The sequence below is a fragment of the Peromyscus californicus genome, unplaced genomic scaffold (genome assembly GCF_007827085.1).
Source record: "Peromyscus californicus insignis strain IS unplaced genomic scaffold, ASM782708v3 Scaffold_17__1_contigs__length_78620276, whole genome shotgun sequence".
Lineage (NCBI taxonomy): Eukaryota > Metazoa > Chordata > Mammalia > Rodentia > Cricetidae > Peromyscus > Peromyscus californicus.
Window position 1 is genome coordinate 72292358 of NW_026294469.1, and position 72089 is coordinate 72364446.

A 72089-nucleotide genomic window follows, 5' to 3' on the forward strand; every position below is an offset into this window, starting at 1 on the left:
CGCCACCTACTGAAGGTTCTACAACCTCCCAAAACAGCACTTCCAGTTGGGACCCAAGTGTTCAGACAGCTACTTGTCTATCCTGAACATTTTGTATTCAACCCATTATATCCATCAAACCAGAAGGGTTTTTTTTTTAATTTGCCGAAAATACATCTTAGTTGCTTAGAGTTTTTTTTTAATTCAATCTTTTGTGTATAATAAAATTAAATGAACTTCAGGATAAAGATGGAAAATATGGAAAGTTTTATTCTAAAATTCTCCCCCCGCCTTTGTTATTGTTAGAGAATTATGAGAGAAAAATACAGGAAATAGTTTTACGACACTGGAAACATCTACCAAACTTAATAGGGTGGAAAGTATTACCCAGCCTCAATATTAGATTCTACAGGTATGCTGAATATTTGTCTATTGGGCAGCTGGGATGTCCAGTCTTCTAGAGAATTCTAGACCTGTCAGAAGTAATTACAGTGGAGCCCTTCCTTTTTCTTGTCCTGGGAAGCAGAATATGTTAATGCCAAGTGAATTACATTCTTTCCAGTTCCATTGGAGGGAGAAGGAACCTCTGTGTGAAAAGCAGAACTATTTCTACTGCATCTGCTCAGTGACCTAGAGGAACACGGCAACTCCTGGTCCACTGTTGCTGGGGAGGCAGAACTTCTGTCTGACTCTAAAGCAGCTGACCGGCTCAAGGATGGGACAGCTGCAGGACAGTCCAGGCATGCTGCATTGTAATGACAGCCAAGCTGCACTAGAGGACCATGTGCCCCTACACCAAAGCAAGAGCATCCGTCAGCCGGAATAGCCTCGCTCAAACTAGAGTATAACAACAAAAACTCATTCAGTAGACCTTAAGATTTTATTTAAGGAAGAAATGCCAACGGAAGCAATTGCCTATGCTAAAGAGAAAATTTTTTTCCATCGACTTTGAAGAACTTTAAATGATTCTGGCATGTCTTTCAATATACTGAGTAATGTATTTTCTTCAAATACCAGGCATATCAGCTCAGCTCTAGAGGGAAACACAAAAACCACCTGTGAGGGACCTCATCGAGCCCGTCAGTCTGAGTTCTAAGTAAACCTAGAGAACATGGGCTGGTTCATCCATCTGTAAGAAGTGACCAGGTCCACCTTGTTAGAGGTTGATGCAGGATGCTTATTGTATGAGACTTTCAGTGCAGAAAGGGAATGGTAGACCAAAGCAGCAATTATATACAGCTCCAACTTGTCAAACCAACAAGCTTATCAGAATTACTTTGCAGGAGTGTGGGTGAGGGGTTATTTAAAGGAGCAGGAATGTCTCAAAGGCAGCTACAATATCAAAAAACCTACATTAGCCTGCATGACAGCTCACAAAAGTGGCCTCTCTGGAACTCTCTGTGTGACGTACAGGCAAGACAGCAAGGAAGAGAGTCTTCTCTCTGCACAACAGTACTTGCTGCTTAAACAACCTTGGAGAGGAAGGGGCAGGGTAAATTGTGTAAGTTTCAGGGACTTCCAGAGAGACTTCTGAGTCTTACTTCCCACTGCCTTCCAGGATGGAATGTTTCAATTCAGAGGAAATTGCTACACAACACACAGCCAGGCTTCTTCTCAGGCAGGCATCCTGAAACTATGTCAGGAGGAACTGAACTACACAGAAAGGAGGTATTAATGATCATTACAACACAGGATGCAAAGTCAGAGACCACAGGAGACAAGGCTGTGTGTGAAGTTTTACATAGCACCATTCAGTATCAAAAAACACATAAAGGAGACCCAAGTTTGTGGATCCTCACAGGGAAGACCAGAAGGGCATTGGAAGCAGGTGACAAGTATCCCATGCCATGCATGTATCCTCTCCCCCAACCCATGCCTCTTGTTCTGCACCTGGAAATAACATCAACTGACATGTGATATATTATTTACCTTCATAATATACATGGTACTCTTCAAGTTTTTACTTGATTTTGATTTTTTTCTGGAGAGACACAGTCTGTTCTTTACCTGTGTTCCAGTTTGCCTCTACACCACACATGTGCATGTGGTGCCCATTAGCCAGAAGAGCACATAGTAGCCCAGTAAAAACAGAAGAGCAAGGACAGGGAAAAAGTCTTTGCATGTGTCCGTGGGCAGATCATCTGCCCTCTACAGGCCCACTTCTGCCCTCTGTGAGCCCATGCCCTCCCCTAGAAAACAAGGACATTGAATCAATGTCTTTTTGTCCTTTAAGAAGGCAATGGCCACCCTCTGATGCCATTATTGTTGATGTCAAGAGACCAAGAAAACCAGAAAGCCCCCCTCTTGCAGCTGTTTGACTTTGCTGGAGCCCACAGCTCAGCACGTGGCTCTTACAGCAACACATCTCACTTATTTTGTACATTGCCATTTCCACAGACCCCAGAAAAGGATTCTCCCTCCTACAGGGAGAGATACAACTCTGGACCCTAATCCTGGTATAATCAGCTGGAGGAGTTTAGAGAAAAACAAAAGGCAAACTGGTAATGGCTGTAGATAAGGCTGCATAGCCCATCAGACAACTGCATCCATCTTCCCTTAAGACACTGGAGCTGTGTCCACAGCGCTTGCACCTGTAGTTGGGGTGATAAAGGACAACTCAGTTAGGTGCTAGAGTCTCCCATATGCTTGGTAGTAAGGTTCCTATCTACCAAAGAGTTACTGAAGAGGTCCAGGGCTATGCAGATCCCTTGCATTGTGTTCTATGTGGGAAGATGCTTAGAGGCAAATGAGAATCACATGGACATGTTAGCAGAGATTCATGTTTGGAAGGGAAACTGCTTCCTTATTCTACCTGCAGGATAGGTAAACAAGCTACTGGAGTGATAAATGCCTGCTTTCTCTAGTCACATTTTGCCAACTAATATTGACTTAATCACATTTTATTATAGGCAAAATAATCACAGACGGATCAACCCATAGATACCGATGAGCCTCTGGATTGTGGACTTACGATATTCAGGCCGGATGCTGAAGCAAGAACACTGTGGGTCCCAGGTCTCCTTGCCCTTCTTTCCACATCTTAAGAGCCCAACATCAGTGGCAGGATGGATGGTGTCCCCTTTTCGTGACCTACCACACTCACATGATTTAAGCCATGGTTCAGGATGTTGTTGATGATTTATTGTATGAAAAATGTAAATGATCTGGATGGCAGATGTTTTATATTTTCTGACCATTCATTTTCAGTGGGGATGTAATTAAAATTTATGAAGTGTATCTGCTGAATTGCATTGGCAATTGATGATCTCCTCCAGGGCTGTCTATCTGCAGATGATGAGTAATTGTGGACAGTGACATGTGGTGACAAGGGCAGGCTATGATGTTCCTGCCAGAGTGAAGCTACCTGTACAAAGGACAGAGTTCCTCTACTTTAAACCACAACCCCCAGCTCCAGCAAGGCATGCTTCTGAGACAGTGGGCCAGTGTAGGCTTACAACCCATGCCAAGACCTCATTGTTCCACTCCTGAAGGACTTTCTTCTGAGTTCATTGCTCCACATCAGGAATCCAAGAACACAATGGAATCCTCATAAGAACCCCACAGAACTAATTTTAGCAAATCTTATATACCTTCCAGGTAGCTAGTTTCATCAGACATTGCAGGGACAGTTAGCAGGAGAGGTCTGGTTTGGAAGGCTGAAAGAACAGCTGAAGTGCTGCACATGTACAGGACATTCTAGGACAGTTTTCATCTTATCTAGCTCCTGCTTTCTGTGTCCAGACACCTCATCACTGATTCTCTGCATCATCATCATCATCATCATCATCATCATCATCATCAGGACAGATCCCAGAACATATACTTCTCTTACATACAGTTGGTGTGCATTGAGGAAGCTACATAGGGAGTGAGAGAAAGAGGAATACTGAAGACTTCAACATCCTGCTTCATGGTGTTATTCCTCTGATCACTCAGTAGCTTCTTACTATGGTGATACCATCATTCTCATACAAAACTCCTACAGCATTCCTGTAACTTTCCATGCTCCCAGTACACAAGACACAATGGCCTAAGCAAAGTTGGTAAACAGGATTCAACAGCTGCAATCTTAAGGGTCCTCACAGTCTGTGCCAACACGGAAACTTTAACTGTGCCCCTACTTTTTTGAACAAAAGTTGCCTTTAAATTCTATATCAAATTGTATAAGATTCTGATAAGAATCTGACCTGAAAGTGCTAATAATAACACTGACAACCGCTGATAATATAGGGTTTGACTGTTGGTGATTACTGTGTGACTTTGCCTGGGGAAATATGGACAGGCATCTATTTACCTAAGACAGGGCACTGATGACAGACCAGTAGAATAAGTCCACTGAAGTCTAGCTTAGCAAATCAATGTGTTTATCAGGGTTACTTAGAGGAGCATGAGTGAGAGGCTACTTAAAGAAGCATGGATGACTCAAAGGCAATTATATAACCAAAAAGCCTAGCATGGGTGATAACACACAAAAGCTGCAACCCTGAAGCTCTTCACATGACTCACAGACATATCAGTATCTTCTCCCCAGCAAATGGTACTGCTCATATAACTTTGGGGAAGGGGCAGGGGGTTGTGAGTCTTGTAAGTTTTATGAACTTTCTGAGATTTGTAAGTTGTTTACTTCCTGAGTGTCAATGAGCCAAGCCCAGAACAAGGATGGAATGCTTCAGTACAGAAAAAATTCTTACGCAATCATGGCCAGTCCAGCCACCACAGGCCTTCATCTTCAGTTTCTCTTATGAAGCTACCTTTTCCAGTTACATATCTGTTCCTATTTCTCTTCTCTTTTTGATGGATGTTTCATCTCACCCATATGCTGTTTATATCAGGTGCTATTCAAAAGTATCCAAAGCATACCAACCTGTTATTAGCATGGCCTCTTCGATAGGCAGTGTTTATCATTAATACAGGGGAAAGGGTAACAATACTAAAATAATCGGTTTCTGTTTGATCAGACCAAAATTGTCCCTGTACTGGGGATATGGCTACTGGGGAGGCCCTTAGAGCACTCCCTACTAAGGTGGAATAGCATCCTAATGTTTTCCTGGCAGTTAGAGAATGCCTAGGGCAAGTAGATAAAATTCCCAAGCCAAGAAACAACTCAAAATTATTTATCACAAACAGAAAAAAAATCAGAAAACCAACGAGTGTCAGGCATGGGACTAGAGTTCAGAACTCATCATGCTGGGTTGCTAGTCAGATTTCTACATGGGACACGATTTTGTCATGAGACATAAGTCGTTTCCCTGCACCTATTCCCTTGACTCTTCAAAATCCCCAAGAAACAGCAGCGGAAGCCCAGAGCACACCTCAGGCTCCGTCCCAGCACAGCTGTAGAGTGACACCTGAGTGCTTGCCCCAGCCTGCACAGCGGCTCCATGGTGTGAGCTGTGCAATCATTTCGATTCTACAGACACATCACCAGCGGGGTCCATTCCAGTTCTTGATTTCTCCCTTCCTTCATCCCTGTCGTCCCCTTCAAGAAAACCATCCCGATGATCTTAAAGCAGAGCGAAATTTTGGTAAATGGATACTTGCTGCAAAGTATTAAATGTCAAAAGATGATCAGGTGAATTACAGGATAACTGCAAAACATGAAAAAACTCATTTCATTGACCCTAAAATTCTACCTTTATATATTATTTCAGAGATAAGTAATTATGAGTATCTGTGAGTATTTATTTACATGTTACATTGACAGGCTCATCATAATTACAGAAGATTAAAGACAGCTCAGTTATGTAATAGATCGTTTATTTAAGAAAGTAAAGGATAGTGTGTCTATGTCGTAGAGTCCAGCATAGTTCATAAGATTATCTCCTGGAATATTATTCATGATAATTATGTAACATAATAGTTGTGACAGAGTTAAGACATCATATTACTAAGCAATATAGGGACAGAGGAGTTACAGTATTTTCATTCAAACTGTACAGGAAGAGAAAGAAAATGCTGGAAAGTTGGCATTAATGTGAAGAGGTTATTGCTGGTTTTTATTTTCTCATCTTTTTCTGTGTTTTTTTCCTAATAAAAAAAATTTATACTCATGTAATGAAGAAAAATAGAGGTAATAAAAATGCCTCTTTTGAAAATTGTAACACTTTAAGAAAATAATTCAGAATATAACTTCTATTTAAAGTATTATCCAAATTTCATATATCTGTTTATTTATTTAGTGTCTGTGAGTGTGTGTGTGTGTGTGTGTGTGTGTGTGTGTGTGTGTGTGCACATGCAACAGGGTAGGTGTGGAGGCCAGAGGACAACTTGCAAGAGATGGTTCTCTCTGTCTACCATGTGCATTCCAAGTATCCAGTTCAGGTTTCCAGCCTTGGCATCTTTACCTCCTGAACCATCTCTCTCTGGCCCTCAAATTTTTATTTTTACTCATTAGACTGTAACAATACATACGCCTCAAAAGAGTATGAGAATACATTTATATGTATATTATACACGATTATTCCTGTGGATTGGAATTCAGAGTGACTTCCACATTATTCTTTACACCTCTATGCTTTCCAAATTCTCGATCGGAAACGTACATGTGACTCTTGGAGACAACCGTCAATAGCCATTATAGGATGCACATGGGCAGAATTTCGTTTTTGTGGAAACATGAACATAGAAGGCAGACGGTTGACCCGGGACGATTAGCAAAGCACTGAGCACCTCTCCCTCTTTAGACTATTTTTACGCTGCCTCCCACTGCCATGCTGTGTGTCAAAGCCTGTGCTGAGATGCTCACTGACACCCGGGAGCTTATTCTCCTCCAGAACTGTCACAATAAAGAGACGTTCACATCTTAGTATTTGGGCGAAATGTTTAACATGCAAACATTTGTATTTTTCCTTCCGTTTTCAAAACAACTTTAAATCACTCTTTTCAAAACAGTGTTAAATGATGTCACTCATTAGTTAGCAGGTGGCAGGGAATAGGGGAGAGGGCGGATTCAAGGCTTCCTCCTCTCATGTAACTTGAAGCATAAACCAGGTGAGAGGGCCTTACACACCGGACTTAAGATGTCACAAAGCCCAGCACTGGTGGCCTAGGGCGGCAGGTGTGAGCTGGCTTCCGAGCTCAGGGTGAAAGATTACTGCCTGAAATCCAACCACACACCTGTATGGGCAGGAAGAGGTCCACAGAGATCAAGTTGCTGACGAGAGGTGCAGCCAGAAATCCAGCTGTCACTTTTAGGACAGGTTGAAGGGAGATGTAAGGGAGCAAGGGCCGTGGGCGAGGGGCCCAGCGCTGAGCAGTGACTGTGGGGAAAAGTAACGCGCGGCACTGACAGTACAACCCCTTGTCCTGGTTATGACGTTCGACTGAAGTAACAGCTGAGCTGGACGGTGGCGACGAGAAGATGCTGTCAAAGGGTCACCTCAAGCACAAAGAGCCCCCGAGCGAGTCCTTGCAGACCTGCCAGGCAAGGCTGAATGTAGAGAGCCTGGGCGAGGCTGTGTCTGACCCCACTCCCAAACTAGTAAGAAGTAAGAACTTGTGTGGATGGAGTCATGAGTGGAATACTGTCGCCTGGGCAGGAGTGCACTTTATAAACCCTGGAGGGCACAGCTGGAGCCATTCCCATCTAGGACCATCACGTCCTTCAGGGACAGCCAGGTGACAGCAACAGGAAACCTCACAGAAATCTTGCCCTCGAAATGATCTGAATTTGTTGGAATTCCTCCGGTTTGAGCCACTGTACAGTTCCTACGTGTCTTCTCGTGTGTTAATCCTTCCTACTCTTGACTTCTTGTCCCACCTAGAACTCAGGGGCCTTTCTGGAAAACAAGAGGATGCAGGCATAGATTAATAACTGTACGACTACTCTCCAATGAGCACTTGATGCGCGTCTGGTGAAAGCGTAAGACCCTTCATGATGTGCCTTACTTTAATCTTGGCAATTTCCTGCTGATCAGGGAGCAGAGCTGACAGCTGACCAAGGCAGAAGGTGGGCTAATCCACTGGAAACTCTGAGCCCGTCTCTGGTGAGGGCACTAGAACCCACATACTGGTCCTCGACAACTCTGCAAAAAATAGAATGCTCGCACAGGCTACCCTCGACAACCCAGATTTCACCCCCTGTCTGTCCTCTTACATCAGGAGCGCCCCACGGGCAGCCATCCCTTCCCCTCCAGCCTTGATGGACAGAGTGAAACCGGCCCAGGAATCAGGGTTAACTGAAACATGGCTGCACCCTCACAGGTAATGTCTGCTGGGTCTCCGCGAAGAGCCCACACCTCCCCTCCAGCTCAGGTCCCCCTTTGAAGGTCTGCCACCTCACCTCTTCCTTCTCCATTCTCCACAGCTGTCTTCCACTCAGCAGTCACCTCTTCGTGAGTATGTGGCTGTCCCTCTGCCAGGCCACAGGTGACAGAGATGGTGACTCTGTCTGAGGAAGCACAGACGTTCAATCAGAAATATCAATACGTGTGACAAGATTTGAGGTTGGAAATGAACCAGAAACTCAGCAAGGAGGAGAAACTTGGTGTGGGAGCCCTGGCCTCACTTCCTATACTACAGGCCCAAATGTTTGTGCATCCTCATCTTTAGGACTGGACTGCCTTGTGGGGGGTACTCCCAGGAATACCACTAAGTGCTTTCCAAACACCACCAGGTACAATACAGCCATGCACTGAGTAGGAGATCAACTCCACACCTCTGTGCAAAAGAGCCTCGGGCACCAATAGACTGATACTGTGTCCCAAGCTTTCCAAAGACCGGGTGTGATGGGAACAAACGTGTTCACAGAATTCCCAGGTAGAGCCAAAGGATCAAGAATTATATATAGTAAGGTAAAAGGAGTTAGAGCTTGGTCTTGCTTATCACGTAGTGTGTTACTTTGTGATTTCTGTCAAGTTTCTGAGTCAGATGTGCATGAGCACACACACATGCATTCACGTGTACATACACTCTCGAACACACACACACACACACACACACACATGCACACACACGCGCACATATGCACACCCACACCCTTATGTCAAACTTGCTCCTATCCCCATAGAACAGGGTGAGTGACTAGGCCAACACCCAGCTTCTCTTTGTCATAGATTCCGAGAACCAGAGAAGTCACAGGCTCTTAGTGGGTCACATCTCCTGCACTCCACCAGCAGGCTGATGCTCTCCTCCAGTCTACCTACACCCTACCTGTCTCCACTCTGAAATAAATCACTTCTCAAGGAGTGGTGCGACGCTTCTGTGGGTGCAGAATCCACTCTCAGATTTTCTGGCCAACCGGTGGAGTGCCATGAGGCAGGAGGAAGGCAAACAAAGATGGGCCTTGTGAAGGGGCTCTCACGTGAGGACGATGAGAAGGCGGGAACGCCGGAAACACGGATCCCGTTTGGAACTTCATCTTCTCCAAAGAATGTCAGATTTTGAGTGGAAACGGGGGATGGGGGAGCCCCAAACGTAACACTCTGAAGTCAGTTATTTTTCTCTCTTGACTAATTAAGCTTAACCAGAGTGGTGGCCTGTCAAACTGGGGAACCTTTCTGGGGAGAAAAAAGGCGCCTGCTCTCCAGGTGGGTTTCCGACTTTGGCTGGCTCCCACCACAATATACATTTGGCATCCATGACAGCGCCGTCAAAAATAATAGCTGGAAAACTCACTGTCTGTCACGACGAAATAATTATGTATGGGGCCCTCCTTACACTCGAGATGGATTATATATTTCATTGAGGAAAATCTATGTGGCTTTTAAAAAGAATATAATGCATTGAGGGCACTGCTGAGATGAATAGCCAAATAAGGGTTTTTTTAAAAGTTCTGTATGTGCTCGCACACACACACACACACACACACACACACACACACACACACACACACGTTCGTGTTCTGCGTGCATGAACTTGTAAGCATGTCACTCATGAGGAGATGGGAGCTGTCATTCCTAAGCTGGTTAATTACAAAATGCATTAATGTTTTATTGTACCCTTATCAGTAATTAATCACCCACTTTGATGTAAAGTTCAACCTTAGAAAAGTGTCACGAAATTGTCCTTCATGTCTGAATGGGGGGTTTAGGGGTGAACAAAGCCCATGACAATGATAGAAATTTACTCTCTCTGGAATCAGGAAGTGGGTGAACCTTCTGTGCACCTTACCCTTGCGTGCTTGTGAAACCCAAACGAAAGGAAGTAGGGAAGAGGGTGGAGAGAAGACACAGACAGGGAAAAGGACAGAGATGGGGGGCATGTTTCCGCAACAGGGGGGCAGGAGTGCTCCTCAGTGGTGTTCTTCAGGTGCAGAGTTTGAATAAAAATGCAAAACAGGACGCTCCCATTCAGTAAATATTATCATTTTTATTCACTCATTAATTAAGTTGTTTAATTGCTGCTGTCAAAAGACTCTTGAGTTTGTGACTGGGGCTGCTGCACTGTTTTGATAGTAGCTGAAGGAGAGAAAGGCAAGGCTGCTCGTTCCTGTGGCTTTCCCCAGAAGAAAGAAGAAGCCGGGGAGACAAGAGCAGAAGGACAAGACTTGGTGCTGGAGGAGAGAAGGTTTCTGTGGAAAGCAGTCAGTGGCCTGAATCCTATACAGCGGAGCTTCATGATATTGACGGATATCCTTTACCTGCCTGCTATCACTTCTGTCGTGACTCTGTGAAAATTATTTTATGTAAAATACTTCCCCCTCTTCTGACCTAACTGCCCAAGAGGAGCAGCAGTGGAAACAGACTCTGGCCCCATCAGCCAGCTTTGCTGTACACCCCCATGTGACTGTTGCAGAGACCTCGCCCAGGATGAGCCTCCTGTGCAGAGGGTTCTGGGAGCATCTTCTCACTGGGGCAATCACATACCCCAGTGGAGCCGAAGCCAGAGGGCTGCTCCGCAAACATAGGCAGAAATAGCAGACAAAGTGTCTTGGTGCTGACATTTGATTAATGTTCTCTGGCCTTTCCATACTCAAATATGCTTTATTTGAAATATTTGAATAACCTTTGAGCACACTCTCCCTAATTTGTCACCCTATGTACACCGAAAAACAATAGACAGGCAGTCTCAGAGCTATCCTGTGCAGCTCCGTGTCCAAAGTACTAGTTATCCAAGGGGACTCGTATCCAAGGTACTGGTTAGGCAGGTTCCTAAGCAGGCAGGTTCCTTTCAGACTCTAAGAATATGGCTGCTGCAGTCTGAATGTCTGTCCCTCTAAATGCATATGCGGGAGCCCTAATACTCAATTTGATGGCACTCGGGGGTAGAACTTTGGGGGAGTGACCATTGGTGCCATCATAAAACAAAGTTCCAAAGAACTTCCTGCCCCTGTCCCCATGTGTGAACACAATCGGAAGACAGTCGCCCATGAACTAGAAACTGGTCACCAGCACATCCTGACTCAGCCAGCATCTTGGTCTTGGACTTTCCAGGACAGTGAGAAGGAAATGTCCTTGTCTTGTTTACAAGCCACTTGGTCTAAGACATTTAATTATTGTACTTCAGATGGACAAAGAATGTGGCCATTATGAAACAAATGTGGTCTAGTTAATAGACATGTAAAAGTTCATATAGATCCCTGCTTCCTAAACTGTGTGTCACCACCTGGTATGAGATCACATAACTAAATGCTGGAGTCACCAAGTTGGGGGGAGGGGACGGGGGCGGGGGGCAAAAGTGAAAGGTTTCTGAATGCAACAACCAAAAATTAATTCAAAATCAAATGACCAAAAATCCAAGGTGTTTTTAGCAATGCTCGCCCTGTTGCATCATGGGACTCTACTGCAGCCTTGGTTCTGAACACACAACAGGAGCACTTCACTCGTGCCCTTGGGCCGCACACAAGGCCAATCAGTACTGCAGACTGCTTTGTTCATGAATAGCTCTGGTTTTACTTACAGAAACCCAGCAGTAAAGCGCTTGTCCTACAAGGATGAGGACCAGAATTTGACCTCTAGAGCCCCTATGTAAAAGGAAAAACGGTGCATGTGGTTTGCTCTTGTGATCCCAGCATGGCGCTGAGAGGTAGAGACAGGCAGATCTCTGAGGCTCACTGCCTGGCCAGCCCAGCCTAGGTGTCAAGTGCCAACCAGTGAAAGAGGACCCCGCCTCACCAAAACAAGGACTGTGCCTGGGGACAACAGCTAAGGTTGGTCTTTCCTCTTCTCTCACACACACACACACACACACACACACACACACACACACACACACCCCACAGGCATGCTTGCACACACATGCACCTATGCTTGCACACACAGGCACACACTCATGCACGTATACCTACATTTGCGTGTGTGTGTGCACACCACACACACACACACAAACACACAAGAAACCTTCAGCAGAATTTAGTCTTCCCTGTCCACGGTCCTGCCTGGCCTCCTCCAGAGTCAGTGCTGTCTGTCCAGCCAACAGTCCTTGCTGTGCTCGGAATTTCTGACCCTCATTCCAGCCTCTACCCCACTGCCACCTAACATTGTCCCCTGAGCATGACCTCCTCCTTTTAAACGGACTGCATGTCCTCCCTCATATGTGGAATCTAGCCAATGATATGTATCTGTATAAACGAATGTGCATGTGGGTACGATGTAATGTGAAGAAAAAGATCAAGAAAGGTCGAGTGTAAGGAGGAAGGGCTGAGTACAGGTGCTGGGCATGAGTTATGATAGCTTTATGATAGTTATAAAGCTATCTGTTTTCTGATGCTAATTCTTTCATGGAGTTTTTTGTTTGTTTGTTTTTGTGGTGAATAAGTGCATAAAACATATTTGATAGTGAAAGTATAAACTCCAGTATGAAGTTCCACAGCTTCAGAATGGCTATTCTAACTGTATAGAAGATTACTGAGGTGAACAGACTGTGAGTCTGCTTAATTTTGGTGTGCGGTGTTTATTTTGTTTGCCTAGTTTTTATAATAAAGTGTATGTTTAAAATAGAAAAATAAAGATAGCAGCCGATATGATGAAAGGCCCATCCTAAGGACACTCCAACTTCGTCGTGACAAGTTACACCGCAGAAATCCAGTTTCACACATGAGTGAGTGGTCGCGATACCAGCCGAACTTTGTTGCGCCTCTTGGAAGGAACAGAATTCAGACAGTTACATGTCGAGCTACACATTTTAAAGGGTCTGGGAAGTCCTGGAGAATGAATTCAACTCAACTTGGTTTAACCCCCTGCTTCCAAAATTTATGATCTAGGACTCTTTTTCTCACAGAAACCTTTTCATATCCTAGGGAAACACATTTGGAGGAACGTAACTCTTGTGAATAATTAATACTGCATTGCTAGCACTGAATAACTCTTTGATTTTGAGACTTGCCTCTCTCTGCCTCCTCATCATTAAAATTTTATTTTGTTTATTCTTTAATAGTTTTTTTTTTGAAATAGCAGTGTATCCCACAAGAACTCCAAAATTCCTCCTTTGCTGTGTGATGGTTTTTAATATGACTGTTTTTCAGATTTTGGTATTGAGAAATGAATTAGATACATAGTACACCACGATGAAACTTGTGCTTTAATGAGCATTAGCAAATGCATGCACCTGTGAAATCTTCATTTGAGTCATTGTGGCTCTGCATATTTATGGGATGAGTGAGATGACACTAGTACCAATCATGTGTACAATGGGTAAAGATCAAATCCACAGCCTGCGGATCCAGATCAAACAGTTTCAGCCTTTTATTAAAGTGCAGTATTAGGGGATATTTCAGTGTGCTGAGGTGAAACCTACACTTCTGACAATACACAGGAAGTCCACGTGTCCTTTCCAGGAGTCATCCTCCTGGGAAGCACGCGAGCTCTTCTTCCGGTTGCTGCAACCCAGTTTGCCTAGAACCTCTCCGGAAAGCATCCATCCGGTGTGGGCTCCCCTTCCTGCTCTGTGACTGGTGCCGTTCATTTACGGTCGTGCTTTTGAGACCTACTTATCCATGAGTGTTTCAAGAACTCATTACTTGTCCTGACCAACTAGTGTTCCACCCCTGAATTCAAATTCTAATTAGCTAGTTCCCTGTTTGGGGATACCTGATTTGGTTCCATTTTTTAATTTATTGCACAGGAGGCTGCAAAGAACTTTCTTGTATAAAGCATTTTGTGGGCACTCAATCTTGTTTCTTTTGGATACATGTACAATTGCTAGTGCATAAGGTATAATAGCAGAAAATCCCAAGGGTGGTTATGAAGGAAGACCCCTGAGCATCGTTCTGAAGCACTGTCTTACACTCTGTTTACCCCTACCAGGGAGGGGCCTTCCAGTCCCTCTGCCAGCATTTGTCCTCAGTGTTTTCCATTTTAGCTTTGGTCATAATTCCCTCATCTTTTGATGGGGGAGGGGGTTCTATGTCCAAGACAGAATAGCAAGTAACATTGAACACTACCATCTTGTCCGTGTTCCATGTTTTAATTTAAAGTGTGGCAAGCTTGTACATAACAAAGACTCTACTCATTAAAACTTTTACCCAGAAAGATTGCAAAATTCTGTATATTCTAGGAAGGTTGTGACAGTCAAATATGCATCTCTATCTAAAACTCAGTGGCTTAAACCAAGTATTTTCAAACAACAATCCCTTAGTTAATGAAGTTTTTAATTGCATTACCACATTTCTAATTGGTTTATGCCATATTATTAGGAAAATGCAAAACCATACTCTAGACTTATATTAAAATATTCAGTTACAAGAATTTCCCTGATGCACTGATGTTCACAGTGATTTTAAGGGGATAAACAAAGTAGTGGACAGACAGAAATATTGTCACAATGTAGGACCTAGAGAGGACTGAAATATACTCAATGTCACAGAAACTCATCATGAAGTGATCTAGAATCCACACTGTGTTGATGGTTCCCGGCGGCCAGTTGTAACTAATCAGTGTGTATCAGTACATGGATCAGCAAGCAACTTCAAAGGAAATGTTCGGGCGTTGTCCAAAAGTCTCATTTCCTACAAGTCTCAAGGAATTGCAGACAGAACACTTGACAGCATCCACATGCCTCTGGAGGCTGTCTTCACAGTCTGCACCCAGGAGCTCCATGTTGAGGAGCCTCTGCCCAGGGAGCTGGGACACCCTCAGGGCTGGCTACAGAGCTCCTGAGTCCCCACCAGCCTCTGCCAGGGAGATGCCAGGCAGAAGACTGACTTGGATGCCACAAACATCTCAGTCTTTAAACTTACCTAGACATTTAACTTAAAATCTCTCTCCCTCCATCCCTCTCCCTCCCCTTCTCCCTCGGTGTCTTTCCTGGAACAAGCTTTAGCTACCTAGTTGTAAAGTTTTATAGCCAGGGATAGTGTGAAGCCAGCTGCTGCAAGGTACCTTCTCTAGAATCTGGAGAATCCTGAAGTGACTCCTTTTCTCTATTCATTTATTTTTTCATTGCATGTTGGAAAATTTTTTTTTGGCTATTTGATTTCTTTTATTTGCGTTTTATGACTTCCAGAATACAATTCTATACATGATTTTTTTATTTACACCAAAGAATACTTTTTATAAAAATGTGATTATAATAATAATATACTTTTTCTTCATTACAGATTCATTGCTACTATATAGAGATGGAATTATATTTTTATTTGTTCTTTGAGAATTTCATGCAGTGTATTTTGATCATACTCACCCCCTCCTCCAACTCCTCCTAGATCTTCTCCCATTTTCTACCCACCCAACTTTGCATCTTTTTTTTTTCTTTTTTCCTCATCAAGGCCAATTTGAATTGTCCACACAGTCTTGGATATATGTGGTCTACACTCATAAACAAAACAGAGTCTTCCTCTCCCAGCAGCTATCATTGCCAATAGTTCCTTAGCTAGGAGTGGGACATGGTACCCACCTCCCCTCTCCAAGCTGGTGTTTGGTCTGGCTTCTGCTTACACTGGTCTTGAACATGCTGTCACAGTTGCTGGGAGCTCATATATGCAACTGCCCTGCTGTGTTCTGTGGTTTCCTCGTCATCACCCACCAGCTCTAGCTCTTACAATCTTTCTACCCACTCTTCCCCAATGATCTCTGAGCCTTAGGAGGAGGGTGTAATACAGATATCCCAGTCAGGGCTGAACATTGCAGAGTCTCTTATTCTCTAAGCTTTGGTCAGTTGTAGATCTCTGTATTGATCCCATCTATTGAAAGTAGACACCTCTCTGACTAGGGTTGAGAGATCTATTAATCTATGGGTGTAAATATAAGCCATTAAGAGTTGGTCTAATACTCTGTAGACTGAGAGTCAGAGTCAAATGGTCTATGACCTGTCTGGCCACAGATTCTTGGGACAGAAATGATGCCTGATATGGATTTCATCTTGTGGACCGGGACTTAAATCCAATCAGAACATGGTTGGTTACTCCTGTAACACAGATGCCACTAGCACACCAGTTGGGCATGTCTCTCCAGGCCAGTCATTATTGCTGCTTCCAGGATTCACAGCTGGCTAACACTAATAAGCACGTCTGTCTTCCAGTGGCACACATAACACCTTCCAGAACTATGAAAGCTAGCCAGTAGGGATGAAGCTTCCAGGTCACTATGAGTTGAGTTCTCCATTTTCTATGACTCAAATATGTGTTGTCTAGCAATAGGATGTTACAATAAAATTCTGAAGGTTATCTAATAGTAATGGCAATAGCTTGTAATCTTTGGGGGTCTATGCGACCTCACTGGCCAACTCCTGTTACAAATGAGATCCTACCTGGAAAAGGCAAGTAGGAGAGCGTAGCTCTGTGGGAGAGAACTTGGCTCACACACACAAGGCTCTGGGTCCCATCCCAGCATCACAAGGAAAATGAATGGTCTTGTGAACAACGATGAGCCCATGATGAGCTGAGCCAGTGGCTGGGTGCTATTGCTACAGAGCCGAGAGGGGCTGACCAAAAGAGAGAACAAGATGCAGAGACTTGTCCTTTAGATGTAAGGCCAAATTCCAGGCTTCCTCTTGGAGAGGCACAAAGCGCCCACAGAGTTCCCAGTGAGGAGTTTGCTTCTCCACACTCTTGATTTTATTTTTTTGAATGGGAAAAAAAAAGTGCTTTCGTTTTTCAGGACAATCTTCTAGAATTTTAAAAGTCGGGCAAGTTCCACGGCGCAGCCATGGGTTACACAGTGAGGCATCTGTACCAACACTATGGCCTAAGGAAGGCTGGGTGATACCACCTCCCCCCTCTTCTGCAGGCCTGGCAGAGACTCTGTCCCGTATGGGTTTCTCTTGAAATGGTCAGTGCTCTGAGAAGTTGCTAGCCTCCCGCATCCCCACCCCTAAGGCCGCAAAAAAATAAAATAAAATAAAATAAAAAGAACCCACACAAGCACAACTGTGCTTTGCCTTGTCTGGGATGTGGGACGTGGATTGAAAGGCCTTTTCATGAGTCTGTGGCCTGCGTGGAGGTAGTCCAGAACAGTTTCTTGAACAGCAGGTAAAACTTGGGTCTCCAGACTCGGTCCCGCTGCCCAGTAGCTGCACTGGACACGTGTGAGGCCAGACCTCCGCAGCAGGGGTGAGCGGGGTCGCATTTGATGCAGCTGGAAGTGGGGCTGAGCTGGGTTAAGAGGCCTCTTGGCCCCTTGGAGGCCCAGTTCACACTTCCATGCTTGTCTGGGTTGAACGGGAGGTCAGGAGGTGAACCAGAGTTCACCCTGGGTTGACTGATAGCACGGCTGTGAGGGCGGGGGCGTCTAGGCCCCGGCCAGAGTCACTAGAGGTTCATCCAGCGATGAGAATGTCCTCACAGCAGTGGCTCGGTGATGGATGGACCCAGCCTGGGTGCTGTGTCTGCCCACCCCGGCTGCGCACAGCTGTGGGCAGCCCTTAACAGATGCGGCTTGCCTGCATTCCTGGGGCACCACCTCATGGCCTGGGAAACAACGGAGATCCAAGGGGCTGGGCTTGGGGCAGCCAAAACCTGGCTGATCTGCTGAAGATCCGGCAAGGGAGCCGGTGTGGCCATGGTATACAGGCCCAGAGTAAGTGACCTGAGAGGCAAAAGCCGTTTCTGTCTCCACTGCCTCCAGGCCCAGAGTATATGATAGTGAGTAAGCTCGAAATGTCATAGGGAGAGGCAAATGGATGGTCACTTAGAAAGTGTGTTTCTATTCAGCGACTAGACTGATCCCCTGAGCAAAAGACCCTGTAACCAGGAAAGTTCAAGTTGAAGAGGGCCTGGGTTTCAGGGTGGAGACAGCTTCTGCCCCACACTGCTTTGAAAAGGGACTTAAAGGTTGTTAAAGATGGATTTTCACACATCCTGAAGAGAATCCCCAGCTCTTGGGGCAAACTCTGTGGGAAGGCCTGCCTCCCTAGCCCACTCCTCCCTGCGCCAAGCAAACTGCAAATCATTCAGACAGCAGTCCCCAAATCTTCTGCATCATGGCGATTTGAGATGCTGTTCCGTGTGTGCTTTCTTGCTGAGACCACTTTTCCAGACAGAAAAGTGACTCCAGACCGGGACTGTGAGTGGACTGTGAGTGCGGCTGGTGTCGGGGAGTTCTGACCCTGTTGGTCTCAGGCAAACTTCCTGGGTCTGGGGCAATCAATATTGCAGGCTCTGTTCTTCTAGAGGAGCTGAGTGCAAGGCGAAAGATACAGCTTAATGTCTCCCATCAACGGGCCAAGTGTGCGGGACGGGCAGCGCGGGGGGGGAGGGGGGCAACCGGAGGGGCAGCACGGGGGCAGCGCGGAGGGGGCAGTGCGGGGGGGGGGGGCAGCGCCGAGGGCCTGGGGTGTTGCCCTAGGCTCCACTTGAGCCCTTTCTGTCTTCACCCCGCCAGGGCAACAGCTGCAAATGTCCTTCCTCCAGAAGTGTCACGGAGAATGGAGAAAGACGAGGCCAAGGAATAACAGGCAACTCTCTCTCTTGGCGGGGAGCCCGTAGGCACCTCCTCTGCACAGATGCACCGCTACATCCTGTCTGAGTCACTTCTGAGATGCCTCCCAAGCGAAAGGATGCAGTTCTGTGCATTCCAGAGTTCTCAGGCACTCCCTGAAGTTCGAATACTTTCCAACAACCCTACTTAGAAGTAATGATTTGATTGGATATTTTTCCAGAGCGGGAACTTCACTGTCTGGATAGATGCAACATTTGGTTTTTAAGTGAGAGAAATATGTGATGATGGTAAAAACAAAAATATCAATGTGTAATGACAAGAAAATAATTCGGGAATTGCTGTCTGAGAAACAGAGGATTTCTGAATATTTTTTAGCCCCTCTGCTTTTTCATTTTGAAAACATAATTGATAAGTCGCTCAGGCTGGTCTTGAACTTAGGATCCTCCAGCTTCCCAAATGTTTGGACTACAGAAGTGGACCACCACAGTCAGGAAAAAGAAAGCATGCTGCTCAGGAGTGTGTGTGTGTGTGTGTGTGTGTGTGTGTGTGTGTGTGTGTGTGTGTGTGTGTTCTGTATTCCCCAAGGAAAGTATGCTTTGGTTCACTGATTCCGTCAACAATTTTTTGAGCAACTGTTAAATGCTGAAAAGAGATATAAAAGTATAAAGTTAATAACTACCAGGAATTGGTGGAAAGCAAGAGCTGAGAACCAATAAAATGGACAATAAACTAAACTAGGAGACTGTAAGGGTACAGTATCATCATCAGCAGAAATGGCAAAAGAAGATATTAAAAGATAAGCATGAAAATAGAACAAAATCATACATGCATAGTACCATCACTATCACTTAAACACATGACATGACATGGATCATTTTTAGGGAGACAGGATAACAATGTGATCTTCAAAAACAGGAAGTGTATAAAAAAACTCACTGTGCCTATAACTTTAAAAGAAATTAAAAGTTTGTCCAACATCTAACACAGAACTTTGTAAATCCCAGTCACTCACAAACCTTTAAGGAATGCATAAGACCTTATAAAATATAAAATATAAAAGGATAACGCTCTGAAGAAGTGGGTTTACTCTGCAACATCATTCAGATTTAGGAAGTCTGCCGACACAGTCAGCTGTATTTCTTGCCAAAGAGAAATTTCACACAAGTATTTCATCAGCTGCAGGAAAGAAGCACGGACTCTAACAGCCGCCTCTGTCTCTGATAATACGTAACACACTGTGATGCCATAGACGCCGGGGCTAGGGAGGTGGATCAGCTAGTGAAGCGCTGGCCACCAAACACAAACACCTGCGTTTGGACTTCCGGAATCCATGGAAAAATCTTGTCGTCACTGCACTCCCTTCACCCTAGCTCTGGGGTGGGGCAGAGACAGAACCCCTGGAGGTCACCGGCTAGCCAAGAGGAATCCATGAGCTCCAGATCCAGTGAGAGAAACTGCCTCAAAACATAAAGATAGAGAGTGATTGGGGAAGACAACCAAGGAGACAAGGACATCAGCCTTGGGCTTGAAGATGTGTGCACATGTACCCACATGCACACGTGTAAACACCCAGATGAACAACACACACACACACACACACACACACACACACACACACACACACCATACATACACACACACACACACATACACATGCACATACACTCAAATAGATAAGACATCTCCTGGACAATCTAAGGAAAATTCTTTCAAAACCAATAGTAAATGTTTTACACTAAATGGTGAAACCCTAGAAGTATCCCAGAGAAGTCAAGAATATGAGGACATGAAAAAGTAAATTCATATTCATCTCCCCCCCCCCCCCCCCGCCCCCAAAGATCACTTTGGGATATCAAGTCAGTGAAATAAAACAGTGATTCTGTGTTGGTTACTTTTCTGTCGCTGTTAAAAAACACACAACCAAAGGCAACTTAAGAAGAAAGAGTTTATGTGGACTTATGATTTCAGAGGGAGAGTCCATATGGACAGGGGAGGCCTGGCAGACTGGGGCCAGAGCGTGAAGCTGAGAGATCATGTCCTCAATCACAAACAGGAAGCAGAGAGTGAACCGGAAGTAGAACAAGGTTATAAACTCTCAAAGGTCACCCCCGTGACGTACTTCCTACTGCAAGGCTGCACCACCTTACTGAACAGTATCACCAGCTAGAGACCAATTGTTCAAATGTGTAAGTCTGTGGGAGATATTTCTCATTCACACTACAAGATGGAGAACAATTATTTAAAAGTAAGTTATCATTAGCTAAGGATAATTTTAGATATAATTTTTATAATCAAAATTCTTCGGTAAAATGAGTAATGCAAGCTAAAACAGTATGGGCCAGAAAAGCAAACCAGAGAAATAAATAGAAATCAAAACCCTAGTTATAAAAGTAAATGAGAGAGAACTATATTGGAATGAGTGTTTCCAGGAACGAGTCCTGGGGTAACTGGATGTTTACATGGGAGACTGGCATACACAGACCCCTGCCTCACACCACACAATGCACAAATGAGCTTAGAATGAACCACTATGTTGTAAAGCTCTTTGAAGAAACATAGGAAGACATATTTGTGACTTTGAGACAAAGATTTGCTGGACAAACAACCAAAGCAGGAAGAATCAAAGAAAAAACTGGCGAGTTGAACTCAAAATCTTTTCATTTCCAAATAGACCATTAATAAAACAAGGTAAGCCACACACTGGGGAGGAGACATTCACAAGGAAAGCACCCGAAGAGAATTTGGATGCAGCAGAGTGCATCAGAGATTCTGGGCATAGTGATCCACACCTGTCCTTGCCAAGATGAGGTAAAGAGTGAGATGGTGTATGGAGAGAAAGGAAGGTAGATGGGAAGGAAAGAGGGAGGGAGGGAGGGAGGGAGAGAGGGAGGAAGAGAAGAGGGAGGGAGGGAGTGGAGAGGGGGGAGAGAAGGAGAGAGGAGGGAGGGAGGGAGAGAAGAAGGGAGGGATAGAGGGAGGGAGGGAGGGAGGGAGGGAGAGAGGGAGGGAGGGAGGGAGGGAAGGAGGGAGGGAGAGAGGGAGGAAGAGAAGAGGGAGGGAGGGAGGGGAGAGGGGGGAGAGAAGGAGAGAGGAGGGAGGGAGGGAGAGAAGAAGGGAGGGATAGAGGGAGGGAGGGATGGGGGAAAGAAGGAAGGAAAGGAAAGGGTGGGACTTACGATTCAATAATGAAGAGACAGGTGGTAGAGTTAAAAATAGGTAAAGAATACAATTAGAAATTTCTCCAAAGAAGATGGATGAAATAGCCAGCAAGTGCACGAAGAGTTTCTCAATGTTACAGGAGATAAAATAAATATAAGTTAAAACAATATGGTACTGATTAGTGCCTACTAAGGTGGCTACCATGGAAAAGTGAGCCAGTACCAACTCTGGATAAAGGCATGAACAAACTGGTACCTTTACACATTGATGACAAGGGTGCTCATGATGGAGCCAGCTAGCCAACTAGTCAAGTGTTTAGCAGCTTCCAAGAAAGTTAAGAGCAAATTTATCTTTAAACCTAGCAGTGGTACCCCAGGGTTAGTATTAGAGAAGGAGGATGACAAGACATGTTCACACAAATGCCTGTGCACCATGTTCATGGCAAATTAGGCAGAACTCCAAAGCAGGAGCATGGAAAGACTTATGCACTGGTGTGTGTACCAAGACACTATGTGGAAACATAGTACAAGCTACAGGATGGACAAACCAAAACTATTCTGCAGAGAGTAGGTCAAGGACAGGAGCCCAGAGACTGTATGTGTGTCTGTGTGAAGAGTCGGGAAGGAAAGTCTGGGAAAGTAAATTAGTGGCAGTCGGGGGTGCCAGTGGAGGTGGGGATTAATTGTAAAATGTACTGGAAAGAAGATGGTCTTAGACTGAATGGTGAGGGCAGCTGCCCAATTCAGCAAATGTGCTAAAAATGACTGGATTGTACACTTGATATAAGTGCAATTTGTATTATGTAAATCATATTCATATAAAGCTATTACATAAATTGGCAATGAACCTCTACTTTTAGGTGTGATTGAGTAACATGGGAGACCACCGGCTCCATTGGGAGCCAATAGAAAGTCTGGATTAAAATTGTTTCATGCTTATAGTATTTGTCAGTGCTACCAGGACATGGGGGACTGAGGCCCCAGGGAGAGGAGGAACACAATGAAGGCTTTGACTGCTGCATTCACCAATTCCTGATGCCAGGCAAGTGGTTTAGAACCCCAGCAGGAGACACAGCCAAGGTATACAAAATTCTGCAGAGAATTTGGTATTCACAATGCAGGCACGAAAAAAAAGTTTTAACTCCTAAAGTAAGAGGAATTTAAGAGATTGAGATAGTGAAAAATAGAGACAATGAAATGGCTCGGAAGTTAGAGCACTTTTGCCAAACCTGACAACTTGGGTACCATCCCTGGGGTTCACAAAGTGGAAGAGGAGAACCACTCCTGCATGCTGCATGTTGTCCTGTGACCTCCAGAGGCGTGCGCGCGCACACACACACACACACACACACACACACACACACACACACACGCTACTGAAAAAAGAAAAGAAGCTTAGAGAAAAGGATCAATTCTCCATAGTGTGTGTGTGTGTGTGTGTGTGTGTGTGTGTGTGTGTGTGTGTGTGTGTGTATGTGTGTATGTAATCTTGATATGTGTAAACTCACATAAAGGTGACAAGAATAAGGGTGCAGGTTATCCACTCACGCCCTTCACCCAGCTTCCTGTGGGAGCCTCCTGGCTTCTGACCACTAAATGCTATCTACACCCCATTTCCCTCTGCATAAAATCCAAAATGTCTGCCGACCCTGTCTTGTGTCCCCTGGGTTAGAGAATCACCCTGGAAAAGCATAGTGCTAACATTCACTTATGCAAGCATAGCATGACCTTTAAAGCTAGGAAGTCCTAGTTAGTCTAACAGTTGCCTAAACAGTGAGCTTACGCCATTTCCTTAAAGGTCCATTTCCGTTCCAGGACCCAGTCCATGTCCACAGTGAATCTGCCGCTACACTGACGACTCCCCAGGTCTCCCTTATCTTTCCTGACCTTGGCTTGTTTGGTGAAGCTGGTCAATTAACTTCTGGGATGTCTCTGGTTTATGGATGGCTGTTGTGATTAAACTTGGATTGTGCATTTGAGGTAAGAATGAGACACAAGTGACATGTTCTTTTCAATATATCACATTGATAATCAAGATGCTAAAATTTCTTAATATTCATAGTATGGTCTTAGCTCCTTGGTGGTCTGCCTTATTTCTCTGCTACAAATTACAACTTTTCCTTTTGTAGTTGACAAATATCTTGGCAAGAGCTTTTGAGCATATCCAAATGTTCTGTCTCTTTCCTACTACTAACTTTTGATGAGATATCTAGAATCCATCAGTAGATAAATCCCTGCTTTATCACTGTGAGGCTTGTCTAGGGGCCATTTTGTATTGCCTTCATTTCTTAGAGATTTGTTAATTTTAATTCTTCTGTGAGGAGGAATTCTTGCTTCTCTCCCATTTATTGTGATTCCTTCATAGATCTGCACAGACTCATGAATATTTATTTTATCCTGTGGGTTATAATCTGAGGCACAGTTTGTTCCACTGCTCAAATGATTTCCACTTCAACCTTTGGGAGCACGTTCAGGTTGGCTCGGTGCCTTCTGATGTCTTTATGTCAGAAGTTCTTCTTTGTTTCCTGGGTCATGTGGTACCACTGTCCCTGCTGTCACTTTTTGAAGAACTGTTCTTAACTTTGATAGGAGATGGTGTTTGGAAAGTAGAATCTGGGCTGTGTATATTCAGTTACACTGGGTAAGTAGGGGGAAAGTCGGGGAAAAGGAATTACTCTACACATCAGACAGTTTCTTATAAGATATTGCCTAATTTAAATTCATATTTAAAAGTCTATGGCATTTTCAACCTTTTATAATTTGTAATGTGTTCTAAATATACACTCATGCTTGATTATATTTTTCTAATATTGCATTCTTTTTCTTCAAGTTGGCCTACAAATTGCTAGTAAACACTTTTAACATGAGTTAAAGAATATTATCAATCTATTTACCACAGACACTTTCCAAAATGCATCTCCATAAGAAGACATCTTAAGTAGGACTCTAAAGTTTCCAGCTCTCATGAGTAATCTGTTCTGCTCTCTGCTTTATTCAGTTCTTGGAATGATACATTGGGGAAGAAGGAACTAAGTAGCATGCAAAAATGGGGTGTAACTTCCTCCCATGTCAAAAGTCACGATGCAACTTTTAATACATCTCTGCTTATTAAGTTTCACCATAGAAATAGCACATGTATTCAGTTAAAATGCCAGATCATGTAAGAGGGATTCCAGTGCAAAACTGTGTATCTGAGAATCATCACTTCAGTCCCGTCGTGAAAGGGAAAAAGTTGACCTAGTCACCTACTCAGTGCCTCTCTTCTCTCCACTCCACCTCCAACATCTGGAGTAAGTTTTCAAGGTACATTTTCTGATTTTTTTGTCATATATGGGTTTTTTTTTTTACTATCATTTTATTTCTACTTTTATTCATTTGCTTTTAATTTTCTTCCCTCAGAATGTTGAAGTTACTGTGATTGCTATGTGGTATCTTGCCTTGCTAATTTGAAAGTCTCATACCAGATTGATATTTACTTTATGTGTGATGTGTGCGCATGAGTGTGCAAGTGGGTATGCCCATGTGGGTTTATGCAGAGGTCAAAGGAGGGGTCCCCAGTGTCTTTCTATATTGTTCTCTTCTGGAACCAGAAGCTCACCAATTTGTCTAGGCTGGTTGACAGCAAGTTCCAGAGGTCCTAGGTCTCTGTCACCCAATGTCAGGGTTCCGGGCAAGCACAGCCACTCATGGCTTATATGTGGGTGCTGAGGACAGCAGCTCAGGCCTTTGTGCTCCACAGGCAGACACTCTTCCCCACCGAGCCATCTCCCCAGACCTGTTTTTGTTCTTTGGGAATCCTTTTTCTCCATTTTTTTTTAGCTCTTGGGCATTGGCAGTTTTAAGGCAGAACAGCATAAAGTGGTGATTGGGCCTAAAAAGTGAATGAGCAGTGCAAACATGACTGGCCCAGTCACCACGCCTTCCCGTTCCAGCTACAGAAGGGAGCTTCTGCTTCTTATTCATGAGAAGATGCTCTAGAAAATGTGCTTCACGTTCCATTACCTTGTCTACAGAAGAGCAGAAGAAATTCTGCTATCACACACAACCAGGTTGATAGAGAGCTAGCAGAAAGGAAATTCACTGCAATACACAGCTTAGGCTTGGAGGAAAAATGAAAGACTCTGGTCATGGCCAGCAAGATGGCTCAATGGGTAAAGGCACTTTACCTGATCACCTGACTTCAAGACTCAGGACCCACATGATGGAAGGAAAGAACTAGCTCCCACTGGTGTATGACCTCTGTGTGTGCTGTGACCACACACACACACACACACACACACACACACACACACACAAATACAAACATACACACACACAATACAGACACACACAATAAGTATAACAAAAATATCCAGCTAAAACTAGGGCTGGAAAGATGGATCAGTAAGTAGGGTGAGACCTACTACTGCCATGCAAGCACAAGGACTTGAGTTTGAATCCCCAACACCCACGTAAAAAGCCACATGTGGCCACCTGTGCACCTGTAACTCCACAGCTGAGGCAGGCACAGATAGGAGGATCATTAGTGCTTCCAGACCACTAGCTCAGCTCAGGTGTGGTGAGAGACCCTGTCTCTAGGGAATAAGGCAGCGAGTTATAAAACAAGATATCTCACACATTCTTCTGGTTTTCCCATGTTCATAGGCATGTGCAGAAACACATACATGTGCATAGACCACACACACACACACACACACACACACACACACACACACACACGCACACACACACACACATTTAACCAAAAGTTATGAACATATAATTACTCTCTACAGAAGGCTAGTACTCCTGATTATTTTCCCCAAACCATATCTTAGATTCACCCTCTGTGTTTAAACATTTTTCTTTTAAGTAGAAAAAGAATGAATGAACCTGTCTTATTTTTTTTATTGCCATTACAAAACACCATGACCAAGGCATCTTATAAACAAATGTGTTTAATTGTGCTTACAGCTTCGGAGGGTTAGAGTCCATAATGGCAGAGCAAAGCATGACTGTGGAACTGTTGAGTGCTCACAACTTGATCTGCAAGCAAGGGCCAAAGAGAAACATATTGGAAATGCTATAAGTTTTTTGAAACATCAGCGCACACCCCCAGTGACACACCTCCTCCAACAAGACTACATCTCCTAGTTATTCCAAAGCAGTTCTACCTACTGGGGATCAAGAGTTAGACACATGTGTCTATGGGGCCATTCTCATTCAAACCACCGCATTCCACTCCCTCATTCCCAGAGATGCATGGTCATATTGTAATGAACAGTTCATTTAGTTCAACTTCAAAGTTCTCCATAGTCTTTCAGTCTCAATACTATTTAAGAGTAAAAAGTCCCTTCTGAAACTCAAGGCAATAACTCCAAGTAAAATACAAAAGTCAATTACAAACTTCCAACATACATTGTCACAAAACCTACATTACCATTCCGAAAGGTAGAAATGGGGCATAGTGAGGAATAACTTGGACCAAAGCAAGACCAAAATTCAGTAGTGTGAGCTTCAAATCTTGTAAGCCATTGTCTGGTGTCAACCCAGGTCTCTCTTTGGGGCTCATCCCACTCCCTGTGTGCAGTTCTCCTTGGCAAATATCCCATGACACTTGCACCTCTAACACCTAGGGTTCTCCAACACAGCTCAGGCTTCACTTTGACATCTTCATGCAATGGTCTCTCAGGGCTTCTTGCCGCCTCAGGGCCTTCATAGAAGGACTGCCCTGACACACATGATCTGTTCTTAATCATGGATGGAGATTCCACAACCCCTTTACTCCTGTGTCTTCCATGACTCTAAAGCCAGAAGCCTGTGGACGACACTGTCTAGCCCAGCTGTGCCTGGGTGGGGGCCTGGCCTCCCTGCACTCCATGTGAAACAGCTTTTCTTTGTTGTTTCTTTTATGTCCAACTGCTTTTCTAGTCCAGAGTCACAAAATCGACCCCATTCATCCAAAAATCCCACATGGTTGGGTCTGGCACAGCAATAGTCCACTCCCTGGTACCAACTTCCATCTTAGTTCGGTTTCTATTCTGCGATAAAACATCATGACCAAGGTGACTTATAGAAGGAAGGGTTTATTCATGGCTTACACTTTTACAGGCACAAGAGTTCATCACCATCATGGCAGGGAACATGGCAAAAATCATGGCCCTGGAGCAGCAGCTGGGAACCCACACCCCAATCTATAAACAGGAAACAGAGAGCACCTTGGAAACGGGGTACGTCTTTTGAAACCTCAAGCTCATCTCCAGTGACACATCTCCTCCAAAAAGGTCACACCTCCTAATTCTTCCCAAACAGTTCCACAAACTGGGGAACAAGTATTCAAACATATGAGCCTCTCATTCAAACCCCCACAGAATTGGAGAGGCAGAATCCTTGACTTTTAAGGCTTTCCCCCTAGATATTGATATCTTCCTTATCTTATCTGTACCTAAGTCATCAGCATCTTATGAACTTGACCAGTAGTTTTAAGAGTTCAACATACTTGATTGAGTAGTTTTAGAAAATGATAATTTCATTGACAAAGAACATTAATAGATATTTCTAGCTCTCTGTATTTCTACTTTAAAAAAAAAGTCACCAGGGAAGATTTGTTATTTTTTATGATGTCTGGTTTAGGTTTGAAATCTTTTTTTAAATGTCCATATTCCAAAATTTCACAATTGTATTTATAAGATCACGTGGCTGCTAATAGGACTCAGTGTCACATAAAGAGTCATGAAACTTTTCTGACTGTGTTGAGGAGTTTTCAGGAAGCCTGCATTATAGCCTTGTTTGAGGGATACTCTCTTTCTGAAGCAGGGCCTATAATATACAGATTGAAACCTGCTACCCTGAAGCTCCTGTCAGCCCAGAGCCTTGCAGTGTGTGTCAAATCATGATGTGCCATAAATCAGCACTGAGTCTGCATGGCCTTGCAGTCTCTCTGTGGCTTTAAATACTTTTATAATCACAGATGGGACATGGGACTTGGGGGACTCTGTGGAGCCAGGATTGCTACGGAGCAGGACAGAGATCCAGAAATCCTGTATACTATTGTTGAGGCTAGAATATAACCATCTGAACCTTCAGTGTTCTTGGTCTTGGTTTTCCTGGGTACCACGTTTAATCCTCCCATGCTAATTTCTACCCCAAGAGCCATCCCTGAGGTCCACTGAGGTACAGAGCATGACCCTTCTTCACAGCTTTGCAATCAGACCCAGATACAGATTTCACACTTGAACACACACCTAACAGGGATCACAAACAGAAGAACAAAAGCACCTTTGGGTTGACACGGGCAACCAGAGAGAATTCACCAACAAGCTCCATAAAGCTGAATATAGCTCCCTGAATTCCTGTATAAGAGAAGGTCCCAATTCTATTATTATTAATATCTAATTAAGGCAAATTAACTTTGGGAAAGGAGGAACTAATTGGAAGGAGATCCCACAGGTTCCCTAGTTAGTCTCTGGGTCGTGTGGGGGCAGGACAAATGAAAAGCCGAGGCTGGCATGGAGAATGGGCAGGAGCTGACAGAAACATCTCCACTCTCCATGGTCCATTATTCTAAATGAGCAGGTAAAACACTTTAATAACTTATTTGTTACTGAGTAGCTCAGAATAGTGACTCCTGAGACATCTCAAGTTGTCCTATGAAACCCATGGTCATTGGCTCCAGAATCCATCTAATCAACACACCCCAGGATATGTGTCAGGGTGCTGCACATTCTACAAGAGGCCGTCACTGAGCCCCCAAGGGGTTCCTGGGTGATAGATCTGGAAGCATGGGTATCTGTGTGATTCTGAACTCCAGGGAAGAAAGTTGTTCCAAGACTCCTTTTTTCCTTCTGGGAAATGGATCTGGAGAAGGGCGTGAAACACCACACAGGTGAAGAATTGCAGATAACACACACACAGAACTGTGCTGATATTGAACTCCAGGCTGGTATCTGTAGACCTCAAGATAGATGAGGTTCTTTCTGTCTTTGGGAAGACCACTTTTGCATTCTGGGTGCAAGAGAGTTCAGCAACTTCCCCTGGCATATGTTCTAATCACTCTTTTCACAGTGTGTGCCTGGTGTGTTCAGGTGCCACCACAGCCGTGGGAGAACCGGCTTTCAAACTACAAAAACAAACAAACAAACAAAAAACAAATAATTCCTTGCAGGAAAGTATAGAGGCATCCCATGTAAAAACTGGGTAGATGGCTCGGTCAACAAACTGCTTGCCATGCAAATCTAAGAATCTAGGTTCAGATTCCCTGAATCCATATAACAATCTGGGTAAAGTGGTACACCCCACAGTTCCAGCACTGGCGAGGCAGGGACACAGGGTCCCTGGGGCTCAGTAGCTAGCCAATCAGTCCCAGTGAGTGAGCTCCAGGTTCAAAAATGACTCCTACATTGATTCCACACACACACACACACACACACACACACACACACACACACACACACTGAACAACTATGTAACTGTGAGTTTGTAGCTGCCTTTCTTCATGCTGGGCATCTCTGCAACTCTTTAGACCCTTTCCATGATGTGTGCATTACCTGGGACAGCCTGTGTTTGCGGAGAGCTCTTACTAAAGTCCACATAAGGTTACAGGTGATGGAGCATGCCTCTGAGCAGCTCTGCCAGATCTGCTGGGCACTGGTGCAGCCTCTGGCTGGCACTGAGCAGTACACACCCTGTTGGCTACCAGTGGAGAGGAGAAAGTCTTTCTTTGCCCTTATGCTTCATCCATGTAGCCAGTGCGACCTCCCTCCTCTGCCAGTCTTTCTCTGTTCTGCAAGGAACCAAAGGAACGCACAGTTTTAACTAGACTTAACCACCTCTCCCATCTCACCTATCGCAAAGGACCTTCCATCCATCCTGACGTCGGCTGACATCGGCAGCCCTCTTAGAGCGCTCCTCCTCCCAGACCTAGAAGACAATCTCAGGGATTGGTGGAAATAGCCTGCTGCAGTACTATGTAGTGCTGCATGTGTTTAGATTGGTCTGTTTTCTCTCAGCGATTAAAGGTACAAATTTAATATAGAGAAGAGACTGCAAATACACACCACAGACTTGCTTTGAAGACTCTTTCAAATTGTGTGTATGTATGGGAGGGGTGCATGCGGGTGCAGTCCCTTCGGGGGTCAGAGGTGATGGACCCCCTATAGTTGGAGTTGTGGGTGGTTGGGAGCTGTTGGGGGGATGTCAGGAACTAAATCCAGGTCCTCAGAAAGAGCAGTCCATGCTCTTAACTGCTGAGCCATGTCTCCAGACCCCACAATTGCTTTTAAATGCTAGACCCCTTCTCCAAGGCTTCCACCTTCTTCTCAGACAGGTCCTTCCTTCCTGCCACGGCCGCCCTGGTCCTACATCAACCACTCCCAGCCCTCCCATGATTGCCCCCCCACCCTTGTCCCACACCAACCTTTTGTTCCAAGGGCGAATCAAAACTCGCAGGGCTTTCCTCGGCCATCTCCGGTGTAAAGTACACCAATTTTCTGTGTGGCCAGCCTCTTTACTTGCAGATTAAAAACAAAAGATATGGCCAATAATACTCATAAAATACTGCGCTGGCTTGATGTTCTCCCTCGGGTTCACAGCAGAGACACAACGCCCTAGCCGTATATCACTCAGAAATGTTTTACTGATCTTCTGGAAATATGTCATCATTTAGGAGTATTATATATCTTTCTAAAATCACCTGAGATTTACGATGGTGGCTTGGATTCCTACAGAGCGATCGGGCTTCACACACTTTGAACACCAAAGAAAGAGGAAAGATTGCTGTTTTTAGGAATTTGGAACAATGGTTATGAAGAAGCCAGAGATCAGAGCATATCCTGTGATTAGATACAAAACAAATGAGAACAGACGGAGCCCACCGGATAGAGCCCTCTAAGACTGAGAGGGGGCCGCCCCACCAGTCTCCTGCTGGATACCAAGCCATTCACCCACGTGTAATGAGCTGTGGAATTTCAGGTTTTACCTAATCGCATCCATCACTCATTGGCTCATCCTACCTTGAGATCCCCTAAAGGTTTGGGGAATAGTGATTTCAAACTAAATCTCTTACCAAGGCTGCTTTTTGAATTACTAAAAAGGCATAGGAGTCTGGAGGGATTTGCCTCTCGGATGGATAAATCTTCAGGATAAATGGAAGGGATGTGTAGAAAGCTTTAACCAACAGACAAGTCTGCAATAACCTATCAGAAAAAGCAAGCACCTGAAAAACGGCTCTGGTGTGAGACCTCTGTCAATGTTAGCAGTGCCACCAACGCCATCCGTCCCCTGAACCATGGTTTCTGAGGAGTCTGGATAGAGCATCCATCAACATAAATGGGCCCAGAGATGTACCTGCCCTCAGAGTTCAGAGCACACTGGTTTTCACAGGGACATGGAGAGGGTTGAAAGGACTGCTGTTGCCACTGGCCACCAATGGCCCGCAGATCCCAAGGCTTGCCCGAGGTCATGGTGTCCCCAGCACCCATAGAATAGATCCGTGCTCAATTGGCCTTACACGTGCATGGGCAGCTTTCCTCATCAGCAAGATGCAAGGACACCAGCCTTCCTTGGAACTGCCCAAGGCTATTCTTCCCAATAGGAGGTTCCTGAAATGAAAAACCAGACTCATACATCACGCTGGGACACCGGAACTGAGGGAAGGATTTGTTCCAACATTAGGCAACCAGGTCCTCATCGGAGCCTGGTCTTGTCTATAAGAATCTGAATAAGCTATGTCCCGTCTTCCACGCCAGTAGCTGCTCGGCTACGGTCAGCTTTCTTCTGGAGAGAACCAGAACATTACTCCCCAAGAAAACTACGTGTGTTTAGCATGTGAGCAGGGTTGTTCAGGGGTAATGGGACACTGGGGGACAGAGGCCATCAATAAACCAATGACAGTCAGCCCCGAGTCCCACTCCCATCCTTGTCCGGTCACTTATTTTACAGGTTCCCTGGTGAAATAAATACCAGGCTAGTTCACTGGGGACAGAACGAAGGTGAGGCTGACGGCGAAGTGAATGTTCCATGCATTTTTCCTAATAACTCAGCACAACTACCCGCTTATGTGGAGAAATACATTCAGCGTCCAGGATTACAGAGGGTCAAGGAGCACTTTTTAACTTAATCTGCTCAGTTTCTGTCTTACATCTTGTGTCTGTGTATACTTGCTTCATTTTGAAGGGCAAGGGAAACAGAGGAACACTTGTAGATGCTTGTTCACAGGCCAAAACAATAAGACATACCCATTTTTCTAAGAAGAAATTGGGGGTCGTAGAAACTCTGTGTCTCCCTTGCCAGCTGGCTCGGGTTGATGAGACCGCCGCCTTCCAAAACTACCATTTGTCCCCTCACCATCTAGGAAGGTCCTGTAGGCAATTGAGGCCTTTCGTGTTCAAAACTTTAAAGCCAAGCTATAGCGATAACTCAGTAAAGTGCTTGTCTCATAGGCAGGATGTCTTGAGTATGAGCCTCAAGAACCTACATTTTTAAAAAGCTAAACAGGATAGCATGCACTTGTATGCCAGGTTGATAGGTTCCAAGTGGAGATGTTGAGACAGGAGGTTCCTGGGGTTCTCTGGCCAGCCAGCCGATCTAGTGAGCATTCTGTCTTAAAGGAGGTTGATGGGCTTCCTCGGGATGATACCTGAGGTGGTCCTCTAGCCTTCCCATGCATGCACAGACACATAAACACATGCATTGAAAACACTCTAAAGTCACTGCCCATTTCTGACACTTTCACTGACTACAGACTCTATTTGAAAACATAAACATGGTTGCTTAAGAATTTTCTCCAGTAAGAAGCAGCGACTTGCCGGGCGGTGGTGGCGCACGCCTTTAATCCCAGCACTCGGGAGGCAGAGCCAGGCGGATCTCTGTGAGTTCGAGGCCAGCCTGGACTACCAAATGAGTTCCAGGAAAGGCGCAAAGCTACACAGAGAAACCCTGTCTCGAAAAACCAAAAAAAAAAAAAAAAAAAAAAAAGAAGCAGCGACTTGAAGTCACATCCTCTCCCTGCTACCAAAATTGTACCAAGGGTACCACTGACTCTTGGAGGCCATCACTACACAACCCTCTGTAGGGCTCCCTCTCCGCTCTCTTCTTCCTGGATGTATACTATTTCTCTTAACCCTCTCCTGCGTATGGCTTTAGATAGCAAGTGTCTGTCTTTAGTCTAAGGCACATAGCCGAGGCCCAGATTTTAAAATAAAACTCTCAGGAGCAAGGGGAGGTAGCTCAGTGAGCAAAGATTTGCCTTATCAGCCTGAGGACCTAAGTTCAATCTCCAGGGCCCATTTTTTTAAATAATTTAATTTAATTTTACCTATCAGCCATGGATTCCCCTGTCCTCCCTCCTCCAGCCCCCCTGCCCCCGACCCCCCATTCCCATTTCCTCCAGGGCAAGGACTCCCCTAGGGATTAAGCTCAGCCTGGTAGATTCAACTGAGGCATGTCCAGTCCCCTCCTCCCTTTGCCCAGGCTGAGCAAAATGTCCCTGCATAGGCCCCAGGTTCCAAACAGCCAGCTCATGCACTAAGGACACAAGGATCGCCCAACGACAGAGAAATAGATGAGATCTACATGAGCGAACTGGACATGATGGGGGGGGGGGGGGTGGTAATGAAGGGCAAGGGTCGAGGGAAAGAGAGCTTGGGGGAGCGGGAGATCCCAGCTGGATCAAGAACAGAGAGGGAGAACAAGGAAAAAGAGACCATTTTTAAAAAGCTGGGAATGGTGGTTAAAGCTTGTGATCTCAGGACTGGAGAAGCAGAATCAGGTAGATCTGTTGGGCTCAATGTCCAACCAATCAAACCATGGCAACTTCCAGAATTTCCAGGCCAGTGAGAGACTGTGCACAAAAAAAAAAGATGGTGGTCGTGGTGGTGAAAAGGGAGTGGCCCTGTTAGGAGGTGTGGCCTTGTTGGAGGAAGTGTGTTACTATGGGGGTGGGCTTTGAGGTTTCAAATGCTCAAGTCAGGCCCAGTGTGGCACACAGTTCACTTCCTGCTGCCTGTGGATCAAGATGTAGGACTCCCAGCTCCTTCTCCAGCACCATGTCTGCCTGCACACTGCCATGGTGTCCCACCATGACGATAATGGACTAAACCTCTGGTCTATAAGCCAGCCCCAATTACATGCTTTCCTTAATAAGATTAGCTGTGGTTATGGTGTCTCTTCACAGCACTAGAACCCTAACTAAGACAACCAGCAAGCTTGGTTTGCCCTTCCTTCCAAATACACTCACTCCTGCTTCCCACAGTCTGCTTCCATGCCCGCTCCCTGGCCCAAGCTCTCAGCGTGAGGTGCAGGCCCTCCTGTCTCATCCCCAGCTCCAAATGTGGCTAACCAGCATCCACAGCCACATCTGGATTTTCAGTGTGGGGGGTACTAGGGATTTTAATTCGGGTGCTCATGTTTGTGGCGCAGCAAGCAGTTCCATCTGCAGAGCTGGCACCCCAGCCCCTGCTTTCAGGGTTTAACTCCAGCATCACTTTCCGGGCCTTTCTGAAATTTATCTCCTTTTCTACCGGCTACATATTCCTTGCCTCTTTCCCGCCTGAACTTCCTCCTGTTCCTGCTGTGAACTCTCCTTCAGTATGTACAGTGCTCAGTTTGAGCCCAGCATGACGCAGTCCAGGCCGGGTCTCTGTTCAGAAGCCCTAAGTGCTTCCTGTCATCTCCAAGGCAAAACCTGGTGCATTCAGTGAGCCTACCTTGACACCAGCTTTTCATTCCCCACCCCCATTCCCTCACTGGGGTACCCACAAGTTGACCTCCATACCAATTCCAGAGCTGCATGGCCTTTTTGTTTTCATGGTGTGTGTGAGTGTGTGTGTGTGTGTGTGTGTGTGTGTGTGTGTGTGTGTGTGTGTCCATGTGTGTGGTCTGTGTGCATGTGTGTGTGCCTGTATGTGTGTGTGTGGTGTGTGTTTGTGTGTCTGTGGTATGTGTTGTATGTGTGCATGTGTGCTTGTGTGTGTGTGTGTGTGTGTGTGTGTATGTGTGGTGTCTGTACATGTGTGCCTGAGTGTGTGTGGTGTGTGTGCATATGTGTCTGAGTTTGTGTGGAATGTATGTGGTGTATGTTTGTGGTGCATATAGTATGTGTGTGTGGTGTATATGCATGTGTGTGGTGTATGTGGAATGTGTGCATGTGTATGGGGTGTGTGCATGTGTGTGTGAGTGTGTGTGGTATGTAGAGTGTGTGTGTGAGTGTGTGTGAGTGTATGTATGTGAGGTGGATGCATCCATGTGTGCAACTACTTGCACATAGAAGCCAGAGGACAATGTTAGGTGTATTGCTCTGTCATGCTCTCTCTCATTTCTTTGAGCCAAGGTCTTTCACTGAACCTGTAGTCAGGCTGGACTCCAGCCAGCCTGGTGATCTTCCTGTCTCTGCCTCCTACAACACTAGCGTAATAGGCACATGTGGCCACACTTGGATTTTTACTATGTGTGTGCTAGGGATTGAAACTCAAGTACAAGTCCCCTAAGGATGGAGGTGGGAAGCATTTTATGTTGTCTTCCTTCTTATCCAGAGTGCCTAGGCATGTAAAAACTGTGAATATGATCTACATTGTGCCACCCCTGTGACCTCAAGAAGAGTGACCATCTCAAAGACTCACAAGCATCTCTAGTGCACACAGCTCATTCCCTGCTCGTCACGGTGCTGACCACAGAGAGTGCTGCAGGTACCACTAACAGCAACAAAATGACCAAGCATGCTTCCAACACATCGACGCCTCTTGACATCTCATCAAAATGTAGTCACATGGCACTCTAGATGCAGAAAAGACTGAAGAAGGAGGGAAAGATGAGGAGAAATAACTTAACACAAAAGCCATGAGCAGTGCTGGGCTGTAACCCCAGTGCTATGGGAGCAGAGACAAGCAGATCCCCTAAATTCACCTTCTAGCCATTCTAGCCAAATCAGTCCTCACTGGGGTCATTGAGAGACCATGTCTCAAATGACATGGGTCACAGTAGAGAAAGATACTGATGACAACCTCTGGCCTCCACATACACATGGACACATAAACATATGCTTAGAACTGCAGGAACATATGTACACACACACACACACACATACGAAATTAGCATTTATCCTTTGACAATGCACATAAAACTTTTTGTTTTTGGCATATCAAAATATTTTAGGATGGTTTGGAACAGATTCCAGTTTATTTTAAGGTAGTTTAAAATTTATTCATTCAACAAATTCTAAGAAAGTCTGGTTAATGGGATGGGAGACAAAGAGGATACGAAGGACAAGAGAATAAAAAATATTTTTTAAAGTATGAGCGGTATTTTGACAGGCCAAGAGATTGTTATGCTGAATGGAGACGCATTAGCAAAGAAAGAGAGGGCTGCATCGTGATACAGCAAGAAGAACCGGGAAGTCACTGGTTTGGCAATGAAGCGGCTCAAGTAAAATGGATTATTTATTTATTTACAGCATTCTTACTTAAAAAGGTCTTCGAAGGAGTAGAGAATTGCTAAGACAAACACAACTTCTGTGTGTTCTTTCTCCAGATTCACCCATTTCCACCTAGTGACAGATGGACAATGGGACAGGGAGAAGGGGAGACATGTTCTTTCCGCCATTTGAGAGCAACCTGGCGGCATGGGGTCTCTTTACCACTAAGCAGCGAGCCTGGTCACAGAGCACAGGACCTTTCCTTGTGCGTCTGCTGTGCAGTTATCACACTCAGAGCATTCAACCACGGTGCCCTATGGTTTCTGCACCACAGTCGGGATGTAAACTGTCACTTGCCCTGACAATGTCCTTTCAACTCCCACCTTTGCCCTGATAATGACCTTTCCCTAGGAACCAGCTATTGACCCCAATCACTTAGCTGCTAGGTCTGCAGGGCCTCCTTCTTCAGAACAGGGGCTCTGCCTCTGTTTTCTGTTTCCATTCAGAAGTCCACAGTCCACTTTCATTACAGATGCCCCTGCACCAGAGTCTGGCGACATCCACACAATCAGCTCCCGGGGACACCTTTCTGCAGGGATTCCACAGAAGAGTGTGACCTCATTGCAACCGGTAGACAGCCAAGAATATCGCTCTCCCAACGTCAACCAGTCTAGACTGATCTTTTATCAAAATGGAGTACCATGGTATTCTGAACTGTTAAGTTTTGTGTTTCCATGCTGAGATTCCTGGCCTGCCCACTTATTATATTTTCCTTTAAATCCTTGAACGTTTATAAATGTTATTTTCAGATCCTTGGCTGCTAGAGCTAACATCTGGTCTGTATTGGGTGCCACTCTATCATGACTCAATTCAAATTTTATGCATTCTGATGAGGTCCACGAGTTCTTCTGAAAGTAACATTAAATATTTTAAATTATGGTTGTTCTTTATTCTTGAGCATTTCATGCATGTATTTTTATTAGACTACAGTCTGTGGATGCCTGTATGTTCCTTTGAAATACATTGATCCTTGCTTTAGCAGACAGTCAGCACACACTAACTGCACTTGAACTCCAAACCCCAGGTCCGCTCATAGGCAGCAATAAATACCTATTAGTCTCTGTCTTGCACATTTTGCCTTTCACTGGGAAGCTTGGATCTCCTTGTGTATGTACCACAGTAGTGAACCCTAATCACGGAGAGGTTTTTACACTCTTATAGGGGCTATCTTTTCTGTACCCTTAATTTTCAAAATTCCCTTTCACTTTCTCACCTCTGCTAGCCCCAACGATGCTCACTGATAAGCCAGTGAGGGCACATGCTTCTCCTCGGCTTCTGTCCCCACAATACAATCTACAGATCTGGAAGCATCCTCCTTCGAGAGCACAAACAAGCAGATGCAGGTGGCCCCCAGTGCTCACCCCTCACTTGGGAGTCCACTCGTCTCCAGATCTGCCTGCCTGCGTTGTCCAGCACCTGCAGAATTAGTTTTGATAGTTAATCCAGATTTCACATTGCATCTGTCTTCTCCATCTTTCCAGATAAAGGGACCCTAAGCATGGTTTTGATCTACAAATGCCCATGACTTCTTCAGAGCACTGTTTCCCTCTCAGGTTATTACAGAATACTGTGAACTTTCCCTCAGTGTTGTTACTCTTCCTATGATAGAGAATGTAGCCTTTATTCCTACGCTCATTATTCTCACTTGCCTGAATGATGTATCTCAGCAGACCTTCTGAACGTGCATCTCTAGTGGCTTAACTTAAAGTCATCTTCTTTAGTGGGTGGAAAATCTAACAGATATTGCAAATCACATAATTGAAGTACAGTCCCCTGGACACTAGAGAAAATGAACACCTAGGAAGGACTCTCTCTCCTCATCATTTAGCATGTGCTTATACATTTATAGGAAACCTGATCTTATTTAACTGTGAGTTGACATAAAAGGAGAGTTTTAATTAAACTCTGTGAAATAACTCTAAAAACACTCAAGATACTATTCCAAGTGTTTCCACTCAATTTCATCAAGCCACAATTTCTCACTAACAGTCCTCTTTCCACGCTCTCCACAAAGCACAGCTCACTGGCCCCAAGTCTTTGGACAAAGGAGCTCATGTGGCCAGAGCACACTGCTCCTATGTACCCATTTCTTGTCCGATGTCTCACTTTGCCCCAAGTCACACGACTCCCAACATCAGCTTCCATCACGAGATCATTGAGTGCTGGAGTACTAAGAGAAAAGGTAACACCTTCCCAGCAAGCCAGCTCTCCCCACCACTTTCCCAGCTACTTTGTGGATGAGGACAAGAAGGGGACTCACAGATGAGGATAGAAAGCTCAGGTCCTTCTTCCATCTGAAGAGAAGGCACAAGGGCAAAGTCTCGAGGTGAACCCAGACCAAGGAAGATGGGGAGTTTGGACTAGAAAGCGATTAGAACTCCTACTGCGCCGCTGGAGTCCCATGGCGGACTCTCTGCTGCCACTCTGCGATTTACCGGCTTGCTCCACTTGTAACTCTAACCTAACAATGTGCCATCTTTCCTTTTCATGTTATTTATTTACAAGTGCATTTTCAGTATCGGCCCCTTCATTCATTAATCCTAATGTGGCCTTTTCCAGTGTCTACTTACCATTTTAAATACTTACTATAATTTACAGGGCTTTCTTGAACACATCCAAGGTATATTATATGGGGCTAGCTTAATGGAAAGTCTTGTATACCAAAGTGGGAAAAAACACATTTAATTTATGATGGCTTTGAATTTTGATCATAATTTACTCAAGGAGACCTATTCATACAAAGCAATACCAATATAATTTTTCAAAAGCAATCAAAAAATAAAACAATAAATGCTGATTTTATTGGTTTTTTTCTGAAAGCTTAAACATGTTCTATCCTGGGATTATGCAAATTATATTTAACTACATGATACTTAGGTTATCATAATTGCTCTTGAGCTAATTTTATTAACTTACATTTTAGCCACAGAAATTCTTAAATTTATATGTTTCTTTTATCCTCAAAGAACCTGCCAAAAATGTATCCCTGTTTAAGACTTAAATATAGCAAAGTGAAAAACAAGAAATTAAGAGAAGTATCACTAAAAAGTTATGCCCAAGGAGTCCCCTCCTGCAGATCTTCCATGTGACCCCTGAATTCTAACTTCAGACTGAAGACTCACCTAAATCCAGAAAGAGTTTTGCAGAGATATCACTGAGAAATCCCTACTGGGGAACGGGGCCCTTTTGGGACAAGCTTCTATTCTATGCCCATCAGGATGAAATAAAACATTTTCCAAGGCTCCCCAGAGGGAAGGGAATTCACACAGTAAGTGAGAGACCATCCTTGAAGACAGCGAGGCCCTTGGCTCACCAGGCTCAGAGCTAAGAACTCAGTCAGTTGTGGACCCCGGAAGTCAGAAGAGCTGCCTCTTGGAAAACCAAGAAAGCTTTCTCAGAAGAAGCTGGGCTTCAGTGGGGATTTACACGTGACAGCTGGACTGTCACAAGGACTCCTGGAAGCAAAGAACAAACTGGAGCAGACATCAAGACAGTTGCCAGTGAGGCTGTTCGGAAGTGACAGGGCTTCACTCTGACTGCAGAGAAGGTTGAGGCTGATACACAGGCCACAGCTAGCGATTTCCCATTGTTACCACTTGAAGGTTTGAGGGATGTGTGAGCACAAAACTGTTGCTAGAGTTTTCCTGCCTGGCCCACAGTCAGGACAAATCTCTCTCACCCGCCAGTCCCAAGCCGCTCAAACCTGATCAAGTAAACACAGACACTTATATTGGTTACAAACTGTATGGCCGTGGCAGGCTTCTTGCTAACTGTTCTTACAGCTTAAATTAATCCATTTCTATTAATCTATACCTTGCCACGTGGCTTGTGGCTTACCGGTACTTTACATCTTCCTTGTCCTGATGGCGGCTGGTAGTGTCTCCTCCCTCAGCCTTCCACTTCCCAGCTCTATTCTCCTCCTTGTCCCGCCTATACTTCCTGCCTGGCCACGGGCCAATCAGTGATTTATTTATTGACCAATCAGCAACACATTTGACATACAGACCATCCCACAGTACTTCCCCTTTTCTTTTCTTAAAAAGGAAGGTTTTAACCTTTACACATCTCCAAAGTCAGCTTGGTATATTTGGGAATTTGGGCGTAGCTTCTCTTACTACTTCCTGCTGGAGGGGGGCGCTGTATCTTCTGGGGAAACAAAGAAAATTTTAGGATCATGGAGTAGTCCGTGAGGCTGTATCATCTGAGCCAGTTGCCTTGAAACGATTCTGGATGTTGGATCATCTGGGCCATGGTGTCATTGGAGACCTTTCAGGGGGTCTTGGCTGGTCAAACCTGATGTATCTTACTCTGGAACAAATCCATAGCCTCTTGCTTTCTGTGGAAACAAAAGAGACTCTTTTCCAAAGCAACATATCCTTACATCCAAATTTTGAAGTCAAAGTATCTTTAAAATATACGTACTGGTTTAACTCAGCTTCCTTTACAATCAAACATCTCTCTGTAGTTAAGAATCCCAAAGACAACACAATCCAGACTCTCTGTGTAATAGTCATCTCTACGTGGCTTATTTTTTATATTAATTTTACTGTCTCTTTAAAGACTTTATTTTTTAAAACCATGTATTTGTTTTTATACTGTATATACCACCTTTTTTTGTCTCTTTCAAGCCTACGTATATTTTACACATATTTTAAACTATTACATCTGAATCTGTCTTATTGTGAATCTGTTGCTTTAAGCTGCAGCATCTGTGGCTGCTGGCTCCGCCCACCTCAGTTTCCCAACATGGCGGCAGTATGCTTACCGCCAGCTCTGGGAGCCATCGTGGGTCTATGCTTTTATCCAAGCAGCATGTAGCCCAGAAACCTCTTTTTTTTTGTTTTGTACTAGCAAAGGCTAAATCCACAATGTAGCTTAATGTGCCACTTGCAGAGGCCTCATTCCCGCCATATGGCGGCAGGTCGAGCGCGCACGCCAGCAACCCGCCAGTAGCTCAAACCGGCAGCTGCCGCTCATTTGAGAGAGACAATTAGGAACTGTTTTTAGCTCCATTTTAGAATCTTTTTTCTCAGGTTTTAGGTGGAAACTCTTGCCACCACGTTGGACGCCATTTGTTGCTAGAGTTTTCCTGCCTGGCCCACAGTCAGGACAAATCTCTCTCACCCGCCAGTCCCAAGCCGCTCAAACCTGATCAAGTAAACACAGACACTTATATTGGTTACAAACTGTATGGCCGTGGCAGGCTTCTTGCTAACTGTTCTTACAGCTTAAATTAATCCATTTCTATTAATCTATACCTTGCCACGTGGCTTGTGGCTTACCGGTACTTTACATCTTCCTTGTCCTGATGGCGGCTGGTAGTGTCTCCTCCCTCAGCCTTCCACTTCCCAGCTCTATTCTCCTCCTTGTCCCGCCTATACTTCCTGCCTGGCCACGGGCCAATCAGTGATTTATTTATTGACCAATCAGCAACACATTTGACATACAGACCATCCCACAGTACAAAACTGTCCCAGCAGACACCAGACTATGATTAGTGGAGTGACAGCTGCATGTGCCCTGTGGTCACATGCTCTACCAAGCAGTACTGAGGGTTGAGATTCAGGTAGAACCTTGGACACTTCAAGCAGGGGAAAAAAGGTTACAGAGCATGATGGGTTGAAGCTCTAAATTAGAAGATGTCTTCCTTCTTGCTCCCTCGTCCCTGCTGATCTGTTCCATGGAAGCCAGTGTCTTGTACAACTGTGCACCAGCTGGCCGCAGGCTGAAGGAAGGCCACGCTGCTCAGTCACTCACACATGCTGAGAACTGTCCTGCTCATCCCAGACTGAACACAGCCCTGTGCTTGAGAAGTCCATGACAGACGCAAGACAAGCGTTCTTCATGGAAGACAAATGGAGTTTCTCTTCATTGTGAAGGAGTGAAAAGCAGAGAGGAAACGGAAAACAAGACCCTTTGGGCTGTCACCAGGGCTTATCGAGAGCAGGGAGAGGCCCTGTAGGTGCAGCCGCAAGAGCGCCCTTCTGCCTAGGAACTAGAGACGTGGCCTGCAGAGAAAGCGGGGTTAATTCAGCGAAGACTGAGAAGAGGCCACTCTCATAATTAGCCATGTTTCTCGGTCGATAAATTGTGAGGTTGTTCATTTATGTGCTTCATAATAGGCATGGGAGGAGCCTGACTGACATGGGAAAATTGCAGTGTGACATGATAAAAATGAACAAATGGCATTTTTAAACACCTACATATGGTTGGAGTGCTTTTCTAACCACAACAAGCACTGTTTAATGTCCTGTTCTCTGGTGAGTGACATGCTTCTCATAAGCTATCCATGTCCTTGTCTTGTCTCAAAGGCTTCACCTGAGAGCGGAAGAGGATAACACTGGCAGAGAGGAGACTAGTTTAACCTGGACAGACGGAGAAAGGGCAAGAGGCAGAAGAGGATGGAGGGCAGGAAGGCAGGTGCTCAGATGGATAAGAGACACCCAAGACAATCACCAAACTGATCTGGGTTTCTAATGTGTTAGTTACTTTTCTCACTTTTTTTTGTGAACAAAACTCTGTCAAACAGCAACGTACTGGGGGAGGCTTTGTTTGGCTCACAGTCTGAGGGGACACAGACCATCATGGCAAGGACGGTATGTCGTAGGAGCCTGAGGCAGCTCAGGGTCGGGAGGCAGACTGACTTAACAGAGAGTCAAGGCGTGTCCCCGGTGACCCACTTCCTCCAGCAAGGAAGGCTCCACAGGCCTCCCAAACAGTGTTAAGGCTGGGGACCAAGAGTTCAAACACGTGAGCCTATCAAGACACTTCACACTCAAACCACAGCGCCCACCACCTGATGCATTGTGGCTCAGCATGCCAATGTTGCATTGCCAAATTCTTGCTGCTGGAGAGCAAACCTGGCTTAACACACTCTGTGGTTTAAGGTTTCAGCAGATGCACTATAAACGTGGTGAGACAGATGTTTCGGTGGTATTCCCGCTTGTTTGAAATTAAATATCCGAAAAGCCACTGAACTTTAGATCACCTTTACGTAGTTCGTCGGCTCCAGTTGGTTCTTAAAGCTGTTTAGGATTAGAATGCACTTCCATCCTTAGTCCCTAGAGGACAAGGCTTAAAGGACCCTGAGAAACAGCCACCTCCTCCCAGCCGCCAGAATCCATCTCATAGTGAGAGTTCACAGGGAGTGGCTTCACTCTGGCCACCTAGCAGTCGGTCCATGATGTCGGAGAGAACACAGAAGCACACAGAGGTCAGCTTCCCAAGGTCATATGGTGGGCCCTTGGTGACACCAGGACTTGAAGTCCTAGTCAAAGGAAAAACAGGTTCCTGTGAACATTCCTATTGGGCTTAGGAAAACTCACTCCGAATTCTCCCAAGGAAACAGACTTCTGCAGTGTTGTCTAGAGCCCCGAATTCAGATTCTTCCGGTTCTGTGAAAGCATGTAGAACAGAACTTATTCTCATGCCAGGGGACAAAGCTTGTTTTAAAGTTCACAGGCATGTGTTGCCTTCAGACCCACAGCCTGGGCTATTAGCCTGTGGGTATGCATTCCCACAGAGTGGCCTGAGCTGCAAACCTACACGGTAAACCTCAGGGCTCTCTCCGCTTGCACAGCTTCCATCGGGGGCTGAAACACAATGTTCAGACCCTTCAAGGATGGCCATTCAGAGAAGAGCTGCAAGAAGGCAGAGCTGCTGGCTATCACAGCATCATTTGACTCCCTGGCGTCACTGTCCCCGAGAGGGTGTCTCCACAGTCACATGAACCAGCAGCTCCAACAGTGCCACCTCCTCCCCACGGAATAGCTCACACCAACTGGGACAAATTACTTGAAGACGATGGCTGATGGCAGAAGGAAAGGCTGGTTGGTGACAGGAGGCACCGTAGGAGGAAGGAGCTCACCCACCCCAGCCCAGCTCCATAGGTTTTGCATATCTCTAACCCCTGGTCAGACTAATGAGTTTCCTGCTTTGGTGTGTTCTAACTGAGCCCTCTCTGGCTCTCTCTCCCAGCAAGGCTGTTCCTCATCCACCCATGTAGACAAATTTCTAAATGGTCTTATTAAACAAAAAACACAGAGCCAAATATTGGGGGGTGAAAGCCTGAGAGATCAAGGAAATAGTGAGAGCCTCCAACCAACCTTACCTCACCAGCTCTGCATCTCCCAAAAGTGAGCTACTTCCTGTCTACCTGAGCCTTTATTGCCTTGCTGTTCTGCCCTCTCATTGGCTCTTAGCCCAGCTACCTCACTTCCTTGTCACTGCCTGTCTGTACAGACCTCCAGGTCTCTATGGTTGGTACTGGGATTAAAGGCATGTGTCACCAGGCTTGGCTCTGTTCCCTAGTGTGACCTTGAACACACAGAGACCCTGCCTGTCAAGTGATTGGATTAAGGGCGTGTGCTACCACTGCCTGACTTCTTTGTTTACTTAAAATGGCTTGCCATTTCCTCTGATCTCCAGGCAAACTTTATTTATTAACATACAAATAAAATATCACCACATTTTAGCACAAATAAAATATCACCACACACCCACCCTACACAAACCTAACTCAAATGTCAATCTAGAGCTATTGGCTCCCCTGCCCTGGCTGAGGAAATCTCCACAAGGAAGAGTTGTCTCCATCGTGGAGATGACGATGCCTGCTTTTCCAGTCACAGAGCACAGGTCAGTGAGTAGCCTGAGTCCTTCCTTCAGACACCACATTGATACAAATGTCCATGAGGCCAATGTCCACCTATGCAGTGATCCTCTCTCACAGAAGCATGGGGTCCAACCTTACATGCAGCAGCCAGACCTACAAAGCAATCATCACAGGGAGTGCCATCTGCCCTCCAAGAGTCAGGCTACTCTCCTCCCTGGAAGGGCAGAGGCTAAAAAGCACCCATTGCTGAACATTTCTGTTCTGGTAACTGACACCTCTGTGTGAACTTGCCATTTGCACATATGTCAGAGTGATCAACAGCTTCTCACAGGGAAGTTCATAACACAATCATATATTAGCAAGTGGGACGTTATGAGATGAAGTTCCTAGAAGTCCCCTTCTACCCCATTAACTGCCAAATACATAGATGCCCACTGTGGCCCTTTGTGCTGCAAGGGTTTCCACCAGAGCTCCAGACATGAACAGGAGACAAAGGGAGAAGCCTAACATCATCCACTTCCTGTCATTCTCTATCTCAGTGTGTGTGTGTGTGTGTGTGTGTGTGTGTGTGTGTGTGTGTGTCTGTCTGTGTTTGCATATATGTGGGCATTCATATGGGGGAGGTATGTATGTGCATGTGCTTGTCTACATTGTGACCAGAGGTTGACATTGGAGTCTTCCTCAATTGCTTTCTGCCTTACATAGTGAGGCAGGGTCTCTTACTTGAACCCAGGGCTTGATGATACTGCAAGTCTAGCTAGCCAGCTTGCCCGGGTATCCCATCTCTGCCTTCTTTGTTCTGGAATTACAGGCATGCCACCAAAACCATTGGACACTTACGTGGATGCTCAAGATCTGAGCACCAATCCTCATTTGTGCACAGTGAATCCTTTTCCCCTGAGTAATATCCCCACCCATCACTCAACGTTTTCAGGGCTTAAATTCTCCAGTCCTAAACAAAATGTACCTTGTTCTCACAGAAGGCTTTAAGGCTGGTTTTGTGATTTTGTGTGGAATGGTTGTAAGAGACTTGAAGTCCCTGTAACACCATGAATTTTAGTAATCAATATTCAAGTCAGCAGAAGCTGAGGTAAACCAGGAAGTTTTGGGGCTAAGCCTTGGTGTGTGGTGTTAGTGTCATTTCCTGGCCTTCTGTGATACCGCCTGGATCTTGAGAAGAGATGGGCAAGAGAGCCGCCGAGACAAGGCTTTGCCACCTCTCCATCATCTCAGGGAAGTGGTTCGTGCCGGGTCAGTGTCAGGCCTGGGGACAACAAAGAGTGAGACTAGCTTTCTCTTCAGTGACATGAAAGAGGCCAGCCCTCACCTCTGGGGTCCAGGGATGTGGAGACCTTCCATGTTTTCTACACTAAACACACTCTCTGGACCTCTTCTATCTTTATCCTGTTGGAAACTCAAGTGCTACCAAAGAGAGGTCAGAAGTGTGGGGACGTGGCCTTATCTGAAGAACTACAGGCAGGAGAGCTGCCTCTGGGGATCCCCCCACTCTGACACCAGTGCTTCCCACCCAGATGCTAAGCACTGCATGAGCCTCATCCACCCTGTCTCTAAGAAATAGACTTCCTAGACTAACACACTCCAGTGGGCTGGTGGACCTCCGAGCGCCAGCATGCCGTGAACCTGAAGAAGCAGCATCATGGCAAGGGGTCATGATGTGTTTCTGGCAGTCTCACTGGGAGGCCCAAGCGATGAGAATCTACCTGGTGAAAACCCACACTTGCATGGTCAGAGATTAGGTTTCATGTTGCTACCTTTGTGGGAAAAGCCTGGAACTTGAGTTAAACTTCATTTAATCAATAACCCCTAAAGGGTTAGAAAAGGGAAAAAAGAAAAAGAGAAGAAGGGCGGGAACTAGGAGGAAGAATGAGGAGAAGAAATTTTCTCCAATCAGCTGTTTGGGAAGCAGCACCTGCCATGTTTCCCTGCCTGTTGCTCTTGGAGTCAAGAGCAGCATCTCACCGACTTCTGTAGAGTCCAGGGAATTACCCCACATGCTCTGTGGTGACCGGGGCCTTGGGGACGACAGAGGCCTTGGAAATAGGTCACCCAACCTTGAATACTCTGCAAGTGCTATGATGCACAAATGGCAGTTCTGAGAAGTTCCCAAGGGGTGTGCGCTCAATATTCTGAAATTTGTGAAAAACTGGCATTGGTCACATTTTTTTTGATGTATCTGATATCACAGCAAAACATGTTGAGTTCAACTAATGTGAACTTGGACTTTTTTATTTTTTTGGTTTTTCGAGACAACATTTCTCTGTGTAGTTTTGAAGCCTGTCCTGGATCTCGCTCTGTAGACCACGCTGGCCTCGAACTCACAGAGATCCACCTGGCTCTGCCCCCCAAGTGTTGGGATTAAAGGTGTGCGTTACCACCATCCAGCCCAAACTTGGACTTTTTAAATCTTTAGTACTATTTTAATAAAATAAGAGCCAAATTGTTTTTTAATAACAGATTGAGGTATAATTTATGCACCATAAAATTTACCCTGAAGCATTTAATTCAGTGGTTCTTAAAATAGCCTCAAGGAAGAGTAACCGTTATTCTATGTAATTTTAGGATGACTTGATTGCCTTATGAGGGAATCTGTGCCCCTTGGTCATCTATTCCTTATTCTCACTCTTCCAGATCCTGAGCGAGTTAAGTCTGTGCCCTGCGACTTAACTTGCTCAGGACATTTCGTATAAACTGCGTCATGCATCTGACCACATGCAGCCGGCTCACGCTCAGCACAATGTTTTCCTGGTTTTTTGTTTTGTTTCGTTTTGTTTTGTTTTTGAGATTCTTCCTTGCACACCTTACATCACCACTTCCATTCCTCTCTGTGGCTGGCAACTATTCCAGGTCAAGGACAGACTGTCCCATCATCGGCTAAGTGACATTCGAGTCACTGGCACCCTTTGACAGTCACAAAGAGTGTGGCTGCTCCTGATGTGTGTGTACAGGTTCTAGAATAAGTTTCTGCTTGCGTGTCTCTTGGCTATATCCCTAGGAGTTATGGTTTGGATATGAAATGTCTCTCCACAGGCTCACATGCTAAGGGCTTGGATCCCTGATGGTAGCTACTGAGAGGTGACTGGATCCCACAGGTGCTGAAAAAGGGTAGCATTACCCATGATAATTTTTTAGCTGAATGGGATGTTGGGAGGTGGGCCTAGCTGGAGGAATGAGAGCATGCCTGTGAAGGATGTGTGTCCTTTTTTTTTTTTTTTCCTTTGAGACAGGGTTTCTCTGTGTAGTTTTGGTGCCTGTCCTGGATCTCGCTCTGTAGACCACACTGGACTCGAACTCACAGAGATCCAATGTCCTGGTTATGTTTTATCATCCACTTTTAACAACCTCGAGTCATGTGAGGAGAAGAAGAAGCAATCTCAGTTACACATTACCTTGCTCAGATTGGCCTTGGCCATGTCTGTGAGAGCTTGTTTTCACTGAACATGGGCGAGCCTAGCCCACCAAGGATGGCACTATCCCTAGGCAGGTGGTGTGTGCTGTATAAGATAGCTACACAGGCATGAGCCAGTGAGTGAGGCAGTAAGCAGCGTTGTGACATGGCTTCTCTCTCACTTCCTGTCCTGACTTCCCACAGTGATACTCTGATCTAGAAGTGTAAGCTGAAAGAAACCCTTTTGGTCTATTTCACACGGTGTTTGGGGTCATGGTGTTTATCACAGCAACAGGAAGTAAACTAAAGCAGTGTTTCTTGTTCCCAGCCTCCCCCCCCCCCACTTCACTCCTTCTCTCTGCTCTGCCCTTCCACCGTTTCCTCCATCTTCCTCTCTCTATTTTCTCCTCTGTAGCCTTCCCCTCTGCTTCCTTCTCCTTCCTCCTCCCCCTTCCCCTCTACATTCCCACATCCCTGTCTCCTTCCTGGCCCAGGCCACCATGAGGTGAGCAACCTCTGCCCTGCCATACATTCCCACCACCATGATCACCAAAATGTTCTTCCCGGGGACCAAAGACGGAGGCAGGCAACCCCGGCGCCACATGAAAGAGAGTAAAACAGGAAGAGAGCTGTGTGATCTCTCCCTCCTCGTCAACTCGTGCCAGAGAGCTAGCTGGCCGTCCCGTAGACTGCAGAGACCCCACATCACGGTGCTGCTGCCCCATCACCACCTCAGTCCCGTCAGCAGAGCCAGGTCTCACGGCTGGTTGTCTGAGCACATCCAGCACCTCAGAACCCCAGAAGGGAACCCCCAGATGCTGCTGTCACTGTACGTGGTGTGTCACCTGCTATTTCCCAAGTTAATGAAATCTCCTTTCTGGAAGACAGCCTCTTCTTAGTTTAGTTTCTCTTGCTATGATAAACACCACGACCAAAAGCAGCTTTGGAGAAAATGGTTTGTTTTGCTTACGTTTCCACATAACAGTCCATTGCTGAGGGAAGTCAGGGAAGGGACCTGGAATCAGGCGCTGATGCAGAGGTCAGGGAGGAGTGTGGATTGCTGGCTTTCTTCTCGTAACTTCCTCAGCCTGTTTATATATATATATACACATATACATATATACACATATACATATACACACATATACATATATACACATATACATATATACACACATATACATATATACACATATACATATACACATATACATATACACATATACATATATACACATATACATATACACATATACATATATACACATATACATATACACATATACATATACACACATATACATATATACACATATACATATATACACATATACATATATACACATATACATATATACACATATACATATATACACGTATACATATACACACATATACATATATACACATATACATATACACATATACATATATACACATATACATATATACACATATACATATATACACATATACATATATACACATATACATATATACACACGTACATATATACACATATACATATATACACATATACATATATAGACACATACATATACACACATGTACATATATACACATATACATATATACACACATACATATACACACATATACATATATACACATATACATATATACACACATACATATACACACATATACACATATACACATATACATATATACACATATACATATATACACATATACATATATACACATATACATATATACACATATACATATATACACATATACATATATACACATATACATATATACACATATACATATATACACATATACATATACACACATATACATATACACACACATACATATACACACATATACATATATACACATATACATATATACACATATACATATACACACACATACATATACACACACATACATATACACACATATACATATACACACATATACATATATACACATATACACATATACACATATACACATATACACATATACACATATACACATATACATATATACACATATACATATATACACATATACATATATACACATATACATATATACACATATACATATATACACATATACATATATACACATATACATATATACACATATACATATATACACATATACATATATATATATACACATACACATACACATACACATACACATACACATACACATATACATATACATATACATATATACACACACACACACATCAAGACCACCTGCCCGGGGGGGTGGCACCATGCACAGTGAGATGGGCCCTCCCACATGGATCACTAATTTTAAAGAATGTACCACAGGCTTGCTTGCAGGCCAGTTTGGCAGGGGCATTTTCTCAGTTGCAATGACTCTAGGCCATGTCAAATTTACGTAAAAGCTAGCTGCTTGCCTCTCAGCCCTCTGGGGGCTCTACCATCACGCAATGCTACAACACTTGTACATTAGCGACTCTACATGTTCTTCAGTGACTAGGTAATGTTTCTGAAGGCTCTCCCTGGAACCTAGTGTTATTTTTTTGCTTGTGTGTTGGTGTTTGGGGGAGAGGCAGACTTTTTATTATACTCAAGTCAGTCACATCTGCAGAAAAAAAATTGCTTCATGCTCAACATAGGCAGAGCAAGAGACTCTCCAAGCCCAGCTTCTGTAGAGGAGCCTAAGAACCCACAGACAGTTCATGCATCAGAAACCACAGGGGTGGAATGAACACTGCACCTGCTCTTAGGACACATTCTAAGATGCTTCTTGAGTTTTCTTCTAATCATCCTGTAGCATGTTGCGGCTACTGATGGTGTACTGAACAGAACGATCCTGGAGAGCAACAGCCAGGAGGTCCTAGAAGTAGAGCTCAATATCCCTTTCTGCTCCATAATCACCAACTCAATTTTACTTTTACTAATCCCTGGATAACAGTCCCCAAACAACCCGCTTATCACAAACATAGGGCAATGTAAATGAAAGAATAAATTAGACCTAGAACTCCAGCAACTGTCTTTAATCATGTTCCCCTCAGCCTAGTATAAAGCCCTCCTAGGCTTCCATCCATACAAATCCTCCTTGAAGAACACTTCCATAACATTAAAGCGTGACTGAATCAAACCCTACAGATCTTACTTAAGTATATTTTATTTTAATTGAATTTTTACAAGTCTTACTCATCTCTGGATGGTGCACAGAGTAACACTCTCATAACCAAAGTTGTGTGCTAAAGACAATTTGGAATTTAAAAAGAGTCAGAGCCTGCCTTGGTAGTTCAGAAGCGATTGCATATATTTCAGCAATAATTAAACCCACCAATTCCACCCCTTCGTAACTGGAATTGAGACTTCTGCTGCATTAGAAATCATATCTTTCTCCTTTTGCCTCAATACTTGAGTGTCTCAAGGCCAGAAGCCTATTAGCAGGTAGACTATTAAAATGCTAATGTGCAGCAAGGGAGCTGCTTGCTGAGAGGGAGGGGTTGCTGAGTGCATCCTATCTCAACCTGATTCCCTGGTGAGGAGGTTGGTCCAGCTCCTCTCAGAACCAGTAGGTTCCCATTGATCCTAAAGTAGGCACCTGAATCACAAGAGAGCCATCCTGAATTTTGCCCTTATCAGTTTCTTTTAAAGAAATCATTTGGGCTTATTTTTCTTTTTGTTTGTTTGTTTTTCATTTTGTTTTTTGTTTGTCTACACAGAGAAACCCTGGCTGTCCTTGAACTCGCTATGTTGACCAGCTAGCCTCATACAGAGAGTTGCCTGCCCCTGCCTCCCAAGTGCTGGGATTAAAGGCATGTGCCACCACCACCCCACTTATGTTTCCGTTTCTTGAAACACTATTAACCAGAGAATTCTTAGGGATACTCATATGGGGATGTTGTGTCTGCTTCTCTACCTGTGTCTTTTTCTCTTCCTATGAAACATGGCTTCTCCCACTAACAATACCCTTAACCAGCTATACTGAGGAATGTGGGGGGTCCTCATTTTTATTAGTTCTTTGAGAATTTCGTACAATGGATATATCATATTCATCCTCTCCTCTAGCTACTTCCAAATCCATCCTGCTTCCCTACCCACTCAACTTTGCGTCCTTTTTTCCTAACCCAGAAAGTCTAGTTTGTGCTGTCCATACATTCTCGTGTGGCCTTTCACTGGAGTGTGGTCAACCTACCAGGGTGACACCTTTGAAGAGATCAATTCTCACTCTCCATCAATTGTCAAGAGCTCCTTAGCGAGGGATGAGACTTCATCCCTCATTCTTTATGAGATTTTCTTCTGGCTTGAGTTAGCACAGGTCTTGCGGATGCTGTCATGACTGCTGACTCGTATGTGCGACTGCCCTGCTGTGTCTAGAAAACACCATCTTCTTGTAGGCGCCTCTGTCCCTCATTCCAGGATGAGTCCTGAGCCTGGAGAGGAGAGGGTGTGATGGAGAGGTCCCCTTCATGGCTGAACATTCCAGTCCTTCACTCTCAGCACCTCCACCGGCTGTGAGTCTCTATGTTAACCACCCTCTGCAAAAAGAAGCTTCTCTGAGGAGGGTTAAGAGATGCCCTGATCTATGGATGTAACAGCAAGGCATTAGGAACTGATTCAATACTGTGCTCATTTAGTAAAACAATAATAAAACTACAATAATAGTAGGCTCCCCCAGGGCCCATGACCCATCTAGTCACAGGTTCTTGACCCCAATAACAGGGCCTGTAATGGGATTCAATTTTAAGTGGCCTTAAGCTCAATCAGAAAGTGGTTGGTTATTCCCATGACATTAGTGTCATTATTATACCAGTGGGCATATCTTGCCAGGCCAGTAATTATTGTAGCTTTCAGAGTTCACAGCTGGGGATGGGTCTTACTTAGACTTCCTATTTCCGTGACAAAACATCATGACCAAAAACAGCTTAAGGAGGAAGGGTTTATTTAGGTTATCTATCCTGGGCCACAGCCCATTCAAGAAACCAAGGCAGGAATTCAAACAGGGCAGGAACTTAGAGGCAAGAGCTGATGCAGAGGCCACGGAGGAATGCTGCCTACTGGATTGCTCCCCATGGCTTGCTCAACCTACTTTCTTACAAAACTGGGACTACCACCCAGGGGTGGCACTGCCCACAGTGAGCGGGGCCCTGCCCTGTCTATCACTAATTTTAAAAATGTACTATGAATTTGTCCACAGGCCAATCTGGTAGGAATATTTTCTCAATTGAAGTTTCCTCTTCCAAAACAATTCTAGCTTGTGCAAAGGAGACATAAAACTAGTCAGGTCGGTAAGAGTGGTGGTTACATTTCTTTTCCCAAAGTGTGCACAGTACCTTCCAGCACTCTGAAAGCTAACCAGTCAGGACGAGGCTTCCAGGTCACTATGACTTGATTCACCTGTAGTCTCTGACTAGCATATATAATGTCTTTAGCAATAGGGTCTTACTGTCAAGTTCTGGAGGATATTCAAGAATATTGGCGATAGCTTGTAAGGTGTGGGGTCGATGGGATCTCACTGGCCAACAACTCTAAAAAAGTTAGCTCATTTCTGTCACTGGGCCTTTTATTTATAACTGTGTGGTGGCTAGTTGGGGGCATTGTTGCCCTGCTATAGTGTGTCTTAGTTACTTTTCTATTACTTTGGTAAAGCGTTATGACCAAGGCAATTTATAAAAGAAAACATAAAATTTGGGTCTTATTGTTTCAGAGAGTTAGAGTTCATGACTTCAATGGTGTGAAACATGACAGACAGACAGACATGGCATTGAAGCGTAGCTGAAAGGTCACATCCTGAAGAATAACCCCATGAGGCAAAGAAAGAGACAGACAGACAGACAGAGGGAGACAGACAGAGAGAAACAGAGACAGAGATACAGAGACAGAGGGAGACAGAGAGAGAAACACACACACACACACACACACACACGCACATGCACACACACGCGCGCGCGCGCGCGCGCGCGCGCACACACACACACACACACACAGAGGGTGGGGAGGAACAGAGAGAGAGAGACTGGAAATGGTGTGTCTTTTGAAACCTCAAAGCCCACCCCCAGTGACACACCTCCTCCAACAAGGTCACACCTCCTAATCCTTCCCAAACAGTTTCACTAACTTGGGACCAAGTATTTGACCATATGAACCTGTGAGGCCATTCTCATTCAAACCAGCATGTGGAGTAAGCCCATTGCAACTCTCCCTATTCATATGTATTTTAGGAAGCTTCTCCAGAAGCAGGCAGGGCTCAACAAGCCTTTTTTAAAAGGTCTTCAGTACTGTTTATCCTTCCACATAGTTCCTTCTTTACTCTGCCCTTCCATTTCACAACCCACTTCACTCTCCCTCTTTCATTATTCCTTAACAGAGTACAGTCTGTCTTCCCTCCCTTCAACTCCCCTCCCCATGGCCACTTCCTAATTTCCTGACCTCTGTGGGTGTTCCAAATGAAACACATGTATCTGAAGATTCAAAGCTAACATCCACAAATGAGAGAAAATGTGACATTTGTCTTTCTGTGAATGGGTTACCTCATTCAGAGTAATTGTTACCAGCTCCATCCATTTACCTGGAAATTCGTAGTTTTGTTTTTCTTAATGACTGAATATTCATTCCATTGTCTGAATGGACCACATTTTAGACAATTTTATTATCCGTTCACCACCTGATGGATTTGTAGGCTGTTTCTATTTACTGGTTATTGTGAATCTCGAGCAACAATCAACATGGATGAACAGGCAGCACAACAATAGAGTATGGAGTCTTTCGGGTATCAACCAAGAATGATACACCTGGATTTTACGGTAAATCCGTTTTCAGCTTTTGAGGGTCCTCCACACTTACTCCCATAGTGACCACTCCAGTTTACACTTCTTCCACCAACCGTGACGAAGGGCTCCTCTTCCCCACACCCAGGCCAGCATATACTGTCCTTTGGTTATTCTTTGTTGTTTGTTTGTTTGATTGATTCATTTTCGTCCTAGACATTCTGACTGAGGTAAAGTAAAATTCAAAGTAGTTTTACTTTGCTTTTCCCTAAGTTGAACAGGTTTTTAAAATGTTTCTCAGCTATTTGTACTTCATCTTCTGAGAACTCTCCCCTTGGTTCTGGGTCCCATTTCAAGTTGTTGTTTATTTTCTTGATGCGTAGTTTTTTGTTTTGTTTTGTTTTAAAATTTCAGATACTAGTCCTCTGCCAGATGTGTATCTTACCAAGACCCCCCATTCTTCAGGCTGTCTTATCACTGGAGTGAAGCTCCCCTTTGCTTTACAGAAGCCATTTGATTTCATGAGACCTGCTTTTTCTTTCTTTCTTTGTTTCATTCTTTTGTTTTTTTCAAGACATGGTTTCTTTGTGTAGCCTTGGCTGCCTTGAAACTCACTCAGTAGACCAAGTTGGCCTGGAAATCATAGATACCACCTGCCTCTGCCTCTAACTCCCAAATGCTGCAATTAAAATGTATACACTGCCGGGCGGTGGTGGCGCACGCCTTTAATCCCAGCACTCTGGAGGCAGAGCCAGGCGGATCGCTGTGAGTTCGAGGCCAGCCTGGGCTACCAAGTGAGTTCCAGGAAAGGCGCAAAGCTACACAGAGAAACCCTGTCTCAAAAAACCAAAAAAAAAAAAAAAAAAAAATGTATACACTACCACATGATGAGACCCCACTTTTTAATTCTTGGTCTTAATGCCTTTGTTATCAGGAACCCATTAAGAAAGTCCTTTCCTGTGCCAATAGACTCAAACATAGTCCTTACTTTCTCCTCTATCAATTTAGGGATCCTTTTTGGTGTCCTTTATCTATTTGGAGCTGAGTTTTGTGTAAGTTAAGAGATAAGGATGGGGTTCTATCATTCTACATGTATGTAGCTATGAGTTTGACCAGCGACATTTGTTGAAGATGCTGTTTTCTGTAATATAGATTGTTGTCCTCTTTGTCAAAAATCAGGAGACTGTAGGAGTGCAAACTTACTTTGGGATCCTCAGTTCTATTCTGTGGATCAAGGAGTCTGCTCTTAAACTGATGTCATACTGCTTTAATGCTATAGCATAGCACTGTAGTGTAACTTAAACCCAGGATACTGATAGTTCCAGAAGATTGCTTGTTTGTTTATTGTCCCAGATATTTTTCGTTATCCTGGTTCTTTTATGTTTCCAAATGAAATTTAAGGTTATTTTTCAAATTCTGTAAAGAATTGAATTGGATTTTTTTCTGGATCTAGTGTTGAATCTCTAGACTTGCTTTTAGTAATCTGGCTGCTTTCATAGTACAAATCCTGTAGATCCGTGAGTGGTTATGGAGGTCTTCCATCTCTTGATATCTTCTTTTATTTTCTTACAGACTTGGAGTTGTTATTGCTGTAGAAGTTTTTCACTTCCTCTTCAGATTTATCCCAAGATATTTTTCTTTCTTAAAAATGACTATTGTAAATGGTATTGTCCCCCCCAATTTCTTTCTCAGTAAATTCATTGCTGATACATAAGAAGGTTCCTTTTCCCGTGTAAATTTTGTATCCTGTTACTTTACCGAATGTATTTGTCAGGTGTAAGGGGTTTCTCCTGGGTTCTGTGGGGGTTTTGTGTATAGATAGAATCATATCACTCACAAATGAGGATAGTATGAATTCTTCCTTCACTATTACATCCTTTATCTACTTCACTTGTCTTATTGTTCTCGCTAGGACTTGAAGTACTGGATAGAACACGAGCTGGGAGAATGGACATTCTTGTGTTGTTGCTGATGTTAGCTGTGGAAGGCTTTGGTTTACCTCCCTTCAGCCAATTGTTAATCAATCTACCCTCTTGGGAGGCTGAAATTTAGAATAAAGAGCACAGAACTTAGTACTCATGAGTTGTCCCATTATGTAAAAATGCATGGGAAGATCCGAGGAAAGCGTACTTTGTCAAATGTGTGTGTGTGTGTGTGTGTGTGTGTGTGTGTGTGTGTGTGTGTATACACATTTTAAGCCAGTAAATAATCTACATATTCAAATCTCATCAGAGCACTAAATGACATTAGTCAAAGGTCTTTAGACCTTTGACTTGTTACATTTTAAAAAGAGAACCTGAGAAATACTCCAATCTACTGTCCTCAGAATAATCTGGAACCCTGTTTCCTGGAGTATTCTATCAATCTACTTTTAATTTAACAATACTCAAAATCCAGTAAGTCAGATCTCTTGTTTTCAGGGTTGGGGACATGGCTTGGTGGTTAAGAGGGCTTGCTGCTCTTCAAGAAGACCTGAATTCAGTACCCAGCACCCAGGCCAGGCAGTTCATAACCATCTAGAACTCGAGCTCTGGGAGACTCTGGCCTCCTCAGTCACCTTCATTCATATATGTATATGTGTATGTGTATGTATATGTATATGTATATGTATATATACATATATGTAATTTAAAAATACAAAAAAATCTTTTAAAGAATTTTTGTTGTTTTAGATAACTCAGTGAAAATTGTGATTCTCTTTTTAATTATTTCAGATACAGAAAGGTGTATTTGTACTATCTAAACAAAACACATTATGGAATATGTACATTGCCTATATATGCTTATCCATGAAGCTTGAAAAGCCTGATGTTGTAACTATAAAATAATAATTAATCCCTTTCTGTTATGAAGATGAGTACCACCTTCCTCTTTCTCCCACACTGCCAGTGCTTTTCTACATGACTGATGTTATTAAGGAATTACAACAGGTCAAGAGGGGTCTCTGGAGATGGGGAAAAGGGTAAATGCAGCATATTTTGAGAAGGAGATAAATGATCACCTCAGTGGTTTCAAAACAACACTGGAACATTTATTGAGCAATCAATTTGTAGTCAGCTATGAGAGTATAGACACTGGGTAGCAACCACATGGCTACCGTGTGGAAATGAAATAAACTGGGATGGAAGACATCCTACATCACTACGTGTCCATGCAGATGAGCAAGATGACCAGCACAGTGTTCAGCAACCACAATCACCAGATCTCTCCAGGAGGCAGGACAGGTATGCATCAGCTAGAGCCCAGAACTCCAAGGCCTCCTTGTGCTGGTTATATCTTCTAATGTAAGACAAAGATGTCATCAAGAAGTCTTCCAGGTTTACCTAGCAAGAAGTCTCCAGGGCAACAGGCCAGAGAAGCTCAGCCTATCTGAGTTCGGCTGTAGGGTGGTACAGCTGTGCCTAATTAAACTTCCAGTGGACCAGATAGTTGGACTACAGGCTGGGATATTTTCAGCCGCTTGTCATCAAGTCAGAGGTTATATTAATTTTTCTGTCCTTTGTAGGTAAAACCCCCCTCCTGTTTTCCCACTGAGGGCTTCACAATCTGTTTCAGCCTGTAGCAGTGAGGACAGAGCAGAACCCTGTATCTCTTTCTTTCTCTGAAGATGTTCATAGTCTTCATGTCAAAACCTGAACAAATAAGCTGACAAGGCTTCTCAGTCAGTAGAGTGTTCCTCTTGCCAGCACAGATCCCCAGAACCCATAGTTTGTTGTGGCTTGTTTGTTTGTTTGTTTGTTTGTTTGTAAGGCTAGAAAGGTAGCATGCACTTGGAATCCCAGGACTGGGAAGGCTGAGACAGAAGGACCCCTAGGGCTCACTGGGGCCAACCTAGCCTACTTGGAGAGCTCCTATGCACATGTACACAGACACACACAGACACACATACAAACATACACGCATACACATGCACACACAGACACATGCACACCCATACACACACACAAGCACACTGGAGCAAATAAAAAAAGGGTAAATACCAAAGACCCTGGGTTAAGACTTAAAACTATTTGGATGTTGAATTTCTTCCATAGCCAATCAACATTTAATATGGAGAGAAAAAAGGCCCGTTACAAAGACCAACCTGTCTCTGCACAAGTCCTCTAGGTGGATACCAGCACTCGGGGGAAATAAGTCCCTACTGGACATTATATATTTTCTCTGCAATTGTAGCGTTCACATCACACTGTGAAGGCTCCATGGCCAAGAGTATTTCTGGCTCATTCCCAGAGTTCAGCGAAAAGGAGGCCAGAAAAAGCAGGCAGGTTGGTAGTGACCATGAAGCCTCACCCAAGTCCTATTTCCCAAGTGAGTATTGCTAAGCAGCCTGGACCAGAGCTGAGTTTACTATAGCAAGCTTATCCCCATATGGTGTGTGTTCTTTCTTCCTTAATAGCACTTAATGAGTGGACGGGATTGAAAAGCTGTTTCCAGCCAAGCCAATATCCTATGAGTTATAAATGACATTTCATCCTCATATGCAGATTTCCAGCATGGAAGTGAATTATTTACAAGGCAGAGCTTGTGGGCTCCAGCAATCAGCTGCCTGAGATTTACACCTAGGCTGTCTCCACTCTCCTGCTGGGAGAAAGGGAAGTTTCCCACTGCCCTGCAAGATCTGAAGATTTAAGGGGAGAGGGGAGACAGGCAAGGGCTCCCTCCCTGAGACAGTCACAGAACAGACTCCAGAGCCCAACCTGAGGGGATGCTAACCTCTGGGCAGGGATCTCTCTCCCTCTTCCCCCAGGAGGGTGTTATCTGCCTGTGAATGCAAAGGAAGGGCCTCAAGAAGAATTTAAGTTTCCTGAAGGTATTCTGCCCCATTAGAAGTGATTTTATGACTTTGAATTTTAGTTAAACAGTGTGATGATTTCTTCCTGAGTGTGTGAGAAATCTAAATTTTCTCATAACCAAAGCACGGCGTCCAACAGTGTGTTTTATCTGCTTGGAAGTAGAGGTGCTTCTTTTTTTTATTAATTATTTTGTTTCATATTTAATTAGCATGCAACATATTAGATATCATGGTAACATTTTTGAGCAAAGACTGTTTCAGCATTGACACTTCCCCCTTTTATGTCCACCACCCTCTGCTCTCTGTGATACGCCCTGCAGTCCCTGAAACCTTAAATGTAACTCATCATTTTGTCTCCCAGAAACCTGGGGCCTTTGTAGGATCCCCAGTTTACAGGGATGATATAAATATGAGCCTAGCACCATACAGACATGGTGGATGGGCAAATGACAGCTCAGAAACCAACCTAAGCATGTGTGTGTGTTCACAGTCCACGATAGAAGGGGCGGGGCATGTCCAAATTAACAAGGGAACAGTGTTCATTCTTTTATCTATGTAGAATGAAAACAACAGACTAATCCACTCAGAGAAATTAGAACAAGATAGTCCCAGTATCACAAACAACAGATCTCTCTTAAAGACATAAGTGTAAAAAAATTAAAAAGCAAGGCTTAACGTGGTAGCTTAGTGGCAGGGCCTGTGCAAGGCCCCCCTGAAACCTCCAAATAATAAAAATAGACAAAAACAAACACCAAAAGAGTAGTGGAAGAAAGTATGAGGGATCACACTCATAATCTTTTGGTGGGAGTACACAAAATTAAAAGGAGAAAAAGGCTGGGAATGTGGTGCAGCTGGTAGAGCGTTTACCTGGCCTGAACAAGGACCTGGGTTCAAACCTAAGCACTACATAAACCTGGCTTGGTGGTGCCCACCTATAATGCCAGCTCTCTGGAAGTAGAAGCAGGAGGTTCAGTCGTTCAAGGTCATCCTTAACTTCCTAGAGAGTTCAAGGTTATCCTTGACTACATGAGACCCCCAGAGAGGAAAGGGAGTGAAAGAGGGAAGGGAGGGAGGAAAGGATGTGTTTGGTTATAAAACATTACAAATTAATTTTCAATGAAAACCAGACTAAAAAAAAATTCAAAGATAAGTGGCAGACTAGGGACAGAAACATTCACGACAGACTGAATATTAATATCCCATACTCAGAGAAATGCAGCTTATCAAAAGCCATAGCAAATGAGTCCCAAAAGAGCTGAGGACTCCATGCAGACAAGAAGTACAAATGACAAATAAATCCACCCAAACAGGCTCAACTGCTCTATTGATTAAGGGAATACAGAAGTAAATAACGGTAGAAGAGTTTTTCCAAATCTGATTGTTATCACGTAATGTATTGGTGGTGCCGATCCTGGCGGAGGGTGTGATAAAATAAGCAATGCCATAACTACTGTCAGGAGCAAGCCTGAATACAAAATTTGGGGCAACTATTTGGCATTATCTAATCAAATACATTTGCATATCCTTTGCTCAAGCAATCTCACTTTTATGAATCTATCAAAAAGATAAAAACATTATAAAGATATATGTGCAGGGCTGTTGATTGAGTACTATGTAATAGAAAACTCTGCATAGACCTAAGTATCTATCAATAGTAGAGTGCTTTAATAAATTATGATAGAATCACAAAATAGAATGTCATAGTCTCATTAAAATCTGTGAACAACCAAATTTCCATCAATAGGGGAATAGTTAAATAAATTGTGTCACCCTTAAATTGAATATTAGGCAGCTATTAAAAAGAATGAGATAGAGTTACACTTAGGAAGATGAAAAGACATCTGTTCTACAGCAAGTGGAAAATAAGTTGTACACAAGGGCCAGGCGGTGGTGGCGCACGCCTTTAATCCCAGCACTTGGGAGGCAGAGGCAGGCGGATCTCTGTGAGTTCGAGGCCAGCCTGGACTACAGAGTGAGTTCCAGGACAGGCTCCAAAGCTACACAGAGAAACCCTGTCTCGAAAAAAAAAAAAAAAAAAAAAAAAGTTGTACACAAGAAATGTATGATACAGATGGATAGATGGGTCATTGATAGAAGTAGGGATCTATGGGTCCTATTTAACTTTTTATGGAGTTTGTGTATATATCAATGGAAGGGGGGGACCCTGCAATAAGTGTGAAGGCACTATGTGTGTTTGTTGTATTAGGTGGGTGTGGGGGGGGTGTTGTGTATATGTGTGTGGGTATGTTGTGTGCTCTATGTATATGTGCTCTGTGTGTTTGTGTTTGTATGATAGTGTGCACATGTGGGCGTGTGTTTCTGCATGTGGTGGGTGTGCTATGGAGAGACAGGACTGTTTGCACTGTATACTTGTGTCCATTGGTTTCATCTTGGGACAAGACATTCCCACAGTCATTGGTGAGAGATCTAGTCACTGAAGCAGGGACTCTTCAGGACCCTTCTTCAGTCCTTCTCTTGCTTTTTGAGCTCTTACCCAGCAAACCCAGAGAAGAGAATTGTGTCACCTCTCCTGACAGGCTTGATCACAAGCAGCATTGTGTAGCCAGCCAGGGGGTCCCTGCTCTACAGCCCCCGAATCCACTGGGGGTGGGAAAGGAAAAGCTCATGGTTCAGATTTCTCAAGCCCTGTGAGGAATTGGTCTGACAGAGAAGCAGAAGCAGGGTACAGTGTCCCATAAGTCAGTGACCTGCAGGGTCAGTGCGTCCTTTACTCACACGGTTCCATGAAGGCCGAAAACCCATGCTCACCTTGTCAAGAGTAGGCACAAAGCCCTGACTTATGTGCCACTATAATAAACACATTTTTATGACCTGATCGATTTATGTTTCTTTCCGAATTCTTCTGGGATTCAAATCAAGATTAACTCTTGCTCCTCTTTCTTCTGACATCACCCACTCCTAAGCATGGATGTAGATGCTAAAGATACTAAAGTGCAGGGTCCCAAAGTGGGTGGGGTTGGAGGGGGTTAAAGTGCCGGGATTTATTTCAAGTGCCCAGGCTCCAGCTCTTCTTATTCTAACTCTTTAAAGGGAAACAACACAAGAAATTCCTCTGCCTTGGTGAATGTTGAAGAATCAAGCAGTGCCTCGGGCAAGTGGGAAGAGGCCTTCATCCCTGTTGTGTGGGCAGCAAGCTCCCAGCTCCCAGGAGCCACTTCAGTTCTCCAGAAGGTTCCTTGGTCATAGGGGCAGTTCCGGATTCCCCATCTCACCGAGTCCTTCCCTCACTCTCCTCTGGTACCTGAGCGGCATCCTGTGCAGTGAAAAGCAGGTCACACAGGCTCGGGCTTTTCAGCAAAACTAGCACGAAGCAGGGAATTTATTATTATTATTATTATTATTATTACTACAACCCACTATTAAGTCCAAGCATCCTCCCAGCACTTAGCATGCACAAGTCTCTAATAAACAGAAGAACTTTTTATGTGCCAAAAAGAATCCCTGGCTCAGTGGGTAAAGGTGTCTCCCATAAATCCTGACAACCTAAATTTGACCCCAGGACCTTCAAGATGGAAGGAGAGAACCAGTTACCACAAAATTTCCTCTGCCCTCTGCATGTATGCACCCCTGCACACCAAAACAGACAAATGCAATTTAAAAATTAAAAATAGATTTTTTTTAAACCAAAGCACATTCTTTACATTGTCTTGTTGCAGAAAATTTTTATTCTTAATATATTTCATTTCTGTGATCAGTACTAATTTGTCATTAGATAGAACAAAATAATAAATATACCTAGCAACGTCTGTGTGTGTGTGTGTGTGTGTGTGTGTGTGTGTGAGAGAGAGAGAGAGAGAGAGAGAGAGAGAGAGAGAGAGAGAGAGAGAGAGAGAGAGAGACTCTAAGAAACTGTCATCCTAAGCAGGTTTAACAAAGAGTTTATTTGCAAAATGAGTATTTTGGAATCCCCACCCCCACTCCCTCCATCCTTATTGTTTCTCAAAGTAAATACTATAAAGGGTGAGACACTCGTTTGAACATCTGGATACTAGGCTTATTTTGCTAACTCTTAAACATATTTGAGTTGTCTGTAGTGCATTCATTCATGTCCTAGATGATACCCATCCCATGCTGAAGTAGATGAAGTCTATTTGTCTCCACAGTACCAGACAGAAAAAGATCCAGGCCAAGGATGGACTTCATAAAAAGAGCCTAGAGCAGAAAGAGTCTGCCATCTGAACACTGAGTGGTGGAACCTTTTTTGTCTGGTAGAACACACAGCCCAAGGTGGGGGATGAAGGAAGGAGGCAAAGGAAGCCGAGAAATGGTTTGAAGGTAGGCAGACTATGGCGGACTATCACTAACCTACATGATCTGCCTCATCCAGAGAGCACCAGGAAACTGGCTATTGAGCGTTTGAAGTGTATGCGAGACATTAGATCCTTGCTCTGAAAGATCGCCAGACAGCAAAATGTAAGATTACTAGAGAAGACAATATTAGAGGCAAGATGCTAATTGTTGTCCCCAGATACAAGTGAGAGACCAAATCAAGCTGGTCAGAGGGGTGTACAGACAGACAGACTCAAAGCTATGTAAAGTTAGCAGTAGTGGGACTTGAAAACGGATGGGGTTAAGTATGGAAACAGAAATAGCGGCAGCCTGGTGGTTAAACAGGCTGGGATTCCAGATAAGAAGGAGAAGTGTCTCCAGGACAGGGTCTTCTGGGCTCTGTGCTGGACTCCTGCACTTGATGTGCTCAGAGACACCAGGACCAGAAACCAAATAGTATCAGGGCCCTGCACCACCAAGAAGTCTCAGGGTGTGTCTCACAGTTAGAGCAAGGAGCAGCCCTAGAGGAGAGGGCAACACCACACAGGGTGCCACGGCTCAGGGGAAGACTGCTAGCTTCACATTAAGGTGTGGGCTTGGACAAAAGCATAGGCAAGTGGACATTCCAGGTGGGAAGAGCAGCAGTGATCCTAGAGAGGAAAAAAAAGGCAAGAAAAGCCAAACTTACTGAGCGTGGCTGTCCCTGAGGTTTCGAAAGCATGTTTGGTGAAGTATTTTCATAGTATTGAGGGTTTCAACAACCTGGTGTTGGTGCTCCTGAGAGTCAGCTCTCAGAGTACAGACTCTGACACCCACAGACAACATTCCCCAGATGCTCTCAAAGAACCCGAAGCCTAGCCGGGCGGTGGTGGCGCACGCCTTTAATCCCAGCACTCGGGAGGCAGAGCCAGGCGGATCTCTGTGAGTTTGAGGCCAGCCTGGACTACCAAGTGAGTCCCAGGAAAGGCGCAAAGCTACACAGAGAAACCCTGTCTCGAAAAACCAAAAAAAAAAAAAAAAAAAGAACCCGAAGCCTGGGGCTACTCTGTGTCTGAGTGCCCCCAAGATGCCCTGTACCTTCTTAGGTGAGAGTCACTCCCTTAATTCAGTGGCGCCATTGCCAGCTCTCAGGAGTGCAAACCAACACTTCTCAAGAAGCAAAGAGGATCCTACAGAACATTCTGGGTTGCTGTCTCCTCAAGTCATGGGGAAGGACTGGCAAACGAGAACCCCTGCAGCACTTGGAGTTCTACAGAGCAATTTGAAATTGTGTTGCTTCCAACTCACTGGGGTTGGTCCTCCTCCTCTGCTTCTTTACTTCCTCTTCTATTCCCTCTCTTCCCCACCCCCAATCCCTTTCTTCAGTCAACTCTGCAGACACCCTCAATCAGAACTCGAGACGCCTTCTGAACTCCACTGCACACAATACACATGTGCTCTCTAGGAGACTTGATCTTTAGGAGGCCAGGGGTCAGAATGGTGTTGAACACGGACCCTCAGGAAGCCTCGGGGGACATTCAGAAGTCTGGAAGTCTTAGGGTCTAAGCTCTAGACTAAGAACTACTCACTCCACGTGGGGCAGCAAAACAACTGTAATAATTTGATTTCTTATAGCCTCTGTCACTTTCGTCTATTTATTTCCCGGTGATTTATTAATATCTATTCCACCTGCCTCAGTCTGCAGCAAACCTCGTGCTGCTGAATGCCTTCTGCACAGTGGAAAGAAGTGGAGGGAGCCAATGGGATTATGACTTATTTCCCAATGTCGAATTTATAAAAAGATCTTTTGTCAGACATTACATAGTGGTCTGCAGGATGAAATTAATCCTATGAATAAAATGGCTAACCTCACCTGAAATAGACACTTTATTTGAGGAAGGATCGATGAGGCTTGCTAAATATTATTTTTACTGTTGATAAAGCTTCCCATAAGCTCAAGCTGCAAACATGGACTAACCTGACGGTTGTTGAGTGTGTTGCAGTGGAGCTAGCTGACAATGGCCTGCCTCACCTGTCCCCAGGCCATCTGTCTGTCCACTGGCAGTTCTGAATGAGAGACACGACTGTTCTCATGGCCCCGGAATCTACTTAGAGCACAGCCTACACACAGTCTCTCCCAAGGACCATCATTTGTGACCTAGGAGCACATTTAACTGGCTTCACCGTGTAACAAAAGTAACCCTTGGTGTTGAGGCCAGAGCCTTGATCTCTTAGACTTTCCTTGGTAGCCTCCTGACTCAGGTTTGCAAGGTGAACATTGATTGGCCGGTCTACAGTGCCGGGCTGATTTTCTGTGTTCAGGTTCACTATATAATTGATTTCACAGTTTAAATGCATTCAGCCTCTCTGTTGTCTTTGCCACAGGCCATCTAGGGCTTGAGGAAGCCCAACCCGTGCAGGGTACCAGTCTGTTGTCTCTGGTTTCCCACTCAAAGAATCATTGCAAGATTCCTAGCTATGTTGAAGTCAAAATCCCTCACATTATTAGACAATTCTAATTCCTGTGCCTACAATATGAAGCCCCCAAAAAATCTGGAAGGAAATTTAAATTTTAAAAAGTCTTCCCGGACAAAAGTAAACATTAAATTTTATTCTAGTATTTTTATTATATCCATCAAAACCAGAAAATGCCTTCCTTCTCCTTTTATCTTTTATAGAGAAGTGTGAACTCGTCTGTGAAGACAGGAGAAGTACAATAAATAACAGCACACTCATGTCTTGTGGCCTTCATATGATCCATTTCCCTTCCTCAAGATGAAAAGAACTTAAGGGGAAATCAGATTCTAGAGGGATCAGCAAATTACTGCTCCTTTTTTTTTTTTTAAAGGGCTCCGCAGAAAAAGAGTAACATTTGATGAAATCATGTCTGCTTGGCTCTCAAGCTTCACCGGCCCTCTTTAGAGCTCAGGAATATTCTGGAAGTGAGCTTCCAATGCCACCCAGCCCTGCGAGTCAAAACAGATGCCTTGCTGCAAAGAGCTTCTTCATTAGGACATCAAGCCTGTAGTCATATTTTCAATCAGTGCTGTAACTTCTCCCTTGCAAGGGCTCTCACTGATTTCAGGACCACCTAAGGCTCTGAGCAGAACGCAGCAACACAGTTTGAGACGTTTCTGTGATGTTCCATACATCATATAGTTGCTAACAACCTGTCAAAGTCATCCTGACACCAAACTGAGAAGCTGATGGTTTGGGTAACATATTAGAGGAGATGAAAAAAAGAGAGAGAGGGAGAGTCCTCATTACTGTAATAAAACCAGCCGAGACACACTGAGAATCAATTACTGATTGTGACCTAATGAACCAACCCTCAGTCAAGTAGAGAGCTGCGCAGAGCCTCTTACATTATCAAATGATTTAGGATGGAGCGGTGTCTGAAGACGGGCAACAAGTCGAGGCAGATCCGTTTTCTTAAATTGTGGCTGACTTAATTACCTTGTTCCTGAGCAGAGAGATCAAACGAGCAACTTAAGGCGCTAAAGCTCTGAGCCAGCTGGAAGTGGAAAGGAAATAATTAACACCAACAAGGGCTATGCGGAAGGCTGTGGCACCTCCTGACAGGGGCAAGGAGACGCAAAGTTAAGGCAGGTGTGAAGTCCTTGATGAGCAAGCCCTTGCTCTGCCCGCTGCCGGGCTGGCTTTGGCCAGGTTGCTCGTGGCAGCTGTGTATGGAAGAATCCAGTTGGGAGAGCCAGGGATTCCGAGGTCACAGCACAGCTGGGGAACCATAGGCTCAATCCACCTGAGGACCTGCCTGCAGATGGCCAGGCTCCCCAAGGCCAAGGCAGAATTCTTACTCCACTCCCCACATTTGTGTGGCTGAGGGAAAAAACAAAACTATAGTGAAGACTAAAATCAAAACCTACAAAGTTCTTGTCACTAAGGGGACACTTTATTGACCACCTAGGGCCACGCCCAGTTGTACAGTCCGACATTACAATTGGAGCCATGTAAATAGACAAGAATGCAAAAGAAACCAGTTTGTAGATAGATTTTTGAAAACCAGCTTTTATTTCATCTGTCCCTGGAGTGGCCTTTCCTTAAACAGGGCAAGGTAGCGAGAACACCAGAACAAAGCATGGTAGGACCCTTCTCGCCAGAGAAGATGAACTTCCTGGGTACAGTGGTTCTCCGTGTCCCAGAAGTTCCCCAGAACAGAAGCAAAGAAGCAAAGGATGCTGGATTCTCATTCCCCCATCTCCTCTGGAAGGTTGGTGTCCCTCCCAGAGGACGTGCCTGGGCGGACTGTCCCTGTTACCTACACTTCTTCATGGGCACTTTCCCTTAGGGAGACTGGCTCTATTGACATAAAACTCCATGGTGCCAGCTCATGCACTACTCACAAAAGAATGTGTGGGATCAATCTTTCACATCCCTGAGGAGTCAATCCCCGAAGCACTGCAGGTGGCATCTGAAGGTGCAGACACACCTCAGGAAGGGTTCACAAATGATGACTCATCGCCAAAGACGTGACACACCAGTGAGTCACAGCTGGGACAGTGTTTGGACAACTGGGCTTTTGAGAAAGGCTTGGAGTGGGCTGTGCATTATGCATTGGAGGCCTCCCATGTAATGACACACCGTGAGTCAGAGCCCTCAACTTGAGATGAGTTCCCAAAATCTGCACTTCTCAGAGTTAGATGTGCATTGGACTCATCTAAGTTAGAGATGCATAAGGACAGATGTGGTTCTGGGTGGAGCCAAAAACTGTAGAGTTCTACCAAGCCGCAGACAACATGTCTGACTTAGCTGGTCTTTGAAACATCCTTGGAATAGCAAAGGTTAACACTTGTGTTTGTTTTCCAGGGGGGCCTCATTCAGACATACCAGGTCCTAAGAGTCTAATTGAAGTGATGAGGGCAGCTTACTCAGGAAAGTGGTGGGAGATCATGGAGTCAGAGACCTCTGAAAAGAATTTGAGGGAGCAGACTGATTAGCCAGCCCATTCATTAAGGCACACTGTGAAGAGTATGGTCACTTCAGCCCCCACATAAACAGATCAATGAGTATAAGAAGCAGAAGTCCTCAGGGATGGGGGATACATTCTGATCAAGCCCAGGAAAGATCAACACCAAGCCAATCCATCCAGGCCTGTGGATCCTTCCACACTCTGTGACTCACTCACTATTAGTTGAGCCTAACCTGAGAGCCAGGGATCATCATCAGAAATAAACTGCAAATCAATGGCGCTGGTACAAACAGCGAGGCCATTGCTTGACTGGACACTGTGCAGAGAAAGCAAACGCCTTCCAGTAGGCTCCTTCCTAGACTTAAAGCTGCAAAAGAGAATTATGCAACTCCCAGAAACTCCATCAAGGGGACATGTGACATGACATCGCCCTCAGTAACCAGTTCTTTTGTGAATGAGCACCTGTGCCTGCTGTGGTTCCCCACGGCCACCAGGGATGCCTCGTCCAGTCATCACTCGATGCTGCTCTGCATCATACCATCCTACCCTCCTGAAGGCTGTGATTCATTGAATTTAATATTGTCCTGAGTCTCACTCCAGGGAATGCTGCAGGAATGTTTTTTTCCAGGCCATTTAAGCAGTCTATAGTCACCGTTCTATAAAATAGGTGCTTTATTAACTTAGGGCCATGGCAGCCGACAAGCTCAGCTGGTATATGGCCACAGAACAGTCTCTAGTAAGGGGAACAACATTTTAGATTACTTCACCCTTACTCTCCCATAATCTGGTTTTGTTTTGGTTTGATTTGGGTTTGGTTTTTTTTTTTTTAATGTGTGTGTGTGTGTGTGTGTGTGTGTGTGTTTCAGAGAGGATTAAGGTGAAAATCCTTTGTGTGAAATACAAGGGCCAGAATGAAAGATGTACCCGGCTTGCCTCCTGCTCCTGGATAATGAGTGGTCTGTGAGTACTGCTCACCTTGATGGCTCTCGGGCTATAGAAGGAAGGGAGATGTTCTGAGTCTTCCCTCTTTACCTCCTCCAGAGAAGGCACAGCAGCCCAGGTAGACATCCCTGCTGTTCAAAATCACTCCAATTTTCTCCATCTTCTCACTAACTCTAGAATAAATGGATGAGCTGGCTCCTAGCACATACATGAAAACCAGCTCTTTTTCTGGACCTGGGTTGTTCTGTTCTCCAAATATCCAGAAAAAAATTAGTCTCACCCAGGACCCAGATTCATTTCCCTCTGAATCATACTTCCACATCATATGGTTAGCTACTGCTCTCTGGAGCAGTGTGATTTAAAAACAAAACAAACAAACAAAAAATCTGCTCTGAGCACAGATAAACTTTAGAACGTGTATACAGCTATCGTCTCGAGTTTGAACAGATTGACTCTTGTGCGATGGACAATGGTTCTGAGGGACCTGGGAGCCCCACTTCCAGGGGCTGACCTTCTAAGACCAGTTTCCCCAGCTGGCTTTCCAAGCTGACTTCTTGTGCCAACTTTTGAGGACAATTTCTAGGTAGCCTTCAAGGATAACATTCAGAGGGAGACTTCCAGAGTCCATTTCCAAAGAGTAATTTCCAGAAACTGACTTCTGGAATGGAGCTCCTGGAGCTTTAACTCTGAGGTGGAACTTCCAGAGGAAGCCATGGGCCTGACTAGCTGTGAGTCTGGCTGGCCACTTCAGCTCTCCTCCGTTATCCATGATGTTTATTATGGAAAGCAGAACCTGATTCAGGAAGCATGGCCTGGCAATTTGAAGATAAAAGTCCCAGGGCTCAAGGGGTAACTCGCTCCCTAGAATAGCCTGGAAATTCCTGAGACCAGTAGGATGTCCTGGACAGTCATGCCCTGAGGTCCCACCAATATACTCCAATGGAATTTACTGGTAGGGAGACATATTCTTTTTTTTTATTATTTTTATTAAGAGATTTTCTATTCATTTTACATATCAGCCACAGATTCCCCTGTCCTCTCTCCTCCCAACCCCCAG